At 35.7% G+C, this 67,300-nt stretch overlaps 12 protein-coding genes across 13 annotated transcripts; 5 read left to right on the top strand and 7 right to left on the bottom strand.

Annotated features, from left to right (window-relative positions):
* Window positions 1–21,050: 21,050 nt before the first annotated feature.
* Window positions 21,051–22,298, top strand: LOC121797978 (ethylene-responsive transcription factor RAP2-3-like). Its single transcript, XM_042196778.1, has 2 exons — window positions 21,051–21,258; window positions 21,602–22,298. The coding sequence occupies exons 1-2, from the start codon at window positions 21,093–21,095 to the stop codon at window positions 22,129–22,131; spliced, it is 696 nt and encodes a 231-aa protein (XP_042052712.1). The 5' UTR covers window positions 21,051–21,092; the 3' UTR covers window positions 22,132–22,298.
* A 3,657-nt stretch (window positions 22,299–25,955) lies between these two features.
* LOC121798302 lies at window positions 25,956–26,836 on the bottom strand. Its single transcript, XM_042197232.1, has one exon. The coding sequence runs from the start codon at window positions 26,724–26,726 to the stop codon at window positions 26,160–26,162; it is 567 nt and encodes a 188-aa protein (XP_042053166.1). The 5' UTR covers window positions 26,727–26,836; the 3' UTR covers window positions 25,956–26,159.
* Window positions 26,837–26,849: 13 nt separating this feature from the next.
* On the top strand, window positions 26,850–29,007 carry LOC121798304 (CST complex subunit TEN1-like). The gene is made up of 4 exons (XM_042197233.1): window positions 26,850–26,868; window positions 27,318–27,433; window positions 28,253–28,403; window positions 28,583–29,007. Exons 2-4 carry the CDS (start codon window positions 27,330–27,332, stop codon window positions 28,700–28,702), a joined length of 375 nt encoding a protein of 124 aa, XP_042053167.1. The 5' UTR covers window positions 26,850–26,868; window positions 27,318–27,329; the 3' UTR covers window positions 28,703–29,007.
* Window positions 29,008–30,167: 1,160 nt separating this feature from the next.
* LOC121798483 (probable protein phosphatase 2C 34) lies at window positions 30,168–33,063 on the top strand. Its single transcript, XM_042197514.1, has 6 exons — window positions 30,168–30,502; window positions 30,786–31,057; window positions 31,179–31,487; window positions 31,872–31,989; window positions 32,069–32,301; window positions 32,675–33,063. The coding sequence occupies exons 2-6, from the start codon at window positions 30,815–30,817 to the stop codon at window positions 32,897–32,899; spliced, it is 1,128 nt and encodes a 375-aa protein (XP_042053448.1). The 5' UTR covers window positions 30,168–30,502; window positions 30,786–30,814; the 3' UTR covers window positions 32,900–33,063.
* A 119-nt stretch (window positions 33,064–33,182) lies between these two features.
* On the bottom strand, window positions 33,183–36,313 carry LOC121801290. Its single transcript, XM_042200753.1, has 7 exons — window positions 35,818–36,313; window positions 35,265–35,462; window positions 34,920–35,192; window positions 34,714–34,816; window positions 34,498–34,616; window positions 34,209–34,385; window positions 33,183–34,106 (listed from the first exon to the last, which is right to left on the bottom strand). The coding sequence occupies exons 1-7, from the start codon at window positions 36,112–36,114 to the stop codon at window positions 33,354–33,356; spliced, it is 1,920 nt and encodes a 639-aa protein (XP_042056687.1). The 5' UTR covers window positions 36,115–36,313; the 3' UTR covers window positions 33,183–33,353.
* A 1,935-nt stretch (window positions 36,314–38,248) lies between these two features.
* Window positions 38,249–42,813, top strand: LOC121801289 (WD repeat-containing protein 43-like). 2 transcript variants are annotated; one of them, XM_042200752.1, is made up of 12 exons: window positions 38,249–38,558; window positions 39,109–39,194; window positions 39,295–39,410; window positions 39,835–39,989; window positions 40,212–40,300; window positions 40,460–41,006; window positions 41,205–41,309; window positions 41,684–41,835; window positions 41,919–41,998; window positions 42,164–42,269; window positions 42,389–42,463; window positions 42,540–42,813. In XM_042200752.1, the coding sequence occupies exons 2-12, from the start codon at window positions 39,153–39,155 to the stop codon at window positions 42,684–42,686; spliced, it is 1,614 nt and encodes a 537-aa protein (XP_042056686.1). In that variant the 5' UTR covers window positions 38,249–38,558; window positions 39,109–39,152; the 3' UTR covers window positions 42,687–42,813. The 2 variants fall into 2 exon arrangements, with proteins under 2 accessions (XP_042056686.1, XP_042056685.1); XM_042200751.1 differs by having other exon boundaries at window positions 39,051–39,194.
* A 93-nt stretch (window positions 42,814–42,906) lies between these two features.
* Window positions 42,907–43,782, bottom strand: LOC121800326 (pathogenesis-related protein STH-2-like). Its single transcript, XM_042199901.1, has 2 exons — window positions 43,547–43,782; window positions 42,907–43,413 (listed from the first exon to the last, which is right to left on the bottom strand). Exons 1-2 carry the CDS (start codon window positions 43,728–43,730, stop codon window positions 43,115–43,117), a joined length of 483 nt encoding a protein of 160 aa, XP_042055835.1. The 5' UTR covers window positions 43,731–43,782; the 3' UTR covers window positions 42,907–43,114.
* Window positions 43,783–49,514: 5,732 nt separating this feature from the next.
* On the bottom strand, window positions 49,515–50,481 carry LOC121798044 (major allergen Pru ar 1-like). The gene is made up of 2 exons (XM_042196866.1): window positions 50,181–50,481; window positions 49,515–49,972 (listed from the first exon to the last, which is right to left on the bottom strand). Exons 1-2 carry the CDS (start codon window positions 50,362–50,364, stop codon window positions 49,674–49,676), a joined length of 483 nt encoding a protein of 160 aa, XP_042052800.1. The 5' UTR covers window positions 50,365–50,481; the 3' UTR covers window positions 49,515–49,673.
* Window positions 50,482–52,027: 1,546 nt separating this feature from the next.
* Window positions 52,028–53,012, bottom strand: LOC121797629 (major allergen Pyr c 1-like). Its single transcript, XM_042196267.1, has 2 exons — window positions 52,721–53,012; window positions 52,028–52,462 (listed from the first exon to the last, which is right to left on the bottom strand). The coding sequence occupies exons 1-2, from the start codon at window positions 52,902–52,904 to the stop codon at window positions 52,164–52,166; spliced, it is 483 nt and encodes a 160-aa protein (XP_042052201.1). The 5' UTR covers window positions 52,905–53,012; the 3' UTR covers window positions 52,028–52,163.
* A 348-nt stretch (window positions 53,013–53,360) lies between these two features.
* Window positions 53,361–54,517, bottom strand: LOC121799225 (major allergen Pru ar 1-like). Its single transcript, XM_042198555.1, has 2 exons — window positions 54,272–54,517; window positions 53,361–53,863 (listed from the first exon to the last, which is right to left on the bottom strand). The coding sequence occupies exons 1-2, from the start codon at window positions 54,453–54,455 to the stop codon at window positions 53,565–53,567; spliced, it is 483 nt and encodes a 160-aa protein (XP_042054489.1). The 5' UTR covers window positions 54,456–54,517; the 3' UTR covers window positions 53,361–53,564.
* A 3,253-nt stretch (window positions 54,518–57,770) lies between these two features.
* On the top strand, window positions 57,771–58,702 carry LOC121797625 (major allergen Pru ar 1-like). The gene is made up of 2 exons (XM_042196263.1): window positions 57,771–58,018; window positions 58,191–58,702. Exons 1-2 carry the CDS (start codon window positions 57,835–57,837, stop codon window positions 58,490–58,492), a joined length of 486 nt encoding a protein of 161 aa, XP_042052197.1. The 5' UTR covers window positions 57,771–57,834; the 3' UTR covers window positions 58,493–58,702.
* A 176-nt stretch (window positions 58,703–58,878) lies between these two features.
* Window positions 58,879–59,925, bottom strand: LOC121801101. The gene is made up of 3 exons (XM_042200561.1): window positions 59,852–59,925; window positions 59,082–59,355; window positions 58,879–58,974 (listed from the first exon to the last, which is right to left on the bottom strand). Exons 1-3 carry the CDS (start codon window positions 59,923–59,925, stop codon window positions 58,879–58,881), a joined length of 444 nt encoding a protein of 147 aa, XP_042056495.1.
* Window positions 59,926–67,300: the final 7,375 nt, after the last annotated feature.

The raw sequence follows: 67,300 nt of genomic DNA, 5'->3' as shown, positions 1-67,300 counted from the left end.
ATATAAAATTGAAAGTTATGTTTTTAGTTAAAATTAATCAATAAAATGTCGAATTAATATTTTATTAACATGCGATCAATCCAATAAATAATGATTAAAATTATTAATATTCATACAATGTAAAACATTTAATTATGATATATTTGAGATATATGCTTAAACTCAATCATAAACATGATCAAATAAACATGATCAAATACTAATATTTGAGATATTTCGTAGAATTTTAATGCATGTTTTAGAAATTTAAATATTTTTTTTATGAATTTGATGTTTTTAATTTATTTATCAATTATAATATTAATAAAAATTCAATATATAATTTATATATTTAATATAAAATTGAAAGTTATTTTTTTAGTTAAAATTAATCAATAAAATGTCGAATTAGGAGTAAAAAAAATAGAATAATAGAAATTTTATCGGGTTTTCGGGCCAGCCCATCGGGTTTTCGGGTCTGGCCCTAATGGGTTGCGGGTTAATCGGGTGCGGACTAATCGGGTTTTGATTTTATCGGGATAGAAATTTCTAACCCTAACCCTATAAATTTGGCGGGCTATTCGGGCCAGCCCACGGGTTACGGGCTACATTGACATCCCTAGTGAAAACAAATAAATCAACTCAAACAATTATACTATGATTTGACAAAAGCGCAGCCATGTGTAGAGCTAATGTCTGCAAAAATGCAGCCATGTGCAGAGTAAAAATGACTGAAATGCCCTGCAAGGCATAAGAGTATTTTAGTCCAAAAAATGGCTACAAATATACGATATGTGATTATGTTAAACGCCAGAGACGTGTGGCGATATACGATATTATTATGGGTTTATGTGATGGAGCATTCCGAGAATGTTTCATGAGAATACAAAGGGAAATGGTGCAATCACTTTCATTAAATCACTAGAATCTTGTGTTGTGTGTTTCTATGTTATTGTGTTTTTGCAAAGGGGTTGATTTCATTTTCACCCCTCAAATAAACGAGGGTTATGTCCACGTAGAGAGTAAAACACACATTAACCAGTTAGAGAACGAGGGGCAGTTATTGAGAGGAACAAACATAACGTAGGGCACAAAGCTAGGTAAATGAGACGGTTTGTGATGACGACGTTGGAAACGTACGATATATATCGTCTAAAGGGCAAATTAGTCTTTTTATTATTTTTCAACTTTCATTTTAAATACTATATATCACCCAACCCTAATCCTATATTCCTTCCTACATCAGTAGGATTCCGTCAGCGTAAAACATTGTGAGCCCAAAAAATTGTGAATGCCTAAAATGCAGTGGAATTAAACTGTCCCCTTAACTTTTGGAAATATTTTATGCATAATTATTTGATTGAGCTTCTATATAAAAGGGTGTTCAACCACTAGACTCTTAACTCAACTAAAACTACACATTTCCACACATAAACCAAATGGCAGCAGCACCTAAGCAAGATCTCTCTACAATAGGCAAGGATGGCTTTTTCTTACTAGAAAATTTCATCAACAACAAAGGAAAAAAACCTTACCCTCTGCAAAGGCAAGGACCGCAGCGTGGTGTTAATCTCCGTCCCTATCAGCCTGACCATAATCCTCTGCATCTGATCAAGCCGAAGCCCTCTGCAGCCGAAAAGATTAGCATGTTCGATGTGGTGAAGTTTCGTGCTGAGGCTTCGACTGCAGAGTTTAGCATCAAGAACTCTGCACGTATGTATGTTTAACTAGCTCTAGACTATGTAACAGACGAACCACCTTGGCCTAGCACGTGTTTCGTGTTAGTTAATAAGGTTAGGCTTGTTTGTCTTGATGTAATAATCCTATGATGTTGAAGTTACTTGTATGTGTGTGTTGCAATGTAATGCTTTAATGGAAGAATTAATTCTTCTTTTGCAACAATATTGTTGTTGGCCTTGTACTTTTCTTTCATTGTCTACAGAGTTTACAACAAATTATATCCCATGTTCTTACAATTAGTAAAATATAATTATAGGCCTAAGATATCAAACTCCTAAAAAGAAAATAACAATTAGATAAGACATTAAAAGTGCGCTTACATATGCATTAACAAGTTATTCCATGTTTCATGCATGTAGTATGCAAAGGATCAGCATAATTAAGAAAATAAATTTTCTTCAAACAAGGTGTTTTAACATTAAAGCTAGCTTCTTGCATATGAATGTGCTTTTTAGAAAACAGAATCTGTTGTGTGAAAAATCACTAACTCTTGCCCAAATCTTCTAGAGTCAATAGACCAGGAAAAGTGTTTCTAGAAAACAGAATCTACTATGTGGAAAAAAATCTCAAAGTTGACACATCTTTGAAGACTGATTTCTCACCTGAATTTTCCTACACAATACCAATCCAAAAAGAATAATCAACACTAGTATCCAAGCAAGAGGCCACACTTAGATTTTTTATTTTTCAATTTCCCTAAAAATTTAGCTGCTTCTCTCCCTTAACTAGACCTTGATATTTTACCTATAAAAGGGCCCTCTCCCTCGTTTGGCTTTCAATCAACAAACACTTCTCCTTCTCATATCTCTTGCTTTTAAGCCTAGAATTTTCTTGCTCATACATATACTAAAAAATGGCATCTAGGGAAGATCTTGTTAGAATAGGCAAGGAAGGGTTTGACATAATTGATCAACTCTACGAAAACAAGGGGAGGAAAGGCGGCGCTTCTACGAGAAATCCTCCTCATCATGCTTTGCCAAAGGGTAGGGAAGCTTGTCTGTATCAGTACCAGCCTCAGCAGAGCCATGTTTACATGGTGAATCCGTATGAGAAGATGAAGACACGCGAAGTGATGCATTTTCGTGATGATATCACAGATATGGACTATACTAAGAGGAATTCTGCACCTAAGTTTTATTAGCTATATGAAAAGGTGTGTTTAATTTAGTTGGATGAAATAGGAAAGTCCTTTTGTATTAGTTAAGGGCCTTTGTTATTATAGTAAGTATGATAATAACTACTTGTACATTTAACTGCATACAGCAGTATATATGTCTCTGTATCATAATATGCAAATGTAACATATCAATAAAAGCAGCTTCTTGGTTGTAAGATCATTGAATATTGCCTTACACATGTATGCACAATTAGTAAAGTATGTGAAAAAAAGAGAAAAGTGATTAAATAGTGTTAGTTAAACTTAAAGTGCTCACTCATCATATATGCACACTTAGGAAAGACACCTTACCTTCCGCAAAGGCAAGGTCCGGAGCGTGGCACAAGGCGTGTTAATCTTCGTCTGTATAATCCCAAACAGAATCCTCTGCATCTGATCAACCCGAAGGCCTCTGGACTCTGCAGTCAAAAAGACTAGCATGTTCGATGTGGTGAAGAACTTTGCTCTTATCTTTAACTAGCAAGACTATGTAATAGACGAACCAACCTCGGCCTAGTACTTGCTTTGTGTTAGTTAATTAGGTTAGGCATGTTCGTCTTGATATAATGATCCTAGGTTGCTGAAGTTACTTGTATGTGTGTTGCAATGTAATGATTTAATGGAAAAGTTAATTCTTCATGCAACAATATTGTTGTTGGCATGGTAGTTATCTTTCATTCTATACCGTTATTTTTCTTGTACTGATCCTAGTATCTTCTTAGTAATCACTACAAGATTGTGTGTGTGTTTTTGCATAAAGTATTGTGGAATGCTTTTCCTTTCGATATTATTTTTGTCATTAAGCCAAAGGTATTCACCGGCGAACCCAGTGACTATTCCTCGTGCTGATTTATAGGCACCTCGAGAGTTATGCATATGGTGAAAGGGGGACTGATAGAATCTGAAAAAGAAGCCCTTACTAATACAAATCAAACAGTTTCTAATGAGCATATGATCTGTAATTCAAAATTTCAGTTTAACATGAACCATTATGCATTGAAGACAAACGCTTTCAATAAATATATATCTTCTATGCAATGCAAATAGAGAAAAATTCTAAGTTTGCCTCATAAAACATAAAGAGGGGTAATTATAGGCATCAAACTCCTAAAAAGAAAATAAAAATGAGCAAAGACTAAATGAGCCTTCAATATGAATTAACAGCTTATTCCATGATTCATGCATATAGCATAAAATGGATCAGCATAATTAAGAAAAAGAGATTCTCTTCAATCATGTGTTTTAACATTAAAGCTAGCTTCTTGATACCTTCCAATATTTGACTCAAATTCACTAGGAAAGTGCTATATTGGAAACAGAATCTATTGTGTGAAAAAATCACCAAGTCTTGATCACATCTTTGGAGACCATAATTTCTCACTGCATTTTCCTACTACTGTTTATCAAGCAACCGCAGTTAATACCTATCTAAAAGGAATCAACACTTGTAGCCAAGATAGAATCCCATTTATGAGAAAGCTACTAATTTCTTGCATCTCTTTTTAGTAAGTATTTTCTTGCACACATACTAAACAAATGTGATCCATAATGTGATCCATAATGTGAAGTTATTGCTGCCTAAATCTTCTTGAGTCAATAGACTTGAAAAGATCTTTCTAGAAAACAGAATCTACTATGTGGAAAAAATCTTAAAGTGGAGACTATGATTTCTCACCTGCATTTTCCTACACAATACATATCCAAAAAGAATAATCAACACTTGTATCCAAGCAAGAGGCCACACTTAACATGACCATGAACTTTTACCTATAAAAGGGTCCTCACCCTCTTCGGCTTTCAATCAAGTAACACTTCTCCTTCTCACATATCTTGCTACAAAGCCTTGAATTTTCTTTCACATACATATACCAAAAAAATGGCATCTAGATCTAGGGAAGATCTTGTTAGGGTAGGCAAGGAAGGGTTTGACATTATTGATCAACTCTACGAAAACAAGGGGAGGAAAGGCGGCGCTTCTGCGAGAAAACTTCCTCAAGCTTTGCCAAAGGGTAGGGAAGCTTGTCTGTATCAGTACCAGCCTCATCAGAGCCATGTTTACATGGTGAATCCGTACGAGAAGATGAAGACGCACGAAGTGATGCAGTTTCATGATGGTGTCACAGATATGGACTATACTAAGAGGAATTCTGCACCTAACTTTTATTTCTAGCATATTCAAAAGGTGTGTTTAGTTGGGTGAAATAGGCAAGTCCTTTTGTATTAGTTAATGATCTTTGTTATCATATTATGGTAATAACTACTTGTACATGCAACTATGTATAGCAGTGTGTCTCTGAATCATAGTAATATGTAATAATGTAAATGTAACATATCAATAAAAAGCAGCTTCTTGGTTGTAAGATCGTTGCCTGATTTTTATAAGTTTTCTTAACTCATTCAAATTTTGTGAAAAATGTCATGTAAAAGCCCCCATCAATACCGAATTGTCTCATTATTATATTTTAAATAAATTTAGAAAATATTGTCCCAACAAAAGTTAGAAAGAAAAAAAAACACTAGGCAGTCATGTTCACAAGAGTTATCAATTACACTATTCATTGATATATATTGAGATGCTAGTAAAAATGATTAATTTTTTGAAATATTAAGTATGTAACGTTAACTTGAATTTGCAATTCTTATACAAAGGGTTGTGATTACATTATTAAGAATATATACGTACATATATGCACCAGTAAAATGGATAAGAAAAAGCTTGATTTCAATCCTGAACAAATATGTTGTAATTACAAATATATCAAAAATAGAATAAAATGTGATGTTATCATTGAACTGTTTTAAAAGTCGTGTTAAGGCAGATGACGCGCGTAGTGTTATTTCTCGATATTACTCCAATAAAATAAAATGGGTTTAGTTTTGTATGTGTAATGTGTAGACCAATTAAAAAGTGTGGCTTTTAGACCATATATGGATTTTGATATATGCAAAATTCAATTTTAATGCAAAAACGCAGAACTAAGCATACAAAGGTGTATTTTTAGGTCATTATAGTAATAATGACCTAAAATGAGCTTAACATGACCTCGAATCCGAATTATATTATATGATCTAAAACTGCTTAATAATGACTCTTCGTATTTTTAATTAATTACTCCCTCCGCCCCATTATTATTGTCACTTTTATTGTGGGCACGAGTTTTAAGAAATGTAAAGAAAAATTGGTTGGAAAAGTTAGTGGAATGTTAGACTCATTTTTTTATATTGATTTTATAATAAAATGGGAGTGAAGTGAGTTAGTGGAATGTGAAACCTACTTACCATTGATGATAAAAATAAAATGTGACAATTATTGTGAGACGGGCCGAAATAGAAAACAGTTACAATTATTGTGGGACGGAGGAGTATTAATCATCAAATTAGTAAATCTCATAGTCATAGTCAGAATTTGCATGAATTTTATATTGAGATATTGATCATTTTACATATCAAAAGCTTAAAAGATTTACAAACAGCTTTTCCACCAAAAGTAACTATCTCAACATTTATTCGACACGTTTCATATAAAAAAAAAAAGAAAACAAATACTTGCTTTGGAATCCAAATTATTTGGAGAATATTTGTAACTTGTAAGTACTAGTAAATTATAAGGCTTTCTTATCCTGCCTCCTCCTCAAGCAATAATTGCCATTTTTTGGATAGAAATGAATTCTAGTATATCTTGTAACTAGATTGATTGTGTGCTTTTGCGTTGGTTAATAAAAAACAATATATGCACATTTTTTTCTAGGTATTTTAGTTAAAGCCTGATTTTATTTATTTTTTAGTGAGATCTTTATCGAGAAAAGAGACCATTGTATATGCAACAACCCTTGATAGAATGTGATGCGTATTTTCGGATAAAGGTCTTTTGAGAAAGAAATTATTCCTATGTAACTAGATTTTTTTATTAAAATAATATTAGCATGCTATTTGAAGTGTGTGTTTCCAGTAATGATATATCCTTACTCTCGTACTTAATTTAATCTCAAGCGACAATTTAGTACTCCAATAAGTACAAGTCTTCTCCAATGTATCTTTAAGAATTCTATTCTATTCTCTCCAAAATTATTATAAAAGCCCATATATACTACAGTTTAGTAATCCCTCTGTCCCAAGGAAAATGACCTCTTCCTTGAATGGCACGAAAATTTATGCAATTTTATTTTTTGTGTAAAGTAGAGGAGTAAATTAAGAGAGAGAGAATAAAATAGAGAGAAAGATGTTTCCATTTTTATTAATGAGTCATCTTAATTGGGACAAACCAAAAATGAAAGTGAGTCATCTTTAATGGGACGAGAGAATACAACTTTTCATATTTGTAATTATATCCCTTACAAATAATAATTACATTGAAGGCGCAATAAAATTGTCATTCTGAGATCTTTAATGATTTAGTTTAGTCACTAATTAGTGCATGCTCGTATTGTTTCTTACTCCTGTAAAAATAATCATATTAGAGTTCTTCATGCTGTTTTAGACTTTCAACAAAATAAAAATAGATCATATATAGTTACGTAATAAGATGGTGATGAGTTTTTGGTTGAATGCAAAATTTATCATAAGAAAATGAAGGATAAAAAAATATAAAAAAATTTCCATCGTAGTGGTCTTGATTTTATATTCTCTCATGTTTTCTGGATTGTAAAATATGAAAAATAAATGGGAGAGAATATTACAACATCAATACGTCAGGAGTCAGGACAATATTATCACAAATTAGAATGAAAATGAGAAAAAAAAAGGAGATGTACCTCGAATGATTTCCATTCTCCCTATATATACATCCCTATATATATATATATATATATATATATATATATATAAAGAATGACTATATAAAGACATTTTTAAAATTAAGTACACTAATTAGTGTTTTCAAATATATCCTTCCAGAAATTAAGAAACCCAGATGAAAGTAGTCTTCAATTTTATGTCTTTATAAAATGAGTATCTTAAGTTGTAGTCTTAAAAATATTTTTTATTCTTCATAATGTGAAAATAGTAGAAAATGTGAAATTGTATATTTTCACCATTTTCTATTAAAGAGAAGACTTTATTCCACCTTAAACCCATTAATTGTGATTTTCTTTATCAATTTTTTGTTAAAAATTACAAAGCATGAGACTAATCACATGAATGGACAAAACATAAGATAACTTCTCAATAACACCAAACTAGTATCTATGCGAAGCCATTGTCAAGAATCTTGATTTTCATATATTGAAAAAGCTTTCAAAACTTATCCCAAAAGAATCAACACACTAGCTAGTTGAGATGGCCCAAAAAAAATCCAAATCTATCTCATCATTACAATATAATAATATTATAATATACTAGTAATATCCTATGTTGCAATAGTCTCATCTACCTCTATATAAAGAGGCATCCACAACTCCAAATGCAACACAACACCTTCTCCAACTTTTCAACAATTTCAACTTCATTCTCTTACACAAAAACAAAAAAAATGGCATCATGGGCCGAACTCAAAAGAGCAGGTGCAGATGGCTTTGCAATACTGGAAGAGTACATGGTGAGGCCAGGGGGGACGAGGCGACGCCCCGTTGCTCAGCAAGTCAACAGCCACGGCTGCTTGTACCAGCACCACCCGAACCAGAGCGTTGAGCACCATGTTAAGCCCCTCTCCGCAGTTGATTATGAGGTGGTGCAGTTCCGTGACACGGTGTCGGTTCTGGACTACTCCAAGAGGAAGTCTAGAGGTGTGGGGTATTAGGGTTTTTGTCTTGGAGAAATTAAGCATGTGTTCATGTAATAAGTTGAACATGCTTTGTTTGTATATGTGTATGTGTGTAATGTGTTAGGTAATGTATGGTGACGAGAGTTATCTAGAATGCTTCTGCAGATAACGGCTGTGGGTGTCTCCTTGTTCAGTTAGAACAGTATGAAAAAGTTGTAACACTTTTTCATGTGTGAATATATTGTATATGGAATGGCTTTTGGCATTAGACTTTTTCATACTAACTACCCTATTAAGCTATTGAATAATATGGGCCTATGGCTCATATTCTTTCCTAATATCATCAACAAAGAAGAGTATAATCACTACTACAAGAAACTTATCTAATGATACAAAATTAAATACTCAATTATTTGTGTTAAATTTTTTTTAAAATGATGCAAAAAAAAGCGTCCTTAAGTTGAGGACACGATTGTCCCCTACACGTCTCTTGAGTTTAGTTGGGACACCAAAACTGAAAACGCTTTTTAAAGTGTAGGTGGTGTATTTAAAAACACAAATTAATATCGTTAATTGACTAAAAATGCTTTTAGACATTTATTTTGGCAGTGAATACAGCTAGCCCAAAACAAATACATTTCTCAAGTTAAAGATTATATATTTGAAATACCAATTTGTCCCCAGTATTGGGTCGATTGAGTTGTTAAATCGAATTTATGGTTTAATAAATCATACTCCCTCCGTTCCATAGTAATGGAGACGTTTCTTTTCGGCACGGAGATTAAAAAAAATTGTGTTAGGTGAGTTAAGTAAATGGAGAATAAAGTGGAAAATGAAAAAGGTAGAGAGATGAGAAGAGAAAAAAGTAAGAGAGAGTAAAGTATGTGTAGAAAAATGTGTTGACTTTTACTAAAAATGGAAATAATTCTATTATTATGGAACGTACCAAATGACAAAATGACTCTATTACTATGGAACGGAGGGAGTAGTACTATGAAACTTTTGACTTCATTGTGCAAAATGATAAAATAAATAAGTGGTGTTTTTCAGTAATTTTCATGATATAATGACTAAAAATGATTCATATTTACATTGGATATATGTGGGGAGGATCAAACAGAGTGTAGGTGTGTATCATTTTCATCCGGACTTATTTAATAACTCAACCATGTACACATATATTGATTTTATATACGCCCTTAGCCTCTCAATAGTACATACTTACTATATTTAATGTCCCTTAAAATGTAGCGAATTCCATTTTAAAAATAGCAAAACACTCTATATACAATCTTTTAATTATCAATTATTGATAATTCTTTACCGACTTTTTTACCACGATATGATATTCAATTAACCATGAATTAGGAATTTAAAAGAGTAGTAATTTATTAACCGAATAAATAAATCAAAAATGTTAGCAGTTATCTATAATAAATAAATTTTACAAAATGTCAGCATTAATTTTAAAAAAATTTAAAATTTTAAATGACCCTAGCAAGAAAGTTTCAGAAATGAAGTGTGAATTGAACTCGAATGAAAAGTAATTAAATATAGCATATGTAAGTCACAAGAAAGCTGGCTTACTAAATATGTGCTTAAATTCTCAAAATAAAAGAAAATTCTACTATACTTCTTTTGTTGGTTTGTTGGTTAAATTAGTATTGTGTTACAAAAAACTCGATATATACTTAATTAGACAAGCATAAATTCTAAGTCAATCCAGCATATGAATCTTATTTGGTACAAACTATTTGTACCTTGTTTCAGCAATACTTATCTCAACCAAGTAATTTGATTAACAAAGAAATTTATAAGCTTGGAAAAATTAATCTCTAAATACACGTCCAAAATTAATTAGGGATTTAATTGTTGTGTAAAATAACCTTGCTCAGAAAAATAAAATAAAATAAATATCACACTCAAGCAAAAAGCTAAAGAATGAAAAGGATCCTTGCTTTTTGGTGGGCATGCTATAACCGAAAGCAGAAACTTTATAATTTGTTGATCAAGATGAAGCAGAATCTGCAATTCAATAAATGAGTATATTTCAAGAAAATTCTCATCTTCCAAAAGAGTGAGTTGAGATCTGCATCAAATCTTGATCAACTCTGCTCTCCAAATTCGAATAATAATGGTTTTTCTTCACCGGCTTAATTTCCAGCAAATCAAGGATAAATTCGTAACTGATTACTAATAGTATAATTGATCCAATTTATAAACCATATTATATTTATATCCATATTACATGCTACCTCCTTCCCACAATAGGGGTCACATTTGATGTGAGACGAATTTTAAGAAATGTCAAGAATAGTGGGTTGGAAAAGTTAATGCAATATGAGGTCCACTTTTTTATATTGGTTTTATAATAAAATGTGAGTGAAACGAGTTAGTGGAATGTGACACCTACTTATCATTTATGGTAAAAGTGAATGTGACTCTTATTATTGGTTGGACCGAAATGGTAAAATGTGACTCTTATTATGGGATGGAGGTAGTAATTTACATTACATCATCATACATGCATGAATATCAATATATCATATGTCAGCACTATTGCGTCATATATTCCTCACAAGGTCCTTTTCATATTTAATGGCTTCTTATTCATATTGCACCAAAAAATTAGTAGTATTTCATAGTTTGAACTTATAATTTCTTTAACTTATGTATGAACGTATGTGTATGGTCAACTATTGTTCTGTAACTATTTGCAAGATTAATTTCATTTACATAAACAATCATAATAGTAGTGTACACTAGTATAATTTATTTCTTTTTTTTTTCTTTTCTTTTCTTTACTTTTCTTTTCTTTTTTCTCTGTAGATAAAATTGGTATTTTTTCCCTAAACGCTAGTTAAGTGTTACGCGGGAATGCACCTTTGGTAAATAAAACCTATATGTTCGTTTTGTCGTTTAGATAAATACTTTGCATTCACAATAAAATCAATTTTCATGATCAAAAAACAGAAAATGATTCTTCATTTTGGACATTTCCCTAATTATATGAAGCTCATCAAAAGAGAGATGCACGCACTTTTATAAAAGTATGAATATCTATACACTAATTATTTCTGATGAATTATTATATCCTCTATAAACTGAATATATTTTATCTCCCTTAAATCAAATACTCCCTCCGTCCCAGATAGTTTGTCTCATTTTTCCATTTCGGTTCGTCCCACATAATTTGTCTCATTTCACTTTTTACCATTTTTGGTAGTGGACCTCATATTCCATTAACTCATTCTTACTCACATTTTATTATAAAACTAATATATAAAAGTGGGATCCACATTCCACTAACTTTTTCAACTCACTTTTCATTACATTTTTTAAAACTCGTGGCCGGTCAAAGTGAGACAAACTATCTGGGACGGAGGGAGTACTAGGCAAATCAAATATTTTAACAGTCTCTTTAATTTATGTTAGCCTAGATTATGTTATGAGTCTTGAATCATAATACAATTTGTTTATAGAAGAAATCTGATACCTATCTTATGGGAACCAATACTCTCCTCCATAGTAGTATATAAGTCCATCATCCCTCCCACATTTCCTCAACAAATTCAAATCTTCTTACATAAAATATATCCATACAAAAATGGCTCACCAAGCAGATCTCTACGAAATTGGCTGCGACGGCTTTGCAATACTCGAGCAACACATGTTAAAATCTGGCAAACCACAAAAAAATCGAGCTCCTCTTCCTCCTCGTCATCCTCCTCATCAAACAGTTATACACAGAAGGATTCAACCACTCTGCCACTATGTTCATCAGCCTCAAGAATCCCTAGTTTATCACGCGGCTCGACTTCATTCATCACATGAAGTTACTCCTGTAATAACAGCCCATGAAGCGTCATCTATTCGTCATGATGCTGCAGTTTTCATGGATTTCCAGAGGCGAAGGACTATGCTTAAAAACGCGCTTAATTAGCGATAACAATGCTGTTTCCCGACTTTATTTGTAAGAATATATATTGCCTTGGAGTAATGTAAAATCTTATGTTCTACTGCTCTTGATGCAGATGTTATATATATATCATCTATCTTGTCTATATAATTGCATGTTGCTGCACTATGTGTTGTGTGTTTTATTCTTAACATAGTCTTATTTTCACAAGTATAAAAAACCCTCACTTTTGAAAAGATGATTGGCCACGTTAATTACATTATAATAATTAAGTTAAAATTATTATAATTGGAGTACCATTCTTTGTACAAATTTTAAATATATATAGAAGTGATATGATCATGCATATTCATTTCTGTAATAAATTAGGGGACACATACAAAAAACATCCAAAAAAAACAAAAGAATATTAACATTTTGTGGACAATTGTTTCCTAAACTTCTTTTTTCTTTACACGCTCAATTTTGGTTCTAAAAGTAATTGGTTTAGTCTTCGTACATCTCTTTAATTGAGTATATCAATTATGATTCGTTTGTTTTCTTGGTGGAATGTATAATATATCCAGTAAACGTACAATAATAGTGAGTGAAGAAATTTTGAGTAGATCGAATCTTCCAAGGTTAAATTGATTCTTTGACCGTCCATGTAATTATTCCCATCTCTTTCTCATTTTTTTCTCCCCCTTCTTAAATAAAGGATTTGTTACCAAGGAAAGAAATACTTATCTTTTTATTTTTGGTATGTATCCTCTCCTATAAATTGGAGTAATTCAATCATCACTTCCAGTACCAGTACATAATTTGTGTTTTAACTTAAACTAGTATATACAGTATATTGGATCAATTTGTGTTTTTAATTTTTCATATATAAAAGTAATAGCCAGAAATTTAATTACGAATACTCAAATGTAAACGAGGTCTTTTTATTTTATGCTTCTATATCAGTCCATTACTGGAAACTGATTGAGAAGCCCATAAGAGTAAAAACAATAAATTTCATAATAATGAATGTACAGCATGACCCATAGGAATATTATGCAACTTAACGACATGATTTTTTGTTAAAGCAATCCACCAACTTTAGTTCGATTTAAATTTAGACACGATGTATATATAAACCGTTTCAGTAATAACCTTAGCTTTCAATTATTATTGAATTTTGTAAAGTAGTCTATAATTAAAACAGAAATTGGGGTCGAAGTTACTTACTCATTAATAAATTATTATTAAATTAAACTACATTTATTATTATTATTATTAAATTAAACTATTATTATTATTTTGTGAGATGGGGGTATTAATTAGCTTTGAGAAGCTAGGTGTACTTCACACAAAACTTCAAATATATTTTGATTTGGTCTCCCAAATTCCAAGCCTCTTTAGAATTTATACACCAGTCCTACAAATAAAATATTCCCAAGATCGAGTGTGAATAATAAGAATGTTCTTTTTCGTATATATTCTTAGCCCTTTTTCCAGTGCCTAATTGTTGGTCTGTTGGATTAAAAAGAATCGTAATTAATTGGAAAATTGAATCAATTCCAAGTCAATTAGTCAATCCAGCATCTGAATCTTTTATACCAGAGTTAACCTAATTATTTAAGACTCATTTCCTCAATTAAGGATTAATTGTATTGGTGCTTTTTTTGGTATTCCAGTTAATTAAATAAGGCTATAGTATTTTCGTCCAGAATTCTAGAATTTAATTGCGCAAAAAATTACAGTGCAAATTCGACTTTTAAAACTTCGTAGGTTTTATTAAATTCTGTAAACACTATCAATAATTTTAGTGTTTGACGTGCAATTAATACATGTGTACGAACAATAAAATTGTAAACAAAAAAAATGGGCATGCATAGTTTGCACAATAATCAAAAGTTGTCACTAAATTTGTGATATTCAAAAGAATGTGATTCTTCAAAATATATACGGGGTAGAACCGTAGAAACTGATGGGTCCAAATTATTTTTATTTTCAGTGATAAACTTGTTCTACAATATTTAACAATAAAAAGGAATAGGAAAAAGACATTTAATTTTTACAAATAAATTCTCATAAAACTCTCAGCTTTATAAGAAATTAAAATTCATTGTTCTAATTAAATGTATCTGGTCCAGCATGTGAAATGCAGTGTGCTCAACACTATATCATCAAAATTAGCCTGGAACAAAAGAATAGCACTAATCTTGAATAAAAGCTTGCTTTTTCACTATGCAAGTTACGACAACAATATTCTTCTTCTTTTCTTCATCAAATCTTGACTGATTTCTTTCTCCAAAGAAATTTCCATTTATATCACCGAAATGTATTAGAGATTTCTAGTCTGCATTACAAGAACCTGTCATAGTAGTAAAAGATATTTATTTTTTCGAATTAATCGGAAAATGGAATCAATTCTAAGTTAGTTTGTCGAGTCCATCTTATTTTCATGTGGTTTTAAGCTTATTTATTCATTTGGATTCTAGTTTGAGGAGTTAAATGCATGACAAGTAAGATTGATACTCTTTTGAAAAAAATTATTTAGTTATAGTTCTTGAATTTTAATTAGTTGTGACTTGTTAGTGTGTAACAAAAACTAAAAATGAATGTTGTGATATATTTTATTTTGTTTTGTTCAGGTGAGGTGATGCTATAGACTTAATTTTCATATAAAAGTAAAAAATGAAAATAAAATAATTTTTCCTTTTTATGTATTAAATCTCCGATGTATTTATCTAAAGGTGGTCCCATCTTACAACTTATTCCATCCGTCCGTAAATATGTGTCCCACTTTTGACTCGGCTCAAATTTAAGAAATATAAAAAAATAAGCATAAAAAATCAATGCAATGTGGATTCTACATTAATATATGAAATTTACAAAAAATGTGAATGAGTTAATACGGAATGTATGACATACTTACTAAATAGTCCTATAATAAAAAGTAAATGACAAATAAGGTTTAATATAGGTAATATCAAGTTTTAATCGTGTAACATTAGATTTTGATCATGTAATTAGGTTTGGGTCGTTATCGTGTGTGTCAACTCGTATTATATCTTGTTTAGACTCTAAAGTAGGAGATCAGATTCTTGCTCAAATTAAGAATTTTTGTAATAAATCTAATTGGAGTATATATCTTATTGCGTTGGGTCATTATCAATCTTCCACTACTATGATTTTATTTAATGATCACCGAAAATATGAAAATAAATATTTTTCATGATGTGAAAAAAAGAAAGAAAGCAAGCAATGAAAAAGAGTGGAGAATTTGTAAAGTCTAAAACACTACAATTATATGTCTTTCACTTTACTAAAGGAGTCTTATTATAGGCAGCATAAAACTTAGATTTGTGCCAAGCTCTAGTAAAGAAAATGCACGCAGTTAGGTAAGTTCTTTTTTAATCATTTAATAAAAATCTACATGTAATTCGATGTACACTGCTTTTCCACGTAGGCAGATTTCTTGTTCGACCGAGTCACAATTATTTGAAATTTCTTTTATGAAGATCGGATTCTTCTTTTTCCTTAATTAATCTATTTAATTAGTACTCAAAAGATTATAATTATATAAAACGGAATCACTTTCCAACTTTTAAACGATCTAAGGGCCTGTTCAAGTTATGTGGAATGATATATGCCCAAATCATTTCTGATCCAAATTCCCCACTGTTCCACTACTGTATTTTAATAGTGTTCATTGCGTTCAAGTTTGCAAAAATGGGTTCGGATATAGGCGATGTAATTTTTGTGTTTTTTATTTAACAATGTATAATTCCTAATCTGCCCTCGTCAATTTTGGAAGCCTGCCATGAATTTGGTTTACGCGCAAAACCTATTCCATTTCAATCCAAATTTGGGGATAAATAAAGGTGCTGCTATTGTTTGCTGATTGACGAAGACAAACAATTCGATGCAGTCGGGAAACCGGAACGGGAAAGGTATGAACGATACTCTCCGATTTTTAACATTTTAACCCTCCGTTCCCCCTTCCTTCAAGCACAAGCTCAAGGAATCTCTCAGCTTCTCCTGCTGCTTCGGCCGTCGAGACGACACCCACTTCCCCCTCCACCACTCTCCGTTGTCCACGTCCGACGACAACCCCGCGGTGATCTGGATCAAAGCTAAAGGACCGCATGACCACTCGCTATCGGAGATCAAGGACAAGTGCCTCACGATTCTAGGGCTTCCGGGGGCTAAGCATAAGAGGCAGGTCTCCGTCGAATTCCGCTACGATCCGTTGAGTTACGGGATGAATCGAGGACGGATTTGATTGCGACGATAAGGCGCCGTTGCGGAATTTCTCCGCCCGATTGCCGTTGAAGGAACAAAATGAACGATATTTCTCCGGAATCGTCCTTGAGTACACTCCAGCGTGTGATTTAAACATTTTAGGGACAAAATGGTAAATTTGCATTCTTATCTGGATCCGAATTGCTATTCACAAATCATAAAGCATCTCCTTTGCCTGAAATAGATTCAGTGTATCTCATAAATGAACAGTGCGGGCCCGGAAAAAAACAACGGGCTTGAGTAGGCTTTACCTTGTAGCTTGAACACCCACCAAGTCCAAGATATAAGCTCATATCTGCTCTTTTCAATTACCTTGAACAGGCCCTAAGAGTATTGATCAAGATATCAATCGTGTCGTTTTTATATGGTTTTTATAAAGCTTTGTTTATATGTTGTGCAAGTATAATTTAATCTCAGTTGGAATCACACAAGTATATTTGAATAAATTAATGTAAAAGAAAGGTGAGAAGAATAACAATCATTACGTTAAGGCTATAGGCAAGTTACATCTAAGTAAAATATCTCATTAGCGATTCAATAGTAACAAAATTTATTCCATAATTAATCTATATAGCTACAGCCACTAATTAATTGTCTGTATATCTTTATTTTAATTTATTTATTTAGGATAATCCAGTGATTTTTACTGTAGCATAACTTATATTTAATGTTATGCTAAATGTGTTTTCATATTTGTTGTGGTGGCTTTCTTTTTCAATGACAATCGGCACTAACTTTATTCTAATGCTAATTCAATGTTATGTTGTAGTGTATTTTGTCAAATTTGTTGTTCCTTAATTATTGTAGGATTAATATACAAGTATTGTGCTTTAGTAAATTCAATGTTATGCCGGTGTATATTTTTTATCTAATGGATGAGATTTAGTCGTAGCGTTAAAAGTGTCGTCTCACCCTAACGCAACACTATATAAAACAAATTTTATTTGATTATGCATGATTCATATATATCATCATATTTAATTTATTCACGTTTCTTGTTCTCATGTAATTAAAATTAGTAGTACCATATTTATATTTTAGTTCAAATCGTGCATCACACGCACCCTTCAACTACATAGGAATTAACACTATATTTAAAAAGATGGGATTCCAAGAGGCCTCCATCCCTATAAATAACTCTCATTTCCTCTCCATTTTCATCAACAAATTAAAACACACACAAAATACTACTACTACTACTACTTGTGTTATCAAACATGGCCAATCATCAAGAAAACCTCAAGAAGATTGCTCAAGAGTTTGTAATGATGGAGGAGATGTACAGCCGGATGAGGCGAATGGAGCGCGATTCGGTGCAGAATCCATGGAGGAATTTCGGTGCAGCTCCAATTCCAAAGACCATTGACAGCAACCAAGCTGCCAAGAAATATGGAGGGGTGCTTGTGATGGAGGGGAGGAGAATATATCGCCTTTAATTACAACTCATGCTACTATCTCTAGGTCTATGTATCTATGTTGCTTTACTCAATTTGGAGGTTTAATTTTGTAGTATGTTGTAACTAGATATATGTAGTATTTAATGTGTTTCATCATGATCAAAGTGCTTAAGGCTTTGCTCTTTCCATAATTAATCTTCTTGTTAATATTTGTTGAATATATATGGTTTTTCTTTTCTAAGAGGATTTGATGCCATACAACTAGTTAAGATGATTAATTTTTTTAAACATGTAAATATTTAAAAATTAATTATGGTGGTGTGCTGGACAAGAATATATTAATAATACGCAAAAACAATAACTTGGACACTCTTGTTGGGCTCAATGGATGGGTCTGTCTCTCTACTCTATTGGGCCGGCTATGTGCTCACGTCTGGGCCCGTATTACTGCATTTATTAGCTATGTATATTGAATCATGATAACTTGGACACCAAAATCGAATAATCAGCAAATATGAATATTAATAATTTGGTACACTTATATTTGTACCTTTTCCATCATTTAAAGATGAGAAAACCAAATTTCTAATAGGAGTGTTACTTTCTTGCTCGCAATCAATGCAAAATATAATCTTTCAACGTCACACAAAAACAGTTTCTCTTAACTATGCGCTTTCAAACCGATGATTATCAATTAAAATCTTTATCGATCCTTATATATATAAAAAAACATTTTAATATATTTTATAGTAAATATTACTATAAATTGCTTAAAATATCATAAAATTTGGTCAAGTTCTTGTTCATTCCTCAATTTTAAACATCACGCATATCTCAATCTTGATATGACGAAATATTCTTATTTCCTATTTATACTATGTTATTCATTTGGCGTACATTTTTTTTCAAATTGACGATGTGGTTCAGTTTATAGCTGAATGTATTGAAAAAATATTAAAATTCAATATTTAACGGTCAGGCAATATTTAATACTATTGCAATTTCAACTAAATATTAACCAAACCATTTGCCCTCTACTACTAATATATTTACACTTTTGGGCGATTTGCATACATGGGATATAAATGCGATTGAGTAATCGTAATATTTTATAGTTTTGCTAGCAAACTATTGTGGATATGTTCGTGATCTTGTAATTATGAAGCTAAAAGTCGAAGATCTTGATCAACAAATTGAGCAATTTCTCGATTTCTTAAAGCCCATTTGAGAGGAGAATTTGAAATTGAATTCTTTTTTAAATACACAATATTATCTTTGAGCAAGTTGGTAATATCGTTCGATTCTTCCTCCACTAATTTCCATAAAATAATTAAATGATGACTCAATAAATTACGAAGGTTCTACGCCGCCTCTTAAAACGTGTGTCAAATAGATGGGCCGGATCAAAAGACGAGTTGGGCGGGCCACAATTGGCCTTCAGCGAAATAGGGCAAGCCCAGAATGAAATATTAGTGGTATAAGTAATGTACAACAAATACCAAATACGTAGATAGTAAATTCCTAGCATTAGACTTATTATGGATATTTAAAACATTGCAAATCACAATATTCCCTTCTTTGAATAAAATGATAAATGAATTTAATTATATTTTAATTATTAAAAAATCACATTATGCTTTTTTTTTTGGCACTCCATAATTATCTTTTCTTACGCCGTTGATGTTTTTTTATTTTATAAATAAACTGAACGTAATGATAGCAGTAAGTACATTGCACATGATCAAGATCAATATTCCAAAAATAATAAGCCTCTATAAGTATTTCAAGAGCTGATATTTATTTTTGGATTGCCTCATTATTAGTAATTCATAAAATAAATTGTACATTGCACATGATAAAGATCAATATTCCAAAAATAAGAGTAAGCTATAAGTATTTCAATTGAGTATTAATTTTTTCACTATTAATAATTCATAAAATATACAAAAATTTTCAAAACGGAAAAAGGGGTAATGTCAGTAGAGTGAGAGTACTACTTTAAACACAAAACAAGGCTTTCTTTAATATGTGCGTCACAAAAAATAACGAACGCTTGCAATAGAACGTGTTCAAAAGTAATGATTCCTTTCTAATTGAACTCACGAAATAGGAAAACTATTGGAGATTTCATCTTCGAAAAACATGATCTACTTTTTCTTAACTTTACAGCCTTTTCAGCCGTATATTAATTGAAATTTTATAAATCATATAGTATTACAAAAGAAAAAAAAAATAAAAATCTTTAAATCCAACCCAAGAAAAAAAATGGATGGATTATTTTGCATGTCATTATAATTGTTTATATAATACTAAACCTCTAATAAAGGGAAATAAGAGGAGTCTATTGGGAATTTTAATATACTACTACTATATATAGGAGTATATAACACCACCAATACCAACTTTTTATAACTTGATTGATCCAATCAAAACATCATGCTACCCATTCTCCAAATTTTCTCAATAATCCTAAAATAATTATTGGTAGTATTTTTTTCTTTGAAAGGAGTATAAATATTTTTTATTAAAACCCAATCTATTAAAACACTGAAATAAAATCGAACCTAGATTCCAATATAGTACTACTTCTACTACTGTAACTTATTTCCTTGTGACTTCTTCCCTACTTGCAATGATTTAAAGAAAAATAAAATAAAAGTTAACAAATCCAACTTTTGACATCACGCAAGGGCCCACCATCACCTACGATCCAACCATCGAAATCCGGCCCGCCCAATCTCCACCGTAGGATCACAAACCTCCAAAAAAAAAATTAAAATTGCAATTTAGTTTTAAAATTGTAACATATGTCCTTTCATTTTTTTATAATTATAATCATAGCCAACCGAACCTCTATAAATCTAGAGAATTCATTCCCCCTCTCCTCATCTCTCTCTCTCTCTCTCTATTGTTGAAGGCATACATGAAAAGATGTGTGGAGGTTCAATAATTTCAGATGATCCAATCGTCAAGAAAAAAGGCAAATTAAGTCCAGATGAATTCTGGGCTCAGCTTGATACCATTTCTGAGTTTTGGGGCTTCGATTCTTCAAATGATGATGTCCCAAATCAACCCAAACAATCATCTCTCCAGAAAGGTTAGAAGTTAGAACTTTTGAGTTTTTTTTTTTATTTTTATTTGTTTGGCAAAAACTGGTTATGAATGTGGTGTTACAATTTTTTTAAAGTCACAAACTTGTGCTAACTAATGATATGTTGCAACAATTAATGTGAATTAAATTGCACCAAGTAAATAAGTACTCTTTTTTTTAAAGTAAATAAGTACTCTTTTTTTAAAAGTAAATAAGTACTCCTATTACTACTAGGAATAGTATATTTCGTTGGTAGGAAATTGCCGAATTGGTGAGAGAAAACTATAGTATAGAGCTTCAATTTCACTATATAGCTTTTATAATTTTAAATAAATCTATGTTTATATAGAGAAGTGTAAAAAGAGTGAGGAAGGCAATGTGAAGCCTAAGAAGAGCCAGTATAGAGGCATAAGGCAGAGGCCATGGGGAAAATGGGCAGCCGAAATCCGTGACCCGAAGAAGGGAATTAGGGAGTGGCTCGGAACCTTCAACTCGCAGGAGGAGGCCGCCCGAGCCTATGATAGGGCGGCTAGGCGCATCCGAGGCAACAAGGCCAGGCTCAACTTTCCCGACCATCATGATCAGCCACCAATGCCACCGGAGCAACCACCGCCCAAGAGGCTATGCGTTGTTGCTCCCGAGCAGCCAGTTGTGCTGAGCCCAGAGGCCAACCACAGCTTCGAGAGTGTAGAGTCTCAGGCGATCAAGGATGAGCTGTCGAGCTTGGAAAGCTTCTTAGGGTTGGAGCCGACTCATCCTCAGACACCCGAGCTACCCGTGTTCTCAGCCCAGTTCGAGTTGGATGAGCCTGTTGGCTTTGTTGATCCATGGTTGATGGATGAGTTTGTTGCACTAGGACAAAGCAATATTTTCTTCTAGATGGATCAATCCTTAGGGAGTAATAAACTTAGCCAAAATAAAACTATGCATGGTACACTATGTTGTTACTTATGTTGTGCTTGTGCGAGATTTGACGCTTTATGCTTCCTTTTTCAATGTACAAACTTTTCCAATTAAGGTGTTATTACAATATATTGAGTGTGTTATATGTTTGCTCTTGATAGTTTAATTCAACAATATCCAAATCGAATTCATGGCATTTACCAATTAGTCATCCTTAATAAATTATTAATAGGAGTATGGGCGAATCTTGCAAAAATAGAGATACCAATAATAGTGCTTCTTGAGATTATACCATGTAACAATTTTATACTCCCTCCGTTCCGGGCTACTCGCCCCTTTCCTTTTCGGCACGGAGATTAAGGAATGAGTATATAGGAAAATAAAAAATGACGGCTGTATGTGAAAATTTTTACTAAAAATGGAAAGAGTGCAAGTAACTTGGGACGCCCAAAAAGGAAATAAGTGCAAGTAGTGCGGGATGGAGGGAGTATATCTGAGAATCTAGTGGCTGCCTTAATATAAATAATATAGTACATGATGACGGTTGAATGGGGACGAAATGTGTGCCATGCCCTTAATCATACAATGTACAGTCAAATCACTAATTTAAATCATATACTCCTACTAGTTCAAAAAAACCAAAAATGACGCGAGTCCTTGAAAAAATAAATGTTTAATTGATGGTATTGGTAGGCTCCAATCATTCATGATGAGCACATAAATATTATATACTTAATAAATTTGAAGGAGCGTGGCAAGCACTTTTCCAAAACTATAGTATTTCACTGTTTATACTATGTTACTTGTACCCATGAAATAGCATAAAATTTCTATCTATGTTACTATGTTACTATCTATGTTACTATGTTACTAAATTTCAAAGAAAAAGACTTCCAATCTTAACAAAAGAAGTATTCCAGTCTCACTTAGACTTTTGGTGGGGGTAAAATAAAATTCACATCTTTGAAAGGAAAGTGACACCGCAAGCATAGAAAGGCACTCCATTCATGCACCAATGGGACTATTTGGCAATAAATAAGTAAACAAAATATATCAACACAAACTTTCAAAAACATACCTGCATAATGTTAGATGAACCCAACCAAATTTCAACGATAAATTTGAATAAATTTACCAGACTTCAAAGCTGTCAAAATAGTCCAATCTGCCTTCAACATCTTTTCTGGAAAATGAGAGCATGATATATCCATATACCAAAAACAGGGCCATTACTCTGAGCCTCAATTTTCGACAACAGTTACGCTGCTAAAACTCAATAATGGTGAAAAGGGACAACAATGATATTTTGCCAGTTACATCATTCATTAAAGCTTCAAGAAGCAGCTCTATGTTCTTCAAAGTTTCAAAAGAAATTTAATAATGTTCTTTACTAAATCAAGAATTGAGTCATATGCAGGGCCTAAAGCCATACACAATAGGAATAGCCCAGCCATAGCCTAGCCACAAACTCCTCCTGCCACATCATCAACACTAAAAATCCTCATGCCACATCATCAAAACAAGCAAATAGCTCAGTCATAGCCTAGCCACATCACTCAAAATTATATAAAACAAATAATAACAATCACACAAAATACGGAATTAAATTTACGACACAGATACGAGAAAATTCAATAATATTATTAAAATTTAAAAAGTACATTAATTAAAAAAAATTATATAATTAAAAAAAGTACATTAATTAAAAAAAATTACATAATTAAAAAAAAACTAACGTCGTGCAGTCCTCCGTGCCCATAACAAGTGGTGCGAATGAAAATGACGTGCAAACCGCGTATATATATTGTTTCGAAAATAAAAAAAATTAAAATAAAAAATTCCCCCCGGCGGTGTGCTAGGCGATCCGGGCGCTGCAATAGCGCCGAGCGGATCGCCCAGCGCACCGCCTAGCGCCGCGAAACCGCCGATCGCTCGGCGGTTTTTAATTCCGAAATCCGCTGGGCGGTTGCAATGGACTGCCTAGCGGACCGGCTAGCGCCGGCGCTCGGCTAGGTGGTGCGCTAGGCGCCATTGCGGATGGCCTAACAAATCCAGCAATCACTAAAATCTGAACATGGGCAACTCCTATTTCATAGAAGAGTAGCAAAAAGATGGAAGACAACAATTACCACATTAGCATTAAGAAAAATAATGCTTAATAAATGATCACGATGTATGTGAAGGATGGGTGATACAAACAGAGATTAATAATTCCTACTTGAAAACCTTGCTACAACATGGATTTATTAATATTGGAATAAAATAATGGGACACATAAAGGGGAGATGCATGAACCTGAGATGATGCATCATATGAAAATCTAAGTGGGGCCATATATAGGGCCAACCATATGCAAGCAAGTTCCAATATGCCAAGGCTTATTCCTGAAATTTAGTGTCATTAATCAAAAGATATTCCCAACTGCTCGAAGCTTCATCTTCATAATATTAATTATTTCCCAAGACAAAGGGTCGTCAATCAACATTATTCCTACTTTTGGTTTTTGGAGAAAACTGGTTATAAAAATACTACTCCGTATCAAACATATCATATTCTAATCAATTAACTAATCTAATCATGGATAAGATTTCCTCCTATACCCTGTGGTTCAAGTAAGCTTTTCTCTCCAGATTCAGACATTGTGCAAGTTTGCAACCTATTTCTATGAATGCTAAATCATGTTTATAATAAACAAGAACTGAAACGGTCATCAGACTGATCATTCTGAACCCTTTTCTTCATCAAATTGATGAGCTTTTTTACACCTACAGCAAGTTCTAATGTTCTATAGAGAAATGACAACTCAATCAAACATAATACTATGTAAATCACTTGACTTATAAGATACTTGATCACTAATCACTACTAAATGCAGAAAACTATAGCATAAAAACAGACAAGTTATGAAGAGGATAACATACTCTTCTCTTGGCAAAAAGCAAGTCAGTCATGTAACTGGAAAAAATATTTTCTTCGTTCATCTTTCTCTACATGTATATAGTCATTAATAGCCTATTCAGTCTACAGACAATATCAATAGACAACATCTTACACAGATCATAACGTTATAAATCAAATCTTGGAGTAGGCAAACTATACACATGAAAAGCCTTAAACCTGAGGAAAGAACTTGATATGAACCTCCCAGAGTAACTGGTTTCCGTAAGTGATAAAATAGTGAAGGTCAACACCATTAAGATACAAATCAAAGGATTTAATCAATTCTCTTGTACACAAATGATGAAGGTAAAAAACCATATACAGTATCAAGAAGCATGTGAGATACTGTAAATAGTAAGTACATCATGACAAAATAATGTAAACAGATAAAGACTTCCATTCTGATCTTGGAACAATACCCAGTAGCATAATACTGTCTACTTAAACGGTGTTAACCCAAGCAAATATTGGATCTTATTCAAACTTTAACTGCGCTAGATGTCCCAATTATAGATAGCATAGTATCTGCAAAGACGTGCAATATCCACGGGAAAGAACTATCAAATGTCAACATTTTGTCACAAAGTCTAACAACCTCTTGACCACAATTTACAAATAATCCCAAGACAATCTCCCAGCAAATCATAGTTTCATTTACAAATTCAGGTGTAGCCAGATCGACAAATGGAATATCTCCCTACAATGTGAATCACCTTTTCATGAATCCTACACCAATCTGCAGCCAACACCCAAGCAAAAGTGCAAAACTCAGTCGAAATAAGGAACTCATCATGACTAAAGCAAGCAACAAAATTGAATCTTTTCAAAACTCTACGACCAAATAGGTCAGTCGACAATCGTGAATGAGACATGCCCTGCTATATATTCCAAATAAACAATATCTAAATCAATAGTTTGTACAAATTGCATTAATAGCAAATTATGATTCAACAACCTTTCACGAAAGGCAATTAGATAAATATATACACACCATTATTTACACCAATTACAGAAAACTAAACCACCTAAACTTATTTAATGCAATGCATATTCATTTCAATCGTCTAGCAGACCGGAGTCAATTGCATTTGTAGCTTTTCCCGATCACCAAAACCATCAGCAACAAACTTAACCACCTTCTTCACCGCAAAATGCAAGCAATTTGACATTGCAATCCAACACAATACCTCATAAACAACATCAAACGCCGGATCATGTATCGAATTATTCGGATACTCTTCCCAATTAGCCCCTCCGTAGCCACCAAAATTCCACCCCTTGCCCCCACCACCACCTCCCCCAAAATATCCATCACCATTATTGAAATTCCCTCCATCACCAACAAAAACAAAACGCGCATCCTCGTTGCTGAAATCGCCGCCATCATCAGCCGTGATTTTCCGCTTCACGCGGCGGGATCTCCGGAGCGGCCGCCTCGTGAGCGTCCGCGTGGGCGGCGGAGAAGCAGCCGAGATTTGGAACGGAGGCGGCGATTGCGATGCTTGATCCGGTGACGTGTCGTGGAGGGAAAGAACGTTGTGCGGGCGATTGAGGAGGAGGCTCGAAAAGCCTAGCGACTGCGCTGAGTGAGCGATCGATGATATGGCGTCGGAAACTATGGCGATCTCCATTGAATTTCACGGTCAATTAGAGAATTAGGGTTAGGGATTGGGGAGCTTTGGCGGAGATTTTTCTTTGAAGTAAGCTGAAAAAGAAAAGAAGGAAGCTTGAAATTGTGGAAGGGAATATTTTGTTCTTATTCAAATTTTCCCGGTAAAATGGGCTATTTGCCAAACAATTTGGGCTCAATCCCACTCAAGCTTTAGGCCCACTTATTTCCTAAGAAAAACTGCACAGTGCTAAAATATCAAGTTAATCGAGACATTTAAAAATAGGAATTTTGGTCACTAAAATATTTGTTTAATACTAATAAATTTGTATTTGTAGTAATTTAGGATAGATAGAGATAATTAGAGCTAAAATTTGAATAGAGTGATAATTGATCATCTTGATAACAATTTAAATAGTGATACATTAAGATATTTACTTATTTACCGTTTTTTTATTCATACAAATTTGTGATTTTTTTTTATAGTAGTAAATGTTATTGCAATGGAATCGGATTAAATTATAGAAGGTTTAATTTTTTTATAGTAAATTCATAATTTGACTGGAAAAAGCCCAAAGGCCGAACCTTATTTCCCGCTTCACTTGCGTAGCAGAAGCGATTGAAGATGGATGCATCTACAATTAGTGCTGGTGCATTGGTTCGTTTACAAGAATTGAACCCTTCTTCCCCAAATTTCAAGCAAGGAGCCTCATTTAGGGTTATTGGAAAGTAAGAATTCGTTCAAGCAAGCTTACTTTCTGTTATTGGGTTACTTTCTGTTATTGGGTGTGGTTTGATTATCTTTTCGAAATCTCTGGTTATTTTGATAGCAGTAATTGTTTATGTAGGGATTCTAAGTTTGGAATTCTAAAATGTCTTCCAAGTAAAAGACGCATTCTTGATTGATGATATTTGAGATTTATGAGATTCCTTTCTGCTGCATTTTTCAATAGTATGATTGAGCATTTTATCGAACACCTCCCCTACATGTGAGAAACTAGTTGCTGTTTTAGTATTCAAGATTTGAAGAGTGATATCTACTCCTATATGATACGATAGCTAATTGGAACTGGTTGGTGACTTTTTTGCCTGCCTTATTTTGTATGTATAAAATGTAGCCTGTATCATGAACTTCCACTGCGTGAGCAAGTTTAGCTAACTTCCTATCTTGTGTAAGTTAATACTCTATTGGATATTTGTATGATTCAATCGTGAATGAAGAGGGCTTCGTTGGTACGTCTTTTGCAGTTTGTTTAACCAATAGCCTTATATATCTCCGTTTGTGCATATTTCTCAATCATGTGAAGAACAATTGTGAAGATCAAATCTTTCTTTGTTATTCCAGGATACGAGAGTGTGACTAGACGGTACTAGTATTTTAAGTCTAGCTAGCTTTATCTTGTAGAAATTAGAATTGAATTTTTGTACGATCCGATCATGAATGAAGAGGTCTTTGATCCGATCATGAATTTTTGTCTCTATTAAGCATATTTCACAACCATGTCAAACTAAAATGGGGAAGAATGACATCTTTCTTTGCATATCTAGGATACAAGAGTATGATTTGGAGACGGCAGTGGCTATAATCGTTGATGGAGATGCTAGCTTAAAGGTCGACACACAGTACCTGACCCTTAATCTGCGCCCAGGTTCTCTCTACCAGTTCATCGGGGAACTGCAGATTGAGCCAAATAATGAGGTAAGGTGGCTCATTTCCATTTAAGCGTAAACTTTCTTAGCCTCCGAGTCTATGATCATCCACTTGTTCGTTGTTCTAGCTGGTGTTCTGGTATGGAATTTGGATTTATACGTTGGTGGTGGATGTGAAGACAGCACTACGCCTGTTGCTTGACTGTATAGATGATTTCTTTTTCTCAGGGAATTTTGAAGGCTCGAGTTGGAAGAAATGTTGATGGACTGGACATTAACCTCTACCATCAGACAATGCAGCTCGTAAAACAGTTTCAAGCCGAACAAGCAATCATTCGAACATCTTAATGTACGATTGTAACTGACATAAAGCAAGATATGCAGCTGAGCTGCTGAAGTAGTCATCTAGGGACGTTGGTTCCATAGAACCGGATTCTTAACCGATGAGAACCTTTTGTGGCGCGATTTTTGGTAAGCCTATGGCTCGGGTTAATATTACTACGCGTGTCGTAGTTTGTTCACTCTCTGGTGTTTGATGGATCATAAAACCGATATGATAGGTTAAATATATCGTGGAATATTGTTTATTATGTGATCATGACTCATAATACTCTTTGGCTAAAGTAATTTGAGTTTAATTTTTACATAGTTCACCATACGTTTCAAAAGCATAGTTCACCATAAATAAATTGAAATTTATTGAAATTGTGAAATCGCACATAAAGCTTTGTTTTTCTTACTATAAAACCAAGAGATATACATAAAAACTCCCCACTTGCAAAATGATATGGTTAAATTAATTCAACTATAAAATACATGTCACTTTTAAAACCCACTCACATTGTTAAAATTAATTAATCCACCATTCCTCACTAAGAAAATCTAACACAAAATGAACACTTTTCTTAAATTCTATGGTCCATCACTAAGGATAAGACGACTTTAAATCTATGCTTTGTGCATAGATTAGGTACTATGATGTCACTATTCATTAGATGTGCTAACCCTACATAACCATAATTAATGTCCATTTATTAGTGTGATCAATCAAAGTATTAAGTATTAACCACCCAACTAATTCTACTATATACTAAGAAAAAGAAAAGTCTTAAACATATTTTTTTTATTGTTCGGTTGCTTCTATGTTGTTAAGACAAACTTTTCACATACTAAATTATTTTTTTTTTCTTGTGATAAGATTAACAACTGCAAAATGCATAATTTATTACCGACTTTTAATTGTGAGCCACCAATTTCATTTATTTTATTACCGCCGTAATATAATATTTCATACAGTGCTATCTATCATTTCCTAATAATTAATTTATAATTAGTCTCCAATGTTGCGTAGGGACAAATGGTTGGCCATAATTAACTTGATATCTTAATCTATTCCCCTGTTCGATCTATGCCAGCGGTTTGCATTATTTTAATCACATTAATTGATTAATTTATTAGTCAATTATCCACAGTGCGAATTTAATTTAAAATTTTCTACGTCGACCTTAGCCTAATAATACAAATAAATGCATTACTTTATGAGTCATTGAATAGATTTCTCATGTCTATTGGTGCAGCATTATTGAGAAAATTCGTAGATATGACCGGAATTTTGTTTTTGGTGTGATTAATTTTGTTGGCGGTCTAACTAAATTTTAATTTATGACCTGATATCATTCAAACATATTGAATTCATATTTATCTCTCTATAAATATATTCGATAAATTAATTGTAAAGTAATACATTACTTGTTAAAATCTATAAACGCTCAATTAGAAATGATTTATTTTCTTTTGGCTTAGCTAAATAGAGACGTAAAAGATTCAACTTTTATGCCTGTGATACAAGACAAGAAAAATCAAATATATACAAAGAAATAATATCAAATTATATACTCCTACTTTTTATGTTTCGATAATGAAATTTATTAGTTGACACAGCTTAGATTTGTGGGGTTTAACGTATGCATGCTAATGTATATATATACACTATATATATGATTAGTACACACATATTACTTAATGGATTTTAACCCTTGTGAATTATCATCTCTTCATCAATATTTCAGCTCAAACCGCCGGCCCTTCACCGGAGCCTTGCCGGAGAGTGGAGTTTCCTAAATCTCAACAAGTTATATATATACAAAGGTAACTCTAATGTTGATTTTTTCTTCTTCTTTTAAATCTGTTTGTGAATGAAAACTTGTATTTTTAATCTGTCAGATAAAAAAGATCAGATTTTGCTCAAAAATGTTTGTTATAACAAATGACTTACAAGATTTTTCTGGGATTCAAGATTTTTAAATATTACCACTGTTGAAAAAGATGTTAATCGCCTTGGAATTCCTTCTTTCGATCCCTGAAGCTTTCTTTCTATTAAAGATTCAATTTTTATGTGCTTTACTCATATTTCAAATGATGGAATTTGCAGACTGAAGCTTGATTTCTGCTGTTAACAAGATGGTGCAGCTAATTAACATATTCAACACACTATCGAAAAACATATCAAATAGAACTGAAAAGAAAAGCAAGCCTAGCACCGGAAGGGAGGCTGCGGCTGTTCTATTAAAGGAAGCAAAGAAGAATGAACGGCTGCTGATCTCTTCTGGTTCCATAAATGGCAGGAAGAGCGAAACCTTCGCTTCTAGCTACTCAAAACGAGGCAAAAAGGGAATCAATCAAGATTGCTTCATTGTGTGGGAGGTAGGAAAATGATTACTCTCCATATTGATTGAATTTAGGACTCTACTGTTGAAAGTTTTCCCAAATTTTCTTGAAATTGATTTAATTTGGTTTTCTGATTAGTACTATTGTGTGTTTTTAGGAGTTTGGTTGCCACGAAGACATGGATTTCTGTGGAGTCTTTGATGGACATGGAGCATGGGGCCATTTTGTGTCGAAAACTGTTAGAGAGCTGTTGCCTTCGTTGCTTCTCTGTAGTTGGAAAGAGGCCGTTGAGCTCAATGCAGGTGACTTGGATTGCATCATGGAGTCAGAGAAGAAGCAGATCCAGTTTGACGTGTGGGAGCAGTCTTTCTATAAGGCTTGTGCTGCAGTTGATCAAGAACTCGAGCGACATTCTGCAATCGACTCTTTCCACAGTGGCTGCACTTCCTTGGCGCTTGTTAGACAGGTAAACCGCGATTTCCTCTTTATGTTTAGCCATCAGCAGGGAGAGATTAGCGCCTTATTTGTTATGCATAGGCCTATTTCATAGTCATTATCATGAAAGTTACAAACTTGGCTTCATGGTTAGCTTATTAATAGATATTGATCTTTGTCACATTTAGATTTTATAGAAAAACCAATGCCAATATTAGTGAGTTTGTTGTGTTTATGCATTTCTTATTACAAGATTATCATGAAAAATTCTTTGTTTTTAATGGTTGTAAATGAGTGGATTTTTAGTTATTGGGTGACATAGATGATTCTTGAAAATAAGTGCTAATCAGTAAGGTTCTCCAAACATAAAGAAAATGTGATCTAAGGCTATTGCTGTCGACCTTCTTTTCCATAGGGTGATCTCATGATAGTTGCAAATGTGGGCGACTCGCGGGCTGTGCTAGCAACTACTTCAGACGAAGGAAATTTGGTCGCGACTCAGCTTACAACTGACCAAAAACCAAATATACCAAGTTAGCCCTTAATCTCTATCTCTTGCCTCAACAATAATTCAGTTTCAAGATTTTGATGTGTGTGTGTTCATTGCCACAGATGAGCGCAGACGCATAGAGAAGTCGGGAGGGACGATTTACTCCTGCCCGGATGAGCCAGGGGTGCACAGGGTCTGGCTGCCAAATGGGCAGGGGGTCAGAGGCCCGGGCTTGGCTGTATCGAGAGCATTTGGTGACTACTATATTAAAGACTTTGGCCTAATCTCTGAGCCACAGATAACACAAAGGTGCATTAGCAGCATGGATCAGTTTGCTATTTTGGCAACAGATGGGGTATGTGTAGATGCTATTAGTAATCATTCCATGCTTCAAATCTATTATATTTTGTGAGTTTGAGACTTGAAATTAGACGCCTAAACTGGCAAAGACTGATGTTCTTGGAATAAATGGATTGATAGGTTCTGTCATATGTCGAGTTGGGACATAATCCTTGAAAAGGTTAAATGCTCTTGAACAATTCTTCAAATTCAAGGTTTCTTGACATTTTGAGAAAATGTTACTTATAATTATTCTGGCATGATCTAAATTTATGGAATTGATCATTGGTAATTGAAATTTGAACTTCTACATAGAAACAGCAATGCACTTGAATTATGTTATAGAGATCAAGAATTGATTTTTCTTGATTATACTACGATTTTGTTAGGTGTGGGATGTGATTTCCAATGAAGAAGCAGTGGAGATTGTTGCTTCTTCAAAAAGGGATGAATCTGCAAAGAGGCTGGTTGAGTATGCAGCTTGTGCATGGAAACGCAGGGGAAGATGTGCTGTGATGGATGACATTTCTGCCGTCTGTCTCTTCTTTCATCGTTCAGCTTCTCCCGGTCAAGCAGACGACCCCGTGAATGGGAGCCGCGGGCGCATCTATTAGATAGTCGTGCAGCGGTTGCAGATTTCTCTCAATTATTTGTAAATACATATTTTTAGATCAAGGACACTCATTGATCTTGCTTATGAAGAGTTATTTTGATCTTTCTGTTTTATCAAGGTCACATCTATAAATTTCTTAAAGAGAGAGTTATCTTTAAAAAAATTTATTTTGGCTATTTCTACTACTATTAGAAGTTAGTTCGCCTAAAAAATTCCATTTTTAGGAAAAGTTCACATCATCTTCCAAATAATATTTGAACTAACAATTAAAATTTACTGTATTATACAGAAAAACATTGAATATAACCTATTGATTTTCATGGTTGAATAAATTGTAACAAATGTGCCGGCAATATATTAATTCTCACCTTGGGACTATAACTGGAAAATTGGAAAATATATGACATTTTCTATACCGAATGGATCAATATACCCTTAATCCATTTTTCAGCCACTCATGAAACATAATCATAATCCAACTCCTCTTCTAGCTGTTTAATCAATAGTTCCATCATTTTCTTGTACATAGGCATATAATGATCATTTATCATAGTCCTCGACAATCGGAGCTTACTGTACAATTCTCTCTGCGTCTCGTACAACCCGACTTTCTCCTCAGCCTCGACGTCGTGCTCGTGACTGCTCGACGACCCCGCGGAGGGAGTGCAGATGATGTGCATGACCCGCCCGGGAGGGTAGAAATGGATGTTGTCAGAGACATCAGAAGGCGAAATGGCTGCATGGCTTTCGACTTCATTGGAGAATGTTTTTTCCTCTTCGGTTATTTCCTCTGCCACGGCCTCCTCCTCCTCTTCTTCTTCCTGAATCTCGGCATGGACCTCGCTCTCCTTCCTCTGAAGCTCTCTCTCCAGCTCATACCACAATTCACCTTCCGAGATCTCCTCAATCGTAGATGCATCAACAACTTTCTCCTCCTCTTCATCAGTCTCGTCGTGCCCAGTGGTCCCATTGTCACTAGAGGAACAGTATTCCACCTTATTCGTGTCAGTGCTGCTTATTATTACTTCAGTTATAACTGTTTCGGATGTTGTCTCAGCTATAAGAGGAGCCTCAGGTGGATCATCCGCTTTAGCATCTGAGTGAGAAGAGACAGCACGTCGCCTGGGTCCCATACACGCCCATAGTGATATTGAAGAACGGGTCTTAACAACTGCTTCGGCTACAACTTGTGCACGCTTCATCACAACCTATGGTAACAAGTCCAGTGGCAGATTTCTTAGTTAAAAAAAATTCTCACAAAATGTAGTCATTTTATGAATGAGGTAAGGGTTCAAGATTTTGCAGCAGACCTTAGTGCCACTTGAGACTGGTCGTAGAAGAGCACCAGCACCAACAACTCTTGCTCTGGCATTCGACATTGAAGGTAGTCGAGACCCAAGAGCAGTGGCAGACCGATAGATGACATTCAGAACTCTGTTGCGCTCAACTTGATCTCGAAGATCATTTATCCAAGACGAAGCAGTCACCTGAAATAGAAAGGGTGGGGTGTGCTTAAAGCAAAGAACCAAACGTAATAGAAGTAAAACACGACAATGATATGTTCACATGTCTTCCGGAAAATATGATAATCAGCATTACCTCTGAACGAAGATCATCAACAGACGCAGCTGAAAATGTGGGCACCAAATCAGAACCATTTACTATTGTGGTAATAAAGTGTTTTCCTGACTCTGCAAGCTCCCACGTCATGCAGGCAGCTGAAAGGAAGACAGTGTGCAAATAATAAATCATATAACACGATCAATCTACTAATAAGCACCATCAAGCAAACTAGAGAACTAAACTATAACATGCCTGGGGCAAAAGTAAAACAAGTAGCTGCTGAAAATTCTTGTTGTTCCCGGAGAATGTATGTTAACAAAGCAGCTGTACCACCACCAAGTGAATGACCCACTATCTGAAATCAAATATAAACTTCGTAGAACACAAAGAAAATGCACACTTGAACAAAGACAAATTGCACAAGACAGAGTGAAAAAAGACGTCTCCTGCAGTCCTACCTTGACCTCATAGTCAGGATACTGTTCTACAGCCTTGAGTAAAGTAGGAGTACTCAGCTTTGCTATCCATCGAGCAGCAGCAACCATTCCACAATGTGCATATCCCAAAACCAGATTGCTGACACCACCATCATCCAAAACTGAATGGTGAAAAGGGACAACTGCACCTGTTGCTGCAGTCAATGTATCTTTAATGCTGTGAGTGCCACGGATCAAGAGAAGGAAGCACTTTGAGTTTTCATCACGTAAAATTGTGAAGGCCGGTTTCAGAATCTGCAACAAGAAAAATATACTTTAAAGGGTTGAACTTGTTTGAGATACAGACACAGGAACGATATCACATACCCCTGCTTTGGGCTTCTGAAGAAGGACATTTGCTTCAGTAAAACCAGCAGTTTCTAAAAACACCGGAAATGGCTTCTTCGAGAAAAACATACAAAGAGTTAGCAATCTTAAGTAATAATACAACTGATCAATGATATCAACCCCCTTCAGCTGCACAGCCTTTTCGCCTGCATACACACTTGCAACCTCCAAATTACCCTGCCAGATCACCCAATATATCAATAACTTCCAAAAGCTCGACTAATTTGCCTTTACACTCCATAAAATCAATACCACATGTCTCAAGAGAAAGTACCAATCGCCAAAAATAACTGAATTTGCAACATTGAGATCAATGCATAAAAACAACATTAAGATCAAACATCTTTCTAGGTCATTACTGCAAAAACATCATTCTAAGATATTATCAAAATTAAATTGACAGCATTTCGCAACATCTATATCAGACACAATTCAGCATATTATCTAGAATACACCAGTTTACAGCAACTCAATATCAATAATCGAGCTGAAAACCTTCAATTTTCAACCAAAATAGATTCACAGCTCTCACCTGCCTCCGAATGAGATAATTAATCCCGAAAGCCAAGTCAGCGATCGGCCATTTCCCCAAAGTCTCGGCGTACGTAAACCTCAATGTCTCCGACATCGTATAAATCGTCTCCAGCCAAGTCGCCGGCGCTTGAGCCGGCCTCCGCGACAGCCGTTTCTTCACCGATCTGCTCTTCGATTTCGAGCAATCGCCACCGGCAGAATCCTCCCCTTCAGCAGCCGCCGAAATCCGCCGGCTCACCACGTAGTACAGCAGTACCACCACCCCCACCGCCGTCGCCATTGTCGTGGCTGCCATCGGAGCTCCGGTCCGACCAAATCAGCAACCAAATAATTGTTCACCCTTAATCACAGCGCGCTTTAAGCAAAACATGTAACTCACATAGATTCGGAGATTATGCTATAATTCGTCGCATAATCTGTTGATCGATTAATTGATTTTTGCAAGAGTGAGAAGAATTGCGGAAAGGGGGGGTTCAACAATCAACAGTCTATCACTAAAGCTTTAACGCAACTGCATAATGACGTAATTAGCCTTCCATTAAACATCATTTATTTTTCGGTGTTGCTTTGTGATTTTATCCGCGTAATTAAGCCTAGTAATGTAATTGCATTCAATTGCTTCCCATCCCTTAAAATATTACTATTCATTTCTTTGACTGTGTGAATAAGTGAGTAAATAATAGGTGAATGGTGAGTTAATAGTAATATTTTTATATACACAATCCCTATTTTTTGTACTCGTTCCATTAATATTTAATACAAATTAAACATACCTCATCTACATATTTAGTACTCCTACTTCATGTGCTATTCACTTTAGTTTTCATACTCGTCATTTTTTTCATTTAATTGTCTCTTAATAACTTCATAATTGACGCTAGAGATTTTGGAGGATAATAAATCATGAACTTCTACACATGTCACTACAAACTGAAACTGAAATTGAAACATATTTTACTGTATATTTTTCGAATAAAACATGGAATAATTTATTTAATGAATGGGATAATTTATTGGGGGTAGTATTGTCATTGGAGGTTAAGTGCGCTTTGGGTTGGATATAGGGAAGGCAAAATGCGTAGGCTTAGCGGGATGTGGTGGAGGAGTTATCCTGTGTTGACGGTGCGGGTGAATCCTATGTGTCATACACTCCTATGATTACTTTACAAAATTAATCTGTATTTTGTTAACGAAATTTGACTAATAAGATGATTTACACATTTTTGTGGTATGGATAATAGCTTATTTTATGGATTTTTTTAACTGTGATAACTATTACGATCCCAAATTAAAATAATGTCAAATTAGTGGCAAAAAATGCATATCGCCTTTATTGAAAGTGAACTTGCGTTAAAATAAATTTAATGCAGAAATAAGATATGGGACCATGGCTTTGCGATGTACGAAAATAAAAGGATACCATAATTTCATTAAATTATAATTCGTAAATGGTTCACCATATTTAAGAAATAAATTAGTTTGATAGGTCAACCATAATTTATTTACTTTACGTGTCCAATTATAAATAAAACTCTATATATTCACTTTGTACAATGAACATGTAAAATAAGAAGATAATGAAGTGCAACTCAGTTTATAAAACATTTTCCCTTTATTCAATAGGTGACATCAACAACATCTTAACATCTATATTTAATAGTAATAACTAATAATATTTGTCTAAAATCATCACCGAATACTACAATATTTTAATCAAATGACATTTATACACTAAACAAGCCAACTCACAAGCCTTATCGATTCCACCACATCATCTGCACAAGTAAATAAGACGTGAGTTGATACTTCTCAAGAATTACCAATTTTAGTGTCTCTACATTGCTTGTGGAGTATTTTCATGATTCTTCCCAACGGGAAACTCTAGAAGTTCAACAGAATGTCCCGAAAATGGTACAAGAGTACTTGACATCCTTCCAATAGCCACACATTTTTGTTAGTATAAGAGGTTAAGTAGCTGACTAATTTTTATCAAGATTTTACTATCATTCGTCTCATTTCTTTTACTTTATTAATTATCCATTATTTATCGAGTCATCCTGAATATCATTATTTTTATGGGACGAAGAGAATAAGAATCGATAATAATATATTATCTCCAAAAGAAATCAAAATCAATTCAATGCTAACTTGTATACAACGTTTAGTAATTTAAATATAAATATTATGAAATTACACTAGTAGTACAACTTAATTATCAAATATAAATAAATAAATTCATTTATAAATACTACAAACCTTAACTAATTTCAATATACGGAATATTAAAGATTAATAAAAAGATTGAATTATCAATAGTATAGGAGTACATACTTCAAAAATGTTCACTTAAATAAAAAAAGAATTCGATTTTAAAAACATAACACAAATTGATGTTCCATATTATAGGACTAAAATATAAACCCCTAAAATAATTAAAGCCTCAAAACCCTTATTGTAAAAGGCGCCTCCAAATCATTCTCTCTCCACCGCAAAACTTGCCCCGCGCCGCCGCGACACCTCCCGCCTGCCTCACCGGCTCTCCTTCCGCCTGCCTCTCCGTCCGTCTGCTTCGCCGGGCTCGTGGTGGTGTGTTGCAGCAGTGATTGATTTTCTTCATTCAACTTACTAAGTAACTGCTCGAAAAAGAGAATGGTGTCGTCAAATATAAGAGATGTTTTAACCTCATTTAGTCCGAATTTGGACTTGTTTGCCATCACTCTCGGTGATGGTCGGGTGAAGGTGCGTTTCTTAATTGTGATAAATTGTTGAAAAATGCGATGATTTTTACTGTTTGTAGTGTTCCTTATTATGCTATTTAGCTGAACATGCTCTTATTCATGGTTGTAGCGATGCTTTTATTCGTCGTTGTATTAAAATTAGGGCTATAACCTATGCCTGAGCTAGTCAGAGCTCGACTCAGTTCAAGCTCGTTTACTGATTTAATGAATAAAAGAATCTAATGGTAAAAGAAAAAAATAGCCGAAACATCTGTCTAAATTTAGAAAGCTCATTGGGCTCGAATAAGCTCACGAGTCTTGAAGTATTTGGTAAATAAAGCTTGAGGCTTGGCTTGATACTAAATTGAGCTTGAGCACGCCAGTATATGACTGAGTTACACCCTTAATTAAAACAATGAAATTTGATGCTATTACATAGTTCCTACATGCATTCATTTGCTGGGTTAGTAGTTCGTAAGATAGGAGATAATAATTTAGTTTGTCAAACTCGTAGATATGGGACACCGGGAAGAGTCAGGTGCAGACTGAATTTGCTGATCTTGCATTGACAGAGACGAAGAGTGTCTTTGGGAATCAGGAGGGAGGGCACCTTTCCATGGATTATACATGTATGAAGTGGTTTTCTCTGGAGAAAAAGGTTTGGTTTTTGAGCACATGTATAGTTCTTTTCTATCAATGCATACTAGCTTATAGTATATGATACTGATTATTGAATGTTGTTGAACTTCTGCCTTCAGAAGAAAAGGAAGCTCGGGAGTTCCCTTTTGTTGTTGGGGACTGGAGGTGGGGATGTTCTCGCGTTGGATGTGGCTGCCGGCCAGTTGAAATGGAGGGTTAACAATTGCCATCCAGGGTGAGTATCAATATGCTAGTTTCTTTAATCTCTGATTTGTATTTGAGTTTCGCGGGATACCAAATCTGGATGAGTGTGATATAAAATTGTTAATTTCGTCATGGAATGGGATGGTTCGCCCTTTATTATTGTGTCCAAACATTGACACTAGCTTGATGATTTGCATCTTTTTTTAATTATATTAAAGCTGATTTGGCTCTAAAATTTATTGTACTTATAGCTTTTGTACAACATGACTGTTTTTTTGTTTATATCTCAATAAGGGTTAAAATAGGCAAATGAAGTAATGGTTGCAATAATTGAAATTACATCCTTAAGGGGACCTTTCTGTTGTGCTTTCGTCTACAACATCCATGAATTTCAAGCATAAATACATGTGTTTTGTGCTAATCAGTTATTTGCTCTTCTCTGTTAAAATTTGCAGGGGTGTCAGTGCTGTTTCATTTCCTGCACATGGCTCACACATTTACACGGCGGGTGCAGATGGAATGGTTTGTGAGATAGAAGCAATGTCAGGGAACTTGTTAAATAAGTTCAGTGCTGCTTCAAGGGCGATATCTTCGTTAGCTATCTCCCCAGGTACTTCCCACATTCTTTTTTCAGCATTGAAAAGTTTCAATGTTTGTAAACTGGTTTATAAGGGCCAAAATAAACGACTGATAAACTGTTTCATCTCAATACCTGTAAAGTGGTTTATAATTTTCCTTCCTATGTGGTTGTTGCAGTCTTCGCATAAGTTTTTGCTAGAATTTGTTATTTTCCTTACTCATTGATTCCTGGTTGGCTACTGCACTAAATCAGATGGGAGAATGATAGCAACTGCGGCCTCTCAGTTAAAGATTGTCAATTCTACAAACCACAAAAAGCTGCAGAATTTTTCTGGCCATCCCGTGAGCTCCTTTCTTTATTTCCTACAATAACTAACTTTAGTAAAAAAAAAAGAAAAAAAAACTTTTGTAATTACATTTTTTCTTATGAATTTCTGTTAATTTCTTTCACTTTTTCAAGCCTTTTTGCATAGATCATTCATATTTCTCCTTTTCTAATAGGGAGCTGTGAGATGCATGATTTTCTCCGAAGATGGTAAATATGTGCTTTCTTCAGCAGTAGGAGAACGATATATTGCAGTTTGGGAAATCGATGGTAGCAAAAAGAAATCCGCTTCTATTGTCCTTGCGATGGACCATCCTGCTGTATTCTTGGACAGCAAGTTTGTCAGCACTGGCGATGCAGATGATGCAAGTCTATGTGTTTTGGCTATATCGGAAGTTGGCGTCTGCTATTTTTGGCATGGGAAGACTATTGATGAGCTGCGCAATTCTAAACCAACGAAGATATCCGTACCTTCTGATAATGAATTTCTACAGAAACACAAGGGGGGGATTCCCAATGTATTTGCTGGAAAGCTACAAAATATTTCCATGCCTGCATCTGGTCACGTGTTCCTCGCATACGGTTTGCTTATAAAACCAACATTTGAAAAAATTCTGGTTCAGCCTGGAACAGACTTACAATTAAGTTTTTCAAACGATGGTATCCTATTACCAACCAGCAAACCCCAAAAATCTAGAAAAACATCGCACATCCGTAACGAAGGCAAGTCAGATGCTCTCTCTCTACACAATTAGATGCATCCTTGGTTGTTATGTAACTCTATGTGGAATCACCATTAGCTTAATTCAAATGTGCATCTGCTTGCTTGTTATTATCAAACATGGTGATGTTAAATCTTGTAGCTATCTTATCCTTAATGTGGTATTAACTTTTATGTACGTATACATATACGTTGAACAGTTACTGCTCTCGATCGCTCAAACATAGAGGGTGCATTAGGCCCTGTGCCTCAGATGCTTGATCTGGTTGATGGAAAGAGTGAGGCTAAACCTTTTGGAGTCAAAGGTATGCATGGGAACTCATCCCCTTCTCTTATTTAGTAACATTTATACTTTGTTTGTTGCTTCATAAAAGAACCAGGTCAAAAGCTTGCAAGAGTTTTATGTGCTCTCCTGCTCTCTACTCAAAGAGCAATGCAAATTATAAGTTCTATGTGCTCTCTACTCGAGAGAAAATCTTCCATTGCAACTTATAATAGAATCGTGCAAATGAAAGCAATGAAGTTGCTTGTTACAAGTAGGCCTTGTGTCACTGAGGCATTTGTCACAAGTTTTACATAGTGATTATGAAAATTTAAAGACCAACATACTGCTTCTTTTGTTTAACATTGGATGATGCTTGCCTCTTCTTAAATCTGACTCATGCTATGTACAATCCAGAAAAAGATGAGTTAGACACTGTTACACTGTGCATGGAGGATCAGCTGAGATCTTTAGGGATACTCAGCAGTACGGATGATGCACTAAGCTCGACATTGGTCTTTAAATACCTGAAGGGCATTAATCTTGATGCAAGTACACCACAGAGAAAGGTATTCTCTATGATGAAGTTTTAAGCTCGTGTCTGTTCCAGATATTCTGATATAGTATGATAAATTTGTCCCTGACTCTATAGGTGAAGACTACTGTTTTGTCCCTGGAACCTAATGATGCATTCGACCTTTTAAGAGGATTGGTGGATATTTGGCAATCCAGGTCTGATCTCTGAAAATCTGGGAACTCAAATGTGATGTTTTTTTGCTATGATAATATTCAATTTAGCTTCTGCACTTGCAAACTCTTACCCAAATTTTGCAGAATAAAATATGTTTCTCAATTCATATTTCGTCTCCCTCCTTTATATAGTTATTCTTTTGCCAGATCACACAGCAGCAAGTATGTTCTCCCTTGGATATCTTGTATTTTGGTGTGTCACAGTGGTTTAATCAAATCTAAGGAACCAAAATTTCTTGATTCCTTATACAAGGTAAACTGATGAGTATTACTCAAAATATCCAAGAACATTATCGTCAATACGATAGAATTACTTAATATTATCTGTCCTTTACTGGCTTATGACTCACTTTATGTATACTCCATCTTCAGCTTGCCTACGCCAAAGCACCAGCAATGAACTCTTTACTCCAGTTATCCGGTCGTTTGCAACTCGTATCTGCTCAGGTTAATCTTTTGAGTTCATTTAAACCGTGTTTACCTCTGATTGTTTGTTTGCTAATGAACATTGCATTTTGAACAGATTGACAAGGCTGTAAACAACAAGACTCTTGTCTCAGAACGTGATGATGAGCATGAGGATGAAAGCGAAGATGAAGATGAAGATGTTGATGAAGTTGTTTATGGAGTTGATGATGATTCTCAGACAGACAGTGAGAGTGATGATTAGACATGTTTGTAATAGAAAAGGGAAAGCGATCAACCCCAAATTTTGTCACCAATGTTGTATTATGCAGTTATGCTATTCATATTAAACAGTTTTGTTTTAATCAATGTTCACCACATTTCTGCTATAACAGCATTTTGTTTGTATAATTAGATTTTCTAGTCTATAGAGTTATCAGTTTATAATCCATTTTTTCATCATGGATTATCACTTCACCAACTAATGAAATCAATCCCAGAATCTTCATAATCATTTCTTTTAAAATATCGACATATAAATGTCGTTACAAATGCAAAAATTAACTCACAAATTTAAAAAAATCGCATTATCAACAACAATCACAATTAAAATTGAAAACAATATCAACCAAAAGAATAAAAGGTGAAAACACAATAATCAATCAAATTATTGAATACTAGTAGACAAATAAACTAGGCAAAAACATTGGGGTTTTCCAAGAGATAGGCTTCAATAACTTTGTATATAGCCATGGCACTCTCTTTCCCGGCCTTCACCTCTTCTTCCTTCACCTCGTACCCTCCGAACGAGTGATACTCGCTCGTCATCTTGCAAACGCAGCCGCCGTCTCCGGAGTTCTCGAACTTAATCTCGTACGCGATCGATTCGAGCTTGTCGGCCATTGCATCGCCCTCAACCATCGTGTATTTGCACACAAAGTTTTGCTTGTCTAGTTCATCTATACGGTTCTTCATGTACTTAAAGTGACTAGCTGCATATGAGTTAACAATTTAAGATTTTTAGTTTCTTAACATAGGAACTTTCAAAATATTCACATTACAAAAATAATGAAAATCATGAAATAATTAATAATTCAATGAGACATGAGTTTATAAAATGCTTACTCTCGGTGAAATTTACTTGCTCGATGCTTCCAACTCCTCCATCTCCTTGCAATAATTCAACACTCTTGATGAATTGTGGTAGGAGTTTTGGCAATAGGGTGTTCGATTCTAGGATCAATGCCCTAAATGCACGTGCCGGGGCAACTGGGCTAGCGAATTCTTGACTAATTTTTGTGACACCCATAGTACTACGAGATATATTTTTATTTAAGAGAGAGAATAATATAACTATATGATATATGATCTTGAAAAAATTAGTGATAATTATATGGAAATAAGTTGTATATTTATAGGTGTGTGAATGTTTGTTAACAATGCACTTGATCAATATTGAACATGAGTTATACAAAGACTTCAAAGTTGTGGGGATTGGAAATTCTTTGTTTACACACCTTTGAATTTTCAAAAATAAAATAAAATAAAATTCATAATGATGTTTATGTCACATTTTGTCTACACCGGCTGCTTTATATTTGGAATATATACGTGGAATTAAGACCACTAATGTTGACGCCTAAAATTGATTTATTTTTTGAAGTTTGAATGATTTACATATATATATATGTAAGCCATTGATTCTTACTTGCGAACCTAATTCAAAAGAGGAAATTGAACCACTTGGATCATTAGTAGTATTATCTTTTTTCTTGGTTATTGGGTTTCATTTTTATACTTTTCCCTTTTCAGTGTTTGAACTTTTAGGTGTAAAACGAAAAACAATTTTTTATGATTTAGATACAGATATTTACACGCACAAAATAGTACTCCAGGTGCGTATATATATGTTTGATTAACGATTAACGAAGTCTGTTGCATTTCATATCACAAAAATCATAAACATATTCGGAATTTGGAAAAATATAAACATGTTTTTGCTTGCACATATTTCCCTGTAAATAAAACATGATTCATTAATTTATTATTTTATTTTAATTTATTTTACTTAGGGAATGAGAGCAATGGAGTTGATCACTAGCGTTTATTTTGTTTGTATTATTGTTGATTTTTATTATATTTTGTTAATCTTAGCTATTACTGTAATATTTATTTGTCAGACGGCCATTCGAAGGTGTTAGCAATTGAGGAACGAATTGAAGGAAGAATGACAATCGATTAAAGGATGGAATGAGATGGAAACGAAATCTTTTATTCACTGAAATTCAATTGAGGAAGAAATAGTGTAACAGTACAATGCTTCTACTCAAACTAATCAGCTGCTATTTAAACAGAAAAAACTAACGGCTATTCTAATCTAACGGCCAAGAAAAGATCCATCTAACTACTTAACATCCAACGGCTGCTGAAACGAGATGTTGCCTGCGGCCGAACCTTTCTTCATTTTGTTGAACTTTCACTCCATATTGGAGCTGCCTTGGTTAGTGTTTGAGCTATCACTCTTCATCACAAACTCCACCTTGATTGCTCAATCACTAACTAAATCTCTTTTCTCCGGTCCTACTAATTTCAGACAAAGCAGGGACTTTTCCTTTTGCAATGGTTTTTTTAACATATCAGCAGGGTTCTCCGATGTGTGAACTTTGAAAACCTTCACATTGCCTTTTTCAATCTCCTCTCTGATGAAGTGATAGCGCACATCAATGTGCTTAGATCTCTCGTGATAAACCTGGTGCTTGGCTAGGCATATAGCACTGTTATTATCACAGCCGGCTGCTATAGCTTCTTGCTCAATACCAAGATCAGACAACATTCCTTTCAACCAAAAAACTCTCTTTTATGGCAGCAGCGAGTGAGATAAACTCTGCCTCTGTTGTGGAAAGTGCCACCACACTTTGGAGACTTGACTTCCAGCTAATAGCAGATCCATACATTGTAAAGATATATGCTGATTGAGACTTCCTGTTGTCTAGATTTCCAGCGAAGTTCGAGTCACAAAATCCCACAATAGCATCAACCTCATCCACATCATTTGCCTCAAATAGAATGCCTACATCTCCTGCACCCTTCAAGTACCTCAATAACTATCTGAGAGCAGCCCAATGCTCCCTTCCATGATTTGCCATAAATCTGCTAATTACACTGACAGCTTGGGCAATATCTACCCTTGTACTAATCATAGCATACATAATGCTGCCTACTATGTTAGCATAAGGTATCTTTTTCATTTCCCTATCTTCAGCTTCATTCTTAGGCTTCTGATCAGCAGTAAGTTTGAAGTGCATTGCTAATGGGGTAGCAACTGCCTTCATGTTCTCCACCTTAAATCTTCTTAACAGTTTTGAGACATAATCAGATTGTGTGAGCCATAACTGTCTCTTAGCTCTGTCTCTGATAATATTCATACCTAGAATTCTCCTTGCAGCCCCGAGGTCCTTCATTTCAAATGCTGCACTAAGTTCTCTCTTCACTTCCTGAACCACTTCTTTGCTCACTCCAGCAACAAGCATGTCATCTACATAGAGTACAAGAAATGTAGGGTGCATGCCTCTCTTCCTGATGTATACACAGGAATCATAATTGGATCTATGAAATCCAATTTTAATCATGTAGTCATCAAAAGTTTTGTTCCACTTCCTGCTAGCCTGCTTCAAACCATATATACTTCTTTTAAGCAGGCAGACCTTATTTTCATCTCCTGGCTTGATAAAGCCCTCTGGTTGGGCCATGTAGATTGTCTCCTCTAGCCCACCATGTAGGAAAGTCGTTTTTACATCAAGCTGTTCCAGCTCTAGATCTCTCTTGGCTACCAAAGCCAACAACATTCTAATGGAAGTTTTTTTACAACAGGTGAGAAGACCTCATTAAAATCAACTCCATGCTCTTGAGTGAAGCCTCTAGCCACCAAACGGGCTTTAAATCTGATCTGATCACCCTCAACTCCTTCCAACTTCTTTTTGAAAATCCATTTGCAGCTGACTACCTTCCTGCCATCAGACTTTTCAACCAATACTCAGGTGCCATTTTTTAGCAAGGATTCTATCTCATCTATCATTGCTTTCATCCATCTTTCCCATTCCTTGCTCTGCATAGCCTCTTTATAGGAAGATGGCTCTGCATACTCAACAACCTCAGCCACACATAAAGCATAAAATAGCATCTCAGAATCATTAAATTTGGATGGCAACTTAGGTGTTCTTCTGACTCTGTCCCTTACTAATTGATAATTCTGTAAATCATCCTGGCCATGTCTTTGTGTCTCACCTTGAGCATCCTTAGGTTCAATAACCTCTTCAGATTTCTCATGCTCCACCTCAAAATCAGCTTTACTAACAGACTCACTCACAGAAGCAGATTTTTCCAGAATCACCTTTTCTTTATCCAGGAATGGCATTTCTGTCTCAGAAAATACAACATCCCTACTGATTACTATCTTGTGATTTCTTGGTTTAATACACCATAGGCGATATCCCTTCACCCCAGGTTGATATCCCAACATCACACATCTAATAGCCCGAGCATCCAGCTTCCCTTGCTTGTGATGAGCATATGCCTTGCAGCCAAATACTTTTAGATTGGTATAATCACCATGACTCCCATACCATCTAAAATCAGGTGTATCACCCTCTATACTTGATGAGGGACACTTGTTGATGAGTTTCACAGCAGTAGATGCAGCCTCGGCCCAAAATTTCTTTTCAAGCCCAGATGACAGAAGCATACATCTAACCCTCTCCAATATTGTTCTATTTGCCCTCTCTGCAATGCCATTCTATTGAGGATTTAGGGGTACAGTTCTGTGCCTCTTTATACCCCTCTCCTTACAGAAATTATCAAATTCTTTAGAAAGATACTCTAGGCCATTATCTGTCCTCAAACATTTAAGAACACAAGACTTCTCCTTTTCAACTTCAAGACACTACTGTTTGAATTTGCTAAAGGCCTCTGATTTTTCTTTCAAGATGTATATCCACATTCTCCGGGAGTAATCATCAATTACACTCATATAATACTTTCCACCCCCCCCACAGAAATCACAGATGCAGGACCCCATAAATCACTATGAGCATAATCAAGAACAGATGTAGAAGTGTGTTTACCTTTAGGATAAGGTTGTTTCTTGGATTTACCCAGAATGCATTCCTCACATGGATCAGTATCTATCTGCTCACAGCTCTGGATGATTCCTTTCTTGGCTAGCTCCTTTATACTGCCTTCAGCTGCATGAGCAAGCCTCATGTGCCAGATTCTGAAATCATCTGCTCTTACTGCATTGGCCTGTACATTAGGAATTTCAACACTAGCCAACAAATAATATAGGCTGCCCCTTCTTTCTGCTTCCATTATAATCCTCTGATCCTTAGTGACCACCATTTTTCCCCCGGTAGAGCTGAATGTGTATCCTTTGCATTCAAGAAGGCCAAGTGAGATGAGATTCCTCTCAATGTCTGGTATATATCTCACATCACTTATGATCTTTACAATCCATCATTCATCCTTAGCCTAATCTTGCCTATCCCTTGAATAGTGCAAACTTGATTGTTGCCTAGTATTACTGATCCAGTCAGCTCTTGAATCTCCTCAAACCAACTCAGATTCGGACTCATATGAAGACTACACCCTGAGTCCATAATCCAAGATCCTCCTAAATGACCCTCCATTACATTAAGAATTTATGGAGTGTCATTTTCTTCAAACCAATCAGTCGAAGGGACTCGATTTCCACCACTATTTGCCTGTTTTTTCTTCCAAGCAAAACAGTCCTTTTTGAGATGACCCGACTTTTTACACCAGTGGCACGAGCGTGTTTCCCTTTGATCATTAGATGAAGCTTTCTGACTTTCTTGGCTTGCCTTCTGAAATTTCTTGTTGCCCTTGAACTTCTTGACGTTCAGGCTTTCAGCAACAACTTCTGGATTTCTTGAGCCCACCTTGTGAAGTTCCTTAGCTCTTATAGCTGACTGAACTTCAAGAAGTGTAATAGTACCCTCTCGGCCATACAATATTGCATCCCGGAGCAGATCAAATAACTTTGGCAAAGCATTCAGAAGCAATATCGCCCTGTCTTCATCCCCTATCGAGACGTCGATATTCTCAAGGTCATCGACCGCCTTATTGAAGTCTTCCAGTTGCTCCAATATCCCCTTTTCATATGAGAACAGATAGGAGCATAACCGCTGCTTCATGAACAGCCGATTGGACAATGACTTAGCCATGTATAGGTTTTCAAGCTTCGTGAATATCCCGGCTGCCGTTGTCTCCTTCGCGACTTCTCGGAGAACTTTATCCCCAAGACATAGCACAATCGCTCTATGAGCCTTCGCCTCGATCTCAGCTCGTTTCAAGATCTCTTTCTCATCAAGATCCCCTTTCTCCTCATCCTCTTCCTTCGACTTATCCCCCTTGCCTTCCGCCTTCAATGCCGAAGCAAGACCTTGATGAATAAACATAGCCCGCATCTTCATCCGCCATAAGCCGAAATCATTCCTACCCGTGAATTTCTCAGCCTCAAACCTAGAAGCCACAACGCTTTCCAATCTCACCACCAAACGAATTAGAAAAACCAATCGCGCCTCTTATTCCCACAGACGGCGCCAATTTGTTAGCAGTTGAGGAACGAATTGAAGGAAGAATGACAATCGATTATAGGATGGAATGAGATGGAAATGAAATCTTTTATTCACAGGAACTCAATTGAGGAAGAAATAGTGTAACATTACAATGCTTCAACTCAAACTAATCAACCGCTATTTAAACAGAAAAAAACTAACGGCTATTCTAATCTAACGGCCAAGAAAAGATCCATATAACTACTTAACATCCAACGGCTTATGAAACGAGATGTTGCCTGCAGCCGAACCTTTCTTCATTTTGTTGAACTTTCACTCCATATTGGAGCTGCCTTTGTTAGTGTTTGAGCTATCACTCTTCTTCATAACAGAAGGCATCATCATTTCCTTTCGTTTGGTATGCCATATCAAATTAAATTCATCACTTGCCAAAATTCAGTAGTGATTTCAATAAATCAAGAAACTCACTAAAAAGATCCACAAAATATAAATAACCGACTAAAGATGCAAATTAATAACTATATATAGCGTCTTGCACCCATGGTATTTAAAGTCCATAATAAACTTCGGCTAATAGGAAAAAAAGAAGAAAAAGTCCACAATAAACTAACAAATAAATACAAATTACAAAACTCCAAAAAAAAAAGATACAAAACATAGAATTAGTTATAGGCATGAGGGTGTGCCAAAAGATAAGCTTCCACAACTTCATACATTCCAACAGCTCTATCTTTTCCTTGCTCAATATCTTCTTCTTTAATCTCCATATTATCCTTCGTATAATATTCACTTGTAATCATGCAACGGCACCCTCCAAATCCATATGCCTCAAACTTCACCTCATGTGTGATGCGTTCGAGCTTAGCCATCAACCCATCCACTTCAATAAATGTGTACTTGCACATCAACTTTTCTTCGTCCAGCTCATCGATCCTATGCTTCACGTAGTTCAACGGACTCGCTGCAAAATAATTTCTAAATAAGCCCCCCGCTATCATATCATGATCCACTCACAGTCGTAGTGGCGAAGCCAGAAATTTTTTATTTAATATATTAACTTGGATTTTCTACATACTCTAAAGTTGAAAATATCATAAAACCTTCTAATCCTTGATTACGAAATCGAAATAAAAAAAAGTGAAATCCTAGTAATATATTGAAAAGCACACCTTCTGTGAAATTGATTTGCTTGATGGTTCCCGGGCCGCCGGTGCCTTGGAGGAATTCAACGTTCTTGATTGATGAAAACATGAGTTGGGGAGCAAGATTGTGAGAATCCAAGATCAAGGCCTTGAACATCCTATTTGGGGTCACTTTTGTTCTAAAGGTTTGTGACACTTTGATCACCCCCATTTTTTTTCTTCTCTTTTCTTCTCTTCTCTTGTATTTTTCACACAAAATTTGAGATGGGAATATGATGCAAATGGTTGAGGGGGTTTGAGAGAATAGCAAGAAGATGAAAATGACTCTAGTTGACTTAAGAAAATAAGTAGTCTTTCATAGTGGGAACCCAATTTTTGACCATTCAACGCGCAAAGGTAACCTTCCCATCCCATGTGAAGTAGACGTCCTTTTTTAGTTAAATCACTATTTATTTATTTTTTGAGCAATATTATTAAATAAATAATGTATATTGATAAAAATGTGAGATCCATGTACAATAAAATATAATAAATGTTGGAAAGATTTTTAGAAATGATTTTATAATAATGATATTAATTGCACCTCACAGGCCCCCACCATTACATTAGGTAAGTGTCGGCATGAACATGATGGCATCCAATCACCTAACTTATTAGATAAACACTTGATAGAGTTATTTGACCCCGTTGGATATTTACAAGAAATTATTTCAAATATTTGGCATAGCTCTATATTCGTTTAAGATTAACTACGAGACGTAAACCCTTATCATGAATGACATTACTCCGGTAGGGCTGAGTATTCGGTTAGTTGTTTATCGATTCGATTAACTAGTTAACCGAATAAAATTGGTTAATTGATAATCAACATTTTCATTTTGATGCGTTCAATCTTATACTCTCTCTATTCCATGTTAGTATAGTCATTTTTCTATTTTAGAAAGTTCTAAGTTAATTAAGTTATTTTTATTTTTGGCAAAAAATAATTATCTCTTTTACTTTATTCTTTCTTCATCTCCTTACTTTATTCTTTCTTCATCTCTTTTACTTTATTCTTTCTTCATCTCCTTACTTTATAATAAAGGAACGGAAGGAATAATAATGAAGCAATTTATTTTATTTCTCAGCAAACTGACTTTCAAGGCTTTCAAAAAGTTGGGGTAGTACCAAAAGCACTCTAATGTATTCTTAGTGTGTATTTTGACAGAAAAAGGAGACTTGAATTTATCCCACATCAATTAGTTTGGTTAAATTTGGGTAATTAACAGAAAAACAGCTTAGGACTTATATTATTTTGATAACTGATTTCTAAATTGGTTCGGTTTCGATTTTATAGGAGTACAAGACGGCCCATTCGATAACAAGTGGGGTCGTATTATGCATTAATTCCCGTGTCTTCCTACATGTCAAACAACTTATTAGAAATACAAGACAACCCATTCGAAATGTCAAGAAATCCCCCGCTCTTCGGGGGTGCCCTCAGCGTCAAGGAAAAATGTCCTTATCTTTATGTTAATCCATACACTATATAAATCTCAGTGGAGGTGCAGCCCTTAAATCATGAAGATTTACTATGAATTTTTCACTTTACTATATGAATTTGTGGACCACCCGTTCAAGTCCAATAGGTAACGAAATTTTCATCTTTTGAATTCAATTTAACTCGAACCAACTTCATAGTATTTCATCTGAAATTCTGAATGTATTGTATAAGATAAATATATGTTGTATAAATAATAACCCAATCCTAAATACATAGTATCATCTTTTATTTAATAGATTTAAGATTAAGAAACCTTTGTATCTAAAAAATTCTCCAGACCAAAGCAATCGAAATCGATTATCATAAGATACTTGGTCCTTGAATAACCATATAAAACAAAATAAAACATATCCATTTCATCACCACGAAACATCTTATTTTCCACCCAATTCACATATAAAGGTTGGGCAAAACAAACTCAAAACACAATACATAGCCAAGTTCTTTGAAAATTCATCATCACATATTCATGCATAAATCTCTGGGTTGGCCAAGAGATAGGCTTCCACAGCCTTAAGCAAACCAGCTGCTTTATCTTTCCCTGCCTTGATCTCTTCCTCTTTGATCTCGACACCGGGTTTTGTATAGTATGTACTACCACTCTTGCCCTTGGTACCACCATCTTCGCTAGCTTCCATCTTCGTTTCATAAGTAACCTTTTCGAGCTTGTCCATCAGTGGATCGCCTTCGATCAATGTGTAAGAATAGGTCATTGCTGCCTCGTCTAGAACATCAATTCTATGCTTCATGTACTTGAATTCACTACCTGTGCGTGTAACATAAACCGAACTTAGTTTTGTTGGGTTAATTAAGGACCTGATACATATTGTAACGAACTGGTTAAACAATTTGTAGCGAAATTCAAATGTATAGGCCCAGCCCTGGACAAAATTTGATGGTCAAGAAATAGAAATTAATGTAAATGGACAAAAAACTTTGGTCAACAAACTTAGTAGTATAATTTTATATTTCTTGATCAAATTAAAAATGTAATTATCTAATAAAGAAAAGCAAGAAATTAGACCTTCTGCAAAGTTGATTTTCTTGATGGTTCCAGGGCCTCCATTCCCTTCAAGAATCTCAATATTTTTGAGGGCTTGAGGGGCAATTTTGGGAATTAGGTTATCGCCGTCGACGATCAACGCCTTGAACAGCCGCGGCGCGGCCACGGTGCTGCTGAACTCCTCCGTGAATGTCACAGTCGACATATTGTGAATTTTTTTAATCACTTTTACTAGTGAAATATACTGATGATCAATTGATTATGCAATGAGTTTGTGCTGAGAGATGGGAATTTATATATGCAATTTGATATCATAGATTATGTTTCAACAAATTTTTGCAGCCATTTAAATCTTTTGATCATTTGATGGCATGAATTGTAAGGTAACATTAAAGATAAGTAGATATCAACATTAATGAGTTTATGAGCATATTGAATACCAGCCGAATAGTATGGTTGTTGTTAGGAAATTTAGCTTTAATTTATGATGACTAGGTAAAGTTAATGTTTGATTAGCAGTTAATGTTTGATTAGCCATTTAAAGTTAAGTTTAAACTAATAACTCTTCAATTCTATATAGGAATTCATTACCTATTGTATTATCTTTAACATCTAAAATTTTCAATATAAGTATTAAAAAAATAAATATTCCACAAGCAAATAAAAACATATACTAGTATATAATTATTTATTCAAACAATACATAACCAAAATGCAACCAATTACATTTCAAGCAAATAAAGGATGCCATAAAAATACACACCTTGTACATAAACGCAAACAATACAACTTCAAACCACCACCTTAAATAATTTATTTGGAAATTTGAAAATATTGATAGTTCCCTTAAATTTATAAATTAGTATTAGTATTCATGAGGATGTGCATGGAGGTGAGCCTCAATTGCATGGAAGATAGCCTTTGCCTTCTCTTTCCCTTCCTTGATCTTCTCCTCCGTGATGCTGTGGTGCTCCGTTTTTGTGTGGTATGAGCTCTTCGTTTTCACCACGGAGCCGCCATCTGGGCAGGCGTCGACCTTCACGACATACGAGATCGAATCGATCTCGTCTCCCAAAGCATCGCCTTCGATCACACTATATTTGTATGTGCAATTGGCCTCATCGATTTCTTCCACCTTGTGTTTCGCAAATTTGAATTGGCTACCTATACGATTATATACATAAAATTAGTTAGAGGGTACACTTGTTTCTAATTATTTTTCTATTTGGTAAGTGATAATCTTCTATTTTACCTGCCATGCACATTTGGATATTTAATTTTTACGTAAGCAAGCAAGACAATGGCTACATTATAGTATTTCAAAATCAATTGGAATTGAAGGACTTAAAAGACAATATTGCCCTTAGAGACTAATTATTATACTTAAATGTATCTAGTTACATTAGATTTAAAAGTTCCTCAAACATTTCCAAAGCAAGATTGTATTGTAAAGGTGTGTGACTCAAATATATAGCAGTATAATGTAATGTAAAGTGATAACTGGAAGTAAAACATGATAAGTTAAATGTGACAACCCGAAAAGGAAAGCAGATCAAAGGGAGTGGTAGTTACCTTCACCAAAAGTGATCAACTTGATGGTGCCAACTCCGCCATCGCCCTCAAGAATTTCGAAGCTCTTGAAAGCGCCGGGGACGACCTTGGGGATGAGGTTGTCAGAATCGAGAATGAACGACTTGAACAACCTCGATGGTGAGATGGTGGAGACGACTTCGTATTCGTAGGTCACGACACCCATGATGATAATGTCTTTGATTTGAGAAAATTGTTGGAACAAATGGAAAAGAAGAAGATTTTTAATTAATGTGTTGTACGTTGAGTTGTGAGTTTAAGGTTCGAAACAAATGCACTATTTATAGGTGAAGTTAGGGTTAATATTGGCATCAAAGAAAAATAATCTCATCTTTATTAATTAATCATGCTACTACTTTTGTCTATGTCGGGATAGTAGTCTATATTTTTATATACGTACATATTAGTAATTAGTAATATTTTTAAAATGGTGTACCAACTATTACAGATCAGAGTACATGTATATATAATTTGTTAAGAAGAAATATACTTAAGAATTTCTCTATGCATGTGATATGTAGTATTTTATACGTTGATTAAAATTCATTAATAAGTATGTATCCATGAATTTTCTTTTCTTCTAGAAGTTCTGCAGGTTGGATTACATTTACAATCTCACGTGCTATTAGCTTAGGATGGAAGATTGAAAATTTAATTCACACATATATATGATGCGATCGTATAGATGCAAATTGCAATACCCATCGAGTGAAATGTTATGAACCAATTGAGAATATGATCACCCTCGAAGAAAAGCGAATACTATATCTAATTATAAAATTTTTGTATATGTTGGAATTGTATCCGGTTAACGCAGTTTGACCGAGTCTTATGACACGATCAATTAATTTGTTTTACAATATTCAACAGTACGGATTCGATCTACGTTCCAAATAAAGGAGTATGATTTATTCAGTTTCTCTAAATCGATTCTCAACGACTAAATAATAGTAAATTAAATGAGATCAAATGATATATTAATTAATAACTTTCAACACTTCAACAAATCCATAGTAGAGAGAAAACAACTGCAATAGAACTTTGAGCTTTAGTGAAGTGGCAGGTAGAATTTGAAAAGCTAGTGAATAAAGTTGACACCCACATTTAACAGATTTAAGAACTAATTTAGATTAAAGAATTAATAACAAATACACATAAGCAGAAGCAGCCTCGGTTATTTAGTTTCATATTTTTGAAAAATATGTCATATGTCTATTAGATATTTATTAAAATAATTAAGGTCCGTGATATAATTTCAATTTTGATGGACGGAAAAAAAATACTACTAATTAATAATACCATATCGATAAGATTGGATGCCAAGTCAAATAAAATATAATGGGACCATTTGTAGGTAGTCGGTGACTTAGTTTCCATAAAAATACAAATTAATGACTAAATATTATATTCCGTTTTAAAAAAAATGTTTTAGATATTACTCTAATTGAAACTATGGCTACATAAAAATTTTGTTTGATACACATCCTATCCATAAAAAAGATCACTTGATTTAGACAATGTGTAGTTGAAAATTTATACTATCAAGTTGTTTATTTTATAAACTAAATTAAATTGGTAATAGGTTCCCCGAAATTGAGGCATCAAGACATGTTTTACTCATAAATAGGAGTGAAAATTAAGTAAGCATGTTGTTGATTTAGTGCAACGCTATATATGGCTTATATATTTATTTTATTTAAATTTTACTTAACCTTGAAATCTGGTCATTGATTAATGCAGTATTAAATAAGTAATGTATAAGATTACTTTTCAATTAGTTAGGTTTATGCATGTGATCCTGACCACGTTGGATTTTATGGATTTTTATGAAATTATTATATCATTAGTCATTCTATGCGAAAACTCCTATTCCCACATCAGATCAAATTAAATTCTTCTAAAATTCTTGAATTCACATCAAATACAACTTGTCAAAAAAAATTCTGCCTCCATAATTACACATGGACTTTTGGCTAAGGAACGTTGGTCAAAATTTATGTGCTTAAAATCTTGATTTATTATTTATATTTATATTTATATTAACAGGAAATAGTTCATCTTGGAACTGCTTTTTAAAATTAGAACACAAAATCAAATATATTAATATTAGTTGATATCACAAAACACAACAACAACAAAATTGATTAATAACGCTTTTTAATGCTATTAAGGATGCTAATTTATGTGCATAGCTATACCATCAACACTTTATGAAACGTTTTATTGTTGGCGTCTCAACTAAAATTAGGAGACACAAATAAAAGCGTTCTTGAAACTCAAAAGATTAAGATAATTTATCATCAACTTAGGAACGCTTTCTTTTGCGTTCTAAATTATCGTTATTTTAAACATTTTCAAACGTTAGTAATAACGTCTCAATTTTTATATCCTTAAAATATAAATTTTTATAGTGACATATTTGTTTATGATTCAATATCAATTCCTGACTCAATATATGATACTCCCATAAATTTTGGTGGATATATTTTGGTTTATGCTGATCTAATTTCTTGAGCCTACTTTAACCTTCAGATTCATATCTTAATGTACATGGACACATTCGAGGCTATATACAATTAATATATAATATTAATTTAATTAATATAAGGTGCCTTACAAGGACACTAATGGTGTGTCCGAGCTATTTGTAAATATTCAATAATTCTTCATCAATCATCATGTTGTATATCTCATGGTTAAGTCATAAGTGACATATTTTCATTGCCATTACTTTTATCATTATGGTGAGGACAGAATTAGTTATTGTTAACATCAAACTTAGGTTTTTGTATTGTTCACACACGCAATAGGGGAATAAATAATTGAGGCGGCTTTAATTTGATTTGCATTTGTTAAAACTTTATTCCATGTCCCACAAAACTAATATACAAAAAATTAGGATTGCATGATTTTTTTACCTTTTATTTTATTTTAGCTATTTCTACCTACTCCACTTCAGTAAAATCATCAAATAATTTTTACAAAGTGTGTGCTTTTGCTTTTGCTTTTGGATAAGGTGGAGGTACGTATTTTGAAAGTTAAGTTCGTTAATGAAAAAAAATACTACTAGTATTAAATTTTGCTAATCATCAGTACTTTTTCTTAAATGGTTTGATCATCATAAAGCGACTAGTATTTTAACCGCAAAAATAGTAAATACTCCACTATAACTATAGTCAGTGTCACTCTTCGAAATTTTATCATTGCATAAATGCATTTGAAAAAGAATACCGAAATAAACATGATATGACAGGCAAAATTAACTCTTCTGTAGAAGCAAAAGAAGGGTAGTTTCATTGAAACTTTGAGAAAATAAAAAATTTGAAAATGCAACACTTCACTTTCACATGCACCTAGTGAAACTGCATTCTTGGCATTGCAAAGAAGACTTTTTAAGTATGGACAAAAATATAGTGGAAATATTAATAAAGATGCCATCTATTCCTTCACCTATAAATAAGACTTCTTGTTACAAATCTTAAACACACAATTCTTTGCTACAAATTCCAAACTTATTTTCTTAAATCAAAGATACAAACAATATCATGGGTGTAGTGAATTTCGATTATGAGGTTGTCACCACAATCCCACCACACAGGTTGTTCAAGGCATTCCTCCTCGACGGCGACAATCTTATCCCTAAGGTCATCCCCGGCGCCTTCAAGAGCTTTGAAACCCTTCAAGGCGACGGCGGAGCTGGCACCATCAAGTTGATCACCTTCGGCGACAGTATGTACTAGTCTCTCAATCTTTGATATCAAATTATTTTTTGTGCTAATATTTATTATAAGCTTTATCGATAAATTATTTATGTTATCACTCTCATAGTCGGATTAATTATGAAATCTATTAAATTAAATCTCATTGTATTTTAATGATGTCATCCTATACACGTGTACAGACAGTCCGTTCAAGTTCGCCAAGCACCGTGTGGACGAAGTCGATGAGGCCAACTGTGTTTACAAGTACAGCGTGATTGAAGGTGATGCTTTGGGTGACGAGCTCGAGTCGATCTCGTACGTCGTGAAGGTCACACCCAACGCTGATGGTGGCTCCGTGGTGAAAACGAGCAGCTCGTACCACACCAAGACCGACCACCACAGCATCACCGAGGAGAAGATCAAGGAAGGGAAAGAGAAGGCAAAGGGTGTATTCCATGCTGTGGAAGCTCACCTCCATGCCAACCCCCATGAATACAACTAAATCAAATGCCAAAAATATATGGAATATCAAATTGAGTGGAATAAATGTGTTTGAATTTGGATTTGTTTGAATATGTAAAAGGTGTGTTGAGTATTTCTATTTTGTATACTATGTTTTGTTGGCTAGGGCACTTTTGTCCTTATGCAATTTGAATGTAATTGGTTTGATAATAACGTATTGTATTGATTGGAATGAAATAATTCAAGATAATTGGAAGGCCATAAATTCATTCAAAAAACCTACTATTTAAAATCCAATAAATTGATATGCAAATCCAAACTAGAAACGAGGAACAAAGGAAAAACACAAGAATAGGATTTTCACCTTCACCAAAAGAAGAGTTTCACACAACCAAACTCCACACTCTAATGAGACGCCGGCGAACCTCAGCGTCCAGGGAAAAAATTCCAAGCTTTACGCATTATGTCGTCGTCTACAAATGGCCGCAGGGACCACATCTGACAATAGGTCTCCAGTTCTTCCTGCGAAAACTTGCGGCTGAGGGAGCACACTATTCAGGCCTGCAAAGCACGATAGGTCAAGAAACGGGTTGTGATCGTTGCGGCCAGCTAAAGATGAGGACACGTACCTGCATTGCGTAGTCTTGTTTCACCATACTTAATACGATAGCCATCATGCTAACACAGCCTGCAAGATCAGGTCTTCCCTGTACAATGCACTTTTCATCTTTCTCATTTGCAGTTTGCTCAGTTGAAGCAATACATAAAACTGAGTTGGAGCTAATATCTTCTCTGTTGTTATCGTTTGAAGTTTGCACGACGGATGCTGCCTTTCCCAGAAGGGATTCGAGTTCATCGAGAACATCTTTAGCTACAGCATCATATTTGGTTTGCAGAAATTGGCTAAAATCAGAAAATCACAACCAAAAAATATAGCTACTGCAGTGTAGAACAAATGAAAGGTAACGTGCTTGACCCAAAACCCAACACTATTATTCAAGAAAACAGAGATAGATGTGGCAAAAGAAGATAGTTCAAAAGATATCAAGCTCTACTATCTGGCATATTTTTCTACAGAAGCAGTAGTTTAAGATTGAATTGTGAACGCTGTTATGTTGATATTTAGATGTTTAGACTTCTAATCTTATGATAAAAAATATGATTACAAATCATACACATGCATAACATAAAAGATACATACATCTAAGATCATGGAATTACACATAAAGTCAGTATGGTGTGACAAAAGTTGTTTACTTGTGAGACACCAAATGGCTATATATAACTCACCTAAACATAAATATACAAAAATAGTTCTCTCATAAATTTAATAAACTGTATACGGAGTACTATTTGGTATTTGGTTGTATATATCAGATGAAAGTTCTAATAGACTTACACTTCCCTGTCATGATTGTTGGTAGCATTAACAATGCGCTCCACCAATGTAGATGTCTTATCGATTGGAGGCATCCTTAAGTGATGAATCCGCGAATTTCTGATGTTAGTGAATGCAGGAAAATGCAGATCACGACACAATGAATTTACGTGGTTCGATTTACTGAGGTAAATCTACGTCCACGGGAAGAAAAGAGGGCAGAGTTGTATTGCTTGATCTGTTTTCTACAGCTTACAATACAGACTTGCTATTTGATCTTTTATCTCTAGAGAGCTTTTAGAACCTAACCTTATCTATCTGATCTAGGTTCTATTTATACATTTGAACCAAGATCGTGGCATGCAGTACTATTTACTAGGCAGTGGATGTCGTGGAGATCGTGGCGATCTTGCATGGGTCCACTATCCTGCATGAGTTAAAGACTGCTTGACACCACTAAATAGATCGTGGGTGTAGTGGAGGTGGAAATCCTGCATGAGTCCACTATCTCCTAGTTCGGTCGAATACTGAGACCGAACTGCTGAACTATTGCCGAGCAGCTTTTGCCGATCTGAGAGTAGAGCTTGATGCCGACCTGAGAGCAGAGTTTGATTGGTTGGCTTTTACCGAGCTGTAGGCTGGGGCCGAACTCTTTGGTTGTGCCGAACTGAACTCTTTAGTCATGCCGGACTGATACTCTTTAGTCATGCCGAACTGATACTCTTTCTTGGGCTTTACTGCTGTTGGGCTTGTTTAGTACGTACTCCATCACTACCCCCCCCGAAAAGCGAAGTGAATCACTTCGGCATTCTGGATAAAGGTACAGGGTAAGTTGATGTTTGTCCTCGGTCTGATGAAGTGAACTCTTCTTTGACCGGACTTGGTTTGTGTCCTAATTTGGCGAGTTTTATCGCTCGGATCAGACTTTCCGTTGTCCTAATTTGGGGATCGGACTTTCCCTTGTCCTAATTCGGCGAGTTTTATCGCGTGGATCGGACTTTCCCTTGTCCTAATTCAGGCAAGTTTTATCGCGTGAATCGGACTTTTGTTGCAGTTCGTTTCAGACGAAGTGCTTGATTCTTAAGCTGAATTGTGGTCTTGTATCCTCTTTAGAAGCTTGGACTTCACAATCGTTGGCTTATTGCAGTTCGTTTCAGACGAAGTGCTTGTTTAAGCTGAATTGTGGTCTTGTATCCTCTTTAGAAGCTTTGACTCACAATCGTTGGCTTATTGCAGCTCGTTTTAGACGAACTGCTTGTTTAAGCTGAATTGTGGTCTTGTATCCTCTTTAGAAGCTTTGACTCACAATCGTTGGCTTGTATATGTTCTAAGAAGGGGATCAGCCTTCGAAGAACAAGATACCTCAGTAACATTTGTAAGAGACGACACGTACATAGACAGACAAAACACACCTAGACAAATAAAAAGCACTTAGAGACAAAAACGCACAGAGACAAACAAAGACCAAGCAAACCAAAGAAAGCACATTGACCGAACAGGACTCAAGACTGACTGACCGGACTGTCTCTTACAAATGGAACTTCTTGAGGTTGGAAATGTGCCATGTTCGGGGTACCTGTTCTCCTGACATGTGAGCCAATTTGTAAGACCCTTTGCCGAGGACTTCTGACACCCGATACGGACCTTCCCATGTGGGTTCGAGCTTGCCCAGCTTTTCTGCTCGGCTTACTTCGTTGTTTCTCAAGACGAGATCTCCCACTTGAAATTGCAGCTTCTTCACCCTTTGGTTGTAATACCGGGCTACTTGCTCCTTGTACTTGGCTGTTTTTATGCATGCCAATTCTCTTCTTTCTTTGGCAAGATCTAGCTCGGCTCTCAGTCCGTCGTCATTCATTTCTGCTGAGAAGTTTAGAGTTCGGGGACTGGGTATGCCGATCTCCACCGGAATCACGGCTTCAGTGCTGTACACAAGACTGTACGGAGTTTCACCGTTGGAGGTTGTGGGTGTAGTTCGGTAGGACCATAGGACTTGAGGGAGATTTTCTACCCATTGTCCTTTGGCTTGTTCTAACCGAGCTTTTAACCCTTTCACCAGGATACGATTTGTTACCTCCGTTTGTCCGTTTGCTTGTGGATGAGAGACCGAAGTGAACCGCTGTTGAATATTCAGCTCTTGGCACCAATTCTTGAACGTCTTGTCGGTGAACTGAGTCCCGTTATCCGAGATGAGGATGTGGGGTATGCCAAATCGGCACACTATGTTCTTCCAGACGAAGTCCAATGCCTTCGAGCTCGTTATCGTAGCTAATGGTTCAGCTTCCACCCACTTCGTAAAGTAGTCCACGGCAACGATTAGGAATTTTATTTGCCGAGGAGCTTGTGGTAGTGGCCCTACTATGTCTATACCCCATTGCATAAAAGGCCAAGGGCTTTGCATAGTGAATAGATCGATCTGCGGCATCCTTGGGACATTTGCATGAATTTGGCACTTCGTACACTTCTTGACGAGCTGCACTGCCTCTTGTACCATGGTTGGCCAATAATATCCCCATCTCAGAACTTTTTTAGCTAAAGCTCTGGCTCCGATGTGGCTACCGCACGATCCTTCATGAACTTCTCTGAGGATGTAGTCCGTCTCTTCTGGTCCTACGCACCGCAATAACGGCTGGAGGTAAGACTTTCTAAAGAGGACTCCTTCATGAAGTTCGTACCGAAGTGTTCGGCACGTGATCTTCCGAGCTTCTCTCTTATCCTCGGGCAATTGTCCTTGATCCAGATACTGCAAGATCGGCGTCATCCAGTTCGGCGAGCTGGATACTGAATGTACCTCGGCTTCATCAATGCTTCGATGCATTAATTCTTCCGCCTTTGAGCTCGGATCTGAGGCCAACTTACTTAAGGTATCTGCTCGGCTATTTTCCGCTCTGGGAATGCGGATTATCCGAAAATAGGAGAAACTTCGGCTGATGCTTTGCGCTTTGTCCAAATACTTCTTCATTCTCTCGTCACGAGCTTCACTTGCACCCAACATGTGATTTACTATGACTTGTGAATCACAATGGACTTTGAGAGATTTGACGAGCAGACTTTGCGCTAACTGGAGTCCGGCCAGGAGGGCTTTGTACTCGGCTTCATTATTAGTAGTGGGGAATAGGAACCGAAGTGAGTAGGTTACCTCGTGTCCGTCGGGAGCGACAAGTAAAATACCAGCTCCACTTCCCATCTTGTTTGAAGCTCCATCTACGAATCCGCTCCAGCAGTCCGGCGGCTTTACTTCGGATTCCAAGGGCTGTGCTAGTTCGGCATTGGCAGAATTCTTCTGTTCGGCAATAACAGGAATTGCTTGATCGTTCTTTGCTTCTGCAAGAAAATCTGCCAAGGCTTGTCCCTTGATGGCTTTCCGAGGTAGATACTCGATTGAGTGTTCTCCCAGCTCTATGGCCCATTTGGCGATTCTACCTGATGCTTCTGGCTTGGTCAAAACTTGCCGAAGAGGCAGATCGGTTAAGACGCATACCTTGTGAGCATAGAAGTATGGCCGCAGTCTCCTTGCTGCATTTACTAACGCCAGAGCAATTTTTTCCAGAGGTTGATACCTTGTTTCTGGACCTCTTAATGCTCGGCTTGTAAAGTAGATGGGAAACTGCTTTAGGCCTTCTTCTCGTACAAGCACCGCGCTAATGGTTTGATCGGATGCCGCTAAGTATAAGAAAATCACTTCGGCATCTGTTGGAGCAGAGAGAATTGGAAGCTCGGCTAAATAACTTTTGAGCTCGTCAAAAGCCTTTTTCTGCTCTATGACTTCAGAGACGATTTAGTCTTCCCGGCAGGGAGAGCGTCAATAGTTAGGATTACTCCATCATATTGCGGCTCGTTATCGTCTTCGGGATCCTGTTGCCTTTTCGGATCCTGAGGGGCGCAGTTCGCACCTCCCTGCTTTTTGTTCTTTTTCGGCTGCTTGCTTTGGTATTTTTTTAACGTCCCTGCTTTCACAAGGGCATCAATACCTGCAGCCAAATGTCGGCACTCCTCGGTATCGTGACCGTAGTTTTGATGGAAGGAGCAATATTGATCCTGAGGTCGGCGCGCGGCCGATTTCGTCATCCGTCTTGGCTTTTCGAACATATCGGAATGTAGTTCGAAAATTTCCGCTCTTGACTTGTTTAATGGTACGAACTGAGCGGGCGGCTTCTCAGGATTGAGACGTGGTCCCAATCTGCCTTGTACCGGTGCCCTTTGAATTCTTTCAAAAGGAGTTCGGCGAGGAAGCCTCTGATCGCTATGATCGGGCTTCTTTTCGTCTCCTCTAGATGAGCTGTCTAAAGACCGTTTTCGACGGTCTGCCTCATCGGCACGGGAGAACTGGTCCGCAATGTCCCACATCTCTTGAGCTGTTTGCGGACTGCATTCCACGAGCTTTCTGTAGAGAGCTCCGGGCAGGATTCCATTTTGGAATGCCGAAATGACAAGTAGATCGTTGAGATCATCTACTTGTAGGCATTCCTTGTGGAATCTCGTCATGAAGTCGCTGATCTTTTCGTCGCGACCTTGACGTATAGAAAGCAGCTGAGCCGAAGTGATCCGGGCTTCCGCTTTCTGAAAGAACCTCCTGTGGAAAGCATCCATTAGATCTCGGTAGGATCTAATGCTGCCTTGAGGAAGGCTGTCGAACCACCTTCTGGCGTTTCCGATGAGCAGCTCGGGGAACAGCTTGCACATATGGACCTCATTGAGACCCTGGTTCGCCATATTATACTGATAGCGTCCCAAGAAGTCATGAGGATCCACTAGCCCGTCATAAGTCATTGACGGTGTCCGGTAGTTCCGCGGCAAAGGAGTTCGGGTGATATCGTCCGAGAACGGAGTCTTTAATGCTCCGTACATGGCGAACCCGACATCTCTTCGGTACGGAGGAGATGGAGTTCTCCTGTGGTTCCGGTACCGAGGAGGAACAGGAACATGTCGGGGTTGAGGATTCTTTCTCCTGGAAGACACGTCACTACTGCGGTAGTGACTTTCATGTCTGGAGGAGGAGGGAGAATCCGCCGTTGTCTTCTCCGACTGTTGGCTCTTCTGCAGGAAGGTTAAGAACTCCTCCTGCTTCTCGGCCAAGAACAGCTTGACAGCTTCATTTAAATCGGGCTGCTGGGAAGACTCGGTGCGATGACTCCTGGAGTGGCTTGTTCCTTCTTCGTGAGAACCGGAGGTAGATGTCTCCCGAGGCCGTTTTTCAGACCTGCGAGCTGGACTAGCTTCCTCACGGTTATCACGAACGGTATTACGGGTAGTATGTGATCTGGTATGCATTTTTTTTTGGGGTGGAAAAAGGGTCAAAAATTCGCTTTATCACAAATTTGGTTCTTCGTTTCCCACAGACGGCGCCAGTGATGAATCCGCGAATTTCTGATGTTAGTGAATGCAGGAAAATGCAGATCACGACACAATGAATTTACGTGGTTCGATTTACTGAGGTAAATCTACGTCCACGGGAAGAAAAGAGGGCAGAGTTGTATTGCTTGATCTGTTTTCTACAGCTTACAATACAGACTTGCTATTTGATCTTTTATCTCTAGAGAGCTTTTAGAACCTAACCTTATCTATCTGATCTAGGTTCTATTTATACATTTGAACCAAGATCGTGGCATGCAGTACTATTTACTAGGCAGTGGATGTCGTGGAGATCGTGGCGATCTTGCATGGGTCCACTATCCTGCATGAGTTAAAGACTGCTTGACACCACTAAATAGATCGTGGGTGTAGTGGAGGTGGAAATCCTGCATGAGTCCACTATCTCCTAGTTCGGTCGAATACTGAGACCGAACTGCTGAACTATTGCCGAGCAGCTTTTGCCGATCTGAGAGTAGAGCTTGATGCCGACCTGAGAGCAGAGTTTGATTGGTTGGCTTTTACCGAGCTGTAGGCTGGGGCCGAACTCTTTGGTTGTGCCGAACTGAACTCTTTAGTCATGCCGGACTGATACTCTTTAGTCATGCCGAACTGATACTCTTTCTTGGGCTTTACTGCTGTTGGGCTTGTTTAGTACGTACTCCATCATTAAGAACCCTGCTCAGGTAGATCAATATTAACTGTTTTGCTTATCATCTAACATCATTCATCAGTTATTAATAGCATGTTTGGAATCGAGTTGCTAAACTCTCGAATTGCTACTCTTGTTGCAGATAACTAGGAACAGAACGAGTTATGAAAATCACAACCGACTCAAGCAGATAAAGTGCTTACTGGAAGCTGACAAGAACACAGCTAGCCGTACACCTTAGTCCATCAAATAGAACAATCCTAGCATCAAAAAAGGGTGATTATTGAGATTCACACCCAAATGACGACCAAAAATACAATTACCTCATCATGAAATCTGAATATATAGAACTGATTTTCTCCTTGCAGTCTCGCTGCACATGCTCTTCATTTCCCATTCTGCATTGAAAAAGTTTATTACTATCCTGCATAACATTATAAGATTACCTAATCTATCTACAGAATATAGCTACTTCAAAACAAAATGTAATTTCTCTAAATATGTAACATTCGCAATGCAAGTTAATTCTCCACAGAAAGACAATCCTATTCAAAAACTTAAATCTACACTCTACAAAAATTAATAAAAAAAACATTTCAAGATTAACAAAATTAGGCCGACCTTACTGAATTGCAACTAACACAAAGATCCATGGATCTGCTACTTTGGTTTGAGATTGATGGTTTACATTGAAAAAATATATATACTCGATCAAGTGACAATCAAGAGGCATGCCTGAATTATTCTTTTCCTTAAATTAAAAACAAAATTGACCAGAGAAAATAAAAGCTTCTGTGGTCTGCTACTTACATGCAGAAGGAGGAGTAGGAGGAAGGGGAAGTTTCACCGGCAGTCCGGCACAGAATGAGAGTGTGGGAGGAGACGGGTGGCGCTGTGAAAGAGGCGGACGGCGAAGTTAAAATCAACCTATTAGTTAAATTAATAAAAATTAATTTTTAAGAGCACCCACAACCGTGCTCTTGCCAACTAGCACGGTTGTGGACCGGCCACACTTTTTCTGCCTGCTCTTAGGCAAAAGCACAACACTCACAGCTGTACTCTTCCGCAAGGAGGAGCACCCACCATTCTATTATTCAATTTAAATAAAAACATTTCCATAATATTAAAATTCATTAAAAAATCAAAATAATATTACAAATTAAATAAAAAGACATAAATAAAATCCTAAAAAATAAAAATTACATAATTAAAATACTAAAAATTAAAAATTATATAATTAAAGCTAAAAATATCCCCGTAGAAGACTATTCATCCGGCAGCACTACCTCCAATTGTTTTTGGAGGCCCAATATCATGGCCTCGTGCGATCGAAGTTGCGCAGGGGTCATAGTTGACCTATCGGCCATATTGAGTTGGGCCAAAATTCCCCACAACGAGTTGGTGGGGGGTGGAGGTGGCGCATAGGGCACAGGAACGGGAGCGGGTTCGGGAGCATTGCCGGATGGAGTCGC

Source organism: Salvia splendens, chromosome 4 (genome assembly GCF_004379255.2).
Source record: "Salvia splendens isolate huo1 chromosome 4, SspV2, whole genome shotgun sequence".
NCBI lineage: Eukaryota > Viridiplantae > Streptophyta > Magnoliopsida > Lamiales > Lamiaceae > Salvia > Salvia splendens.
The sequence above is the reverse complement of the archived record's forward strand: the minus strand, read 5'-3'. Positions and strand labels throughout refer to the sequence as shown.

Coding starts and splice junctions, on each gene's coding strand:
- LOC121797978 (XM_042196778.1), top strand. CDS start 21,093: ATGTGTGGAGGTTCAATAATTTCAGATGATCCAATCGTCAAGAAAAAA. Junction 21,259..21,601: donor ACAATCATCTCTCCAGAAAG/GTTAGAAGTTAG, acceptor ATGTTTATATAG/AGAAGTGTAAAAAGAGTGAG.
- LOC121798302 (XM_042197232.1), bottom strand. CDS start 26,726: ATGGAGATCGCCATAGTTTCCGACGCCATATCATCGATCGCTCACTCA.
- LOC121798304 (XM_042197233.1), top strand. CDS start 27,330: ATGGATGCATCTACAATTAGTGCTGGTGCATTGGTTCGTTTACAAGAA. Junction 27,434..28,252: donor TCATTTAGGGTTATTGGAAA/GTAAGAATTCGT, acceptor TTGCATATCTAG/GATACAAGAGTATGATTTGG. Junction 28,404..28,582: donor AGATTGAGCCAAATAATGAG/GTAAGGTGGCTC, acceptor TCTTTTTCTCAG/GGAATTTTGAAGGCTCGAGT.
- LOC121798483 (XM_042197514.1), top strand. CDS start 30,815: ATGGTGCAGCTAATTAACATATTCAACACACTATCGAAAAACATATCA. Junction 31,058..31,178: donor ATTGCTTCATTGTGTGGGAG/GTAGGAAAATGA, acceptor GTGTGTTTTTAG/GAGTTTGGTTGCCACGAAGA. Junction 32,302..32,674: donor CTATTTTGGCAACAGATGGG/GTATGTGTAGAT, acceptor CGATTTTGTTAG/GTGTGGGATGTGATTTCCAA.
- LOC121801290 (XM_042200753.1), bottom strand. CDS start 36,114: ATGGCAGCCACGACAATGGCGACGGCGGTGGGGGTGGTGGTACTGCTG. Junction 35,463..35,817: donor ATTATCTCATTCGGAGGCAG/GTGAGAGCTGTG, acceptor GTGATCTGGCAG/GGTAATTTGGAGGTTGCAAG. Junction 34,386..34,497: donor TTGATGATCTTCGTTCAGAG/GTAATGCTGATT, acceptor TTTCTATTTCAG/GTGACTGCTTCGTCTTGGAT.
- LOC121801289 (XM_042200751.1), top strand. CDS start 38,469: ATGGTGTCGTCAAATATAAGAGATGTTTTAACCTCATTTAGTCCGAAT. Junction 40,301..40,459: donor AGAATTTTTCTGGCCATCCC/GTGAGCTCCTTT, acceptor CTTTTCTAATAG/GGAGCTGTGAGATGCATGAT. Junction 41,007..41,204: donor ATCGCACATCCGTAACGAAG/GCAAGTCAGATG, acceptor TACGTTGAACAG/TTACTGCTCTCGATCGCTCA.
- LOC121800326 (XM_042199901.1), bottom strand. CDS start 43,730: ATGGGTGTCACAAAAATTAGTCAAGAATTCGCTAGCCCAGTTGCCCCG. Junction 43,414..43,546: donor GCAAGTAAATTTCACCGAGA/GTAAGCATTTTA, acceptor ACTCATATGCAG/CTAGTCACTTTAAGTACATG.
- LOC121798044 (XM_042196866.1), bottom strand. CDS start 50,364: ATGGGGGTGATCAAAGTGTCACAAACCTTTAGAACAAAAGTGACCCCA. Junction 49,973..50,180: donor GCAAATCAATTTCACAGAAG/GTGTGCTTTTCA, acceptor ATTATTTTGCAG/CGAGTCCGTTGAACTACGTG.
- LOC121797629 (XM_042196267.1), bottom strand. CDS start 52,904: ATGTCGACTGTGACATTCACGGAGGAGTTCAGCAGCACCGTGGCCGCG. Junction 52,463..52,720: donor GAAAATCAACTTTGCAGAAG/GTCTAATTTCTT, acceptor TTACACGCACAG/GTAGTGAATTCAAGTACATG.
- LOC121799225 (XM_042198555.1), bottom strand. CDS start 54,455: ATGGGTGTCGTGACCTACGAATACGAAGTCGTCTCCACCATCTCACCA. Junction 53,864..54,271: donor GTTGATCACTTTTGGTGAAG/GTAACTACCACT, acceptor ATAATCGTATAG/GTAGCCAATTCAAATTTGCG.
- LOC121797625 (XM_042196263.1), top strand. CDS start 57,835: ATGGGTGTAGTGAATTTCGATTATGAGGTTGTCACCACAATCCCACCA. Junction 58,019..58,190: donor GTTGATCACCTTCGGCGACA/GTATGTACTAGT, acceptor ACACGTGTACAG/ACAGTCCGTTCAAGTTCGCC.
- LOC121801101 (XM_042200561.1), bottom strand. CDS start 59,925: ATGCCTCCAATCGATAAGACATCTACATTGGTGGAGCGCATTGTTAAT. Junction 59,356..59,851: donor AACAATCATGACAGGGAAGT/GTAAGTCTATTA, acceptor TTCTGATTTTAG/CCAATTTCTGCAAACCAAAT. Junction 58,975..59,081: donor AACAAGACTACGCAATGCAG/GTACGTGTCCTC, acceptor AAGTTTTCGCAG/GAAGAACTGGAGACCTATTG.